This window comes from Coregonus clupeaformis, chromosome 2 (assembly GCF_020615455.1).
Source record: "Coregonus clupeaformis isolate EN_2021a chromosome 2, ASM2061545v1, whole genome shotgun sequence".
In the NCBI taxonomy this organism is placed as follows: Eukaryota; Metazoa; Chordata; class Actinopteri; order Salmoniformes; family Salmonidae; genus Coregonus; species Coregonus clupeaformis.
The window spans coordinates 29925386-29997474 of record NC_059193.1 but is presented as its reverse complement, the minus strand read 5'-3'; the positions used below and the strand labels follow the sequence as shown (position 1 = coordinate 29997474).

The window sequence follows — 72089 nt, the reverse complement described above, 5'->3', positions numbered from 1 at the left end:
TGATTTGTACATTTTCATCGATATTGGTGTCATATTGGCTTAGATATTATGGTAGGGAGATTTGAATTGAACATTGAGCTTCAATCAATACCTATATATTGTGGGGGCTATTGACCCTACATTAATTTCCACATGAGAGGTGACAATATTAAGAAAAGTACAATTTTCACTCAAGTCAGGTTTTTTTCAGAGTGACAAAAATGAGATGTAATGATCTTTTCTGTTTTCCCAGCAAATATCAAGCTTTTACCCCGGCCGGCCAAGGTGTTGTCAGTGTTTGCATTCCGACAGACATGAGAGACTCATAAAGAAAATTGACAAACAACAGAAATGCCAGCGTGGGTAAATACTGGTGAACAAACAGAGCCTCGTAGGAAAAAATGTCAAAGGGCTGTCTTGTCTTCCACAATATTTAGATTGGGATCAAGAGATTTCCTCCTTAAATATTATATTCTTGTATATATGACACAGACTGATGGTGGCACAAACAAAACATGCTCTAAAACTAAAACATGAGGTAAAAAAAAGCACTATGATTTTGAGTAGAATTGTGACTTGACGATTGAGCACTGTGCATTTATCGCCTTCTCATTGTGGGTTAGTCAGTGCATGAGACTTTGGTGATACCAGAAGATATCAATGATTGCGTGTGTGAAACCCCATAGGACCCATTTACTATGCTATTCTACCTTCAAAACTCCTGCTCTTTTAAAGACGAGACATGGGCAATTTGATGCCACATTCTATAGAAACTGCATCTTTTTTAATGAAAGGGTAAATTATTACTGATCAGAAAGTGGTAATTGTAAAGCTGGCACTGAAGCATGGCAATGAATTCAAGAGCATCCGTTGCGTAGCACAACCAAGAGGAAGTATTGTAGGCAGCTAGTTGTGGTTCACAAGTAGACACACCTTCGTGACTTCTCTGGTGATTAATGTATTTCTCTATTTTCTCCTAAAGTCAGTCATTCATATGGTTGTGACCCTACGTTATAAACAAAATTGGCATGCAAATTCAGACATGGGTACAAAAGAAAATGTATTGTGCAGTCCTCAAATTAGAGAAAGAAATCCACGGTGGTAAAAGATAACCTATTTTGCATTGAGATGATGGCCCTTTTGCTATGCCCATTTGCTAAGCTTTATGAAGAGCATAGTTACTGAGCTCTCACACTTAATCGTCATAAAGGAGGAAATACAGTATGTGTGTGTGTAAGAGTCTCTTAAAGAAAGAGAGAGGAAAGTGAGAGAGAGAGATAGTGGGATGGATACAAAGCCCCGACTGCTATGGAAGAATGTGCCACTTAAGTCACTAAAGACTAGCAGTGGAGGCTCCTGTTTTATCAGCAAATCCTTGTCATTATACTGCTATTGCCAGGCATAGCCTGTGACATCCCCAGCCTTGCTCTGACACCACTAAAAGGCTTTAGCTTCTGTGTCACTGGCACACTCTGTATCAATGGAGGAAACCCCAGGCCCGAGCATAGAAATATAATTATAGAATATAATCCTAGATCCTAGAATATAATTCTAATTACAGTATATGGACCCAAGCTGCTCTCTGTCATGAGAGGTTAAGCAGTTGAATTGTTTTGAAGATGTGGACATTGGACAAGTGTATTTCTTGCTGTGGAGGCTGCTGAGGGGAGGACAGCTCATAATAACGGCTGGAAAGGAGATAATGGAATGGCATCAAACACATGGAAACCATGTGTCGGATGTATTTGATACAATTCCACTAATTCTGCTTCAGCCATTACCACAAGCCTGTCCTCCCCAATTAAGGTGCCACCAACCTCCTGTGATATTTTGTCATAGCCTATCTGTTCTATTTGTTGTAGTTATGTTGTTAATCAGAATATAGCTTTAGCCTATTGTGCATGGATCTCACGTCTTAAAACACCTACAGTATTTCAGACAGTCAGTTTTTCATTATGAATCAGCAAAGGATAGACACCAAAGGCCTTAAACAGGATTATAGCAACCCACACTTTGTTCACAGTGCATATCTCTCTCCACACACACGCATACACATTTTCTGCGTGACAGGCTAAGCTGTTGTTGTGTCTGTCAACAATAGTAAAGTAGTAATTGTGAGATTACTACTGTATGTCCCTGCCACTCCTCTGTCTGGTTTCATCCCCATCCCTTGCTGTAACTGAGACGTGTGGGACGTAGTAAATAATGACATAGTGGCTTTAAATATATATATATATATTTTTACAGAACATTCAATACATTTAATGTTACTTTTAATGTTTAATTAAAATATTAATATTTACTTTCTTTTGCCATTTAAAAAATAGAAGGTAACATTTTTTTTACAGACATTATAATAAAAACAGATGCGAATGGAAATTTGAGAAAAATATTGAGCTCTGTAAATGTACAGTAGATGCTAAGCGGGATCCTTGGGATATCCCTACCCTAAACCCTAACCTTAACCCCTACCCTTACCCTTAACCCCTCGTGCAATGATGTGCAATGATGTCCGAGGGTATGTGTTTGAAGTAACGTCTTTGTTGTTTTAATATTGCAAATGGACAGTGGTGGAAGAAGTATCCAACTGTTATACTTGTGTAAAAGTAAAGATACTCAAGTAAAATTGAAAGTCATCCAGTAAAATACTACTTGAATAAACGTCTACAAATATTTGGTTTAAAATATACTTAAGTATCAAAAGTAAAAGTATTAATAATTACAAATTCCTTATACAAAGCAAACCAGATGGCATCATTTTCTTGTTTTTATTTATTTACAGATAGCAATGGGCATGCTTCAACACTCAGACATCACTTACAAACAAAGCATGTGTTTAGTGAGTCTGCCAGATCAGGGGCAGTAGGAATGACCAGGGATGTTCTCTTGATAAGTGTGTGAATTAGGCAATTTTCCTGTCCTGCTAAGCATTCAAAATGTAACAAATACTTTTGGGTGTCAGGGAAAATGTATGGAGTGAAAAGTACATAATTTTATTTTGGAATGTATTGAAGTAAAAGTAAAAGTTGTTAAAAATATAAATAGTAAAGTACAGATACCCCCCCAAAAAAACTTTAAAGTATTTATACTTAAGTACTTTACACCACCGCAAATGGACATGACATTTGTAAATCTGTTTTTTTATGGAGATGCAATTGCAGATATAATCTTATGGCTCTGAAATGTAAATCTGGGTTCGGTCTGGCACAGAATGTTTAAATTATTTCATTAGAAAAGTACAGACATTTATTGACTAAATAAAGATAATACCCTTCCTTCTTTCTAATCACATCATGAAATATATGAATTCATGTTCATCACACATTTGTTAAAGCGATAGTTCGCTAAAATGACAAATTCACTATATCCTATGGATAACTAGCAACATTGCTAAAGCTTAGCTCTGGATGAGTAAACTGATGTATTTGTTCTGGTCTCTGACACCCAAAGTCAGTAAACTACCTGCTAGTTATCAATAAAATATGGTAAATTTGTACTCTTTGTGAAAACCCCTGAGGTTTTCGTATTGGTATAGAACAAGACAAAAACAGCAATGCCTCTCCTAAGGGCCTTAAACATGCTCTAAGGCACCTGTATTTATTTGTTTTTACCATAAATAGCTTACATTATGGCAATTCTTCTGAAAAGTGGTGAAAATGAATCTAAGTAGTTTAAAAAGAGGACCAGAACCTATTATATGAATAATCAAGGACTTGGGACTATAAGGTTATATCTGCAAAATGCATAGTTCTGAGATTGAGTATCAGAACTGAGATCTCAGAACTGTTTTGTGATTTCTTCCTCTTTCATGACTCAATAAGTATATCACCCTGCATAAAATTATTTTTGATTGACAACCCAGCATTGTGTGATTGGATTGCAGATAGAACCTTATAGCACCAAGTTAAATGGTGTTTGCACAGATAGAACTTCCAGATTTTTCATTTATTTCATCGTAAATTTACTTTTTCAAAAATCTGACATGTAAAGGACAACCTAAAGAGCAACTCTATGTGAATAACGTTTTTATTTTTTTATTTTTTTTATTTACAAAATGTCAGATAGAACCTTATAGTCCCAAGGTCACGAGATGTCACGAAATAATTACAATTAGCGCAATTGTGCAAAATCGCTAATATCGCTAGCAAGCAATGCTAGACGGACACTCAAAGTTCAAAGGGCCATTTTGATTTTGGCATAGAGGTTGTGCAATGGAGGAACCAAGAAGAAAGCTGTTCGAGAAAGTGTTTTAGCTTGCTGAGTGAGGTAAGTAAATACATTATTTGATACATTTTCTACCTGGTTTGGTGGTTACACCAAACAGTTTTATCTATATGACTACACTAACCTAAAGCCAGTTAGCCAATGTTATTGCTAGCCACCTTAGCCACAAATGTACTTTTTTTAAACCTTTGATTTAATAAAAAAATTAAAAATATAGTTCAACTCTCTTTTGACCTTAGAGAGAACTAAAAGATAGAAACCTGTATGGCGTTGAAGTCCCTTAGAGCTGTTTGAAAGTTTCTAAGATCTTGCCTAGTGTTCTCAAAACACTCTGAAAACCTGAGAAAGAAAGACACTTTTGAAGAGCATAATCCCCAAACCCCATCCTAAATATTCTGGGAGCCAAAATCTCTATCTTCTCATTTGTGTAATATTCACCTGAAAGGCTAGAAGATGAGAGAGGGATTCTATGATGATGGCCTATAGGCTTACTCAGTAAACTCCTCTTCTCAACTGTTCACTCAACAGCATCATTTCATGTGTTTGGGGGATGGAGTGGGATAAGATAGCTTTCTCAGTCTTCCGTGTTTACCCCCTAATCCTCTATATCCCAAAACCGGGCATGCCCCCTTTTTAATGGAGAGCAGGAAATTTGGTTAATTCCTGGGACGGTTTGTTAGGATCATTCGTGTGAATTTGAGTGTATTTAACTGGTGTGTGTGTGTGTGCGCGCGCGCAAGTATTACAGTTGCCATTTTAACAGTTACAGCACTGTAATGTGCTGTGGGTCAACTATGCTTTGCGCTTGAGACACTCGAATTGGTTGCATTCATCACAAATGAATTGCAAGGTTTTGGTAAGACAAAACAAATTATGAGATGAGTAGATCATGAGTCATGGATTCGCTGCTAAACTTCTCTCATGAAATACTCGGTTGCGGTTGGGTCCTCTTCTACAGCCCAGTGTAGTCCAAAAATGAGGTTCCCAAAACACTATTCCTTGGCCTTTGCCAGTCCACAACATGGATTTGTGCCAGTCCCAAAATACGGTTGCAACTAAATACAGATTACATTTTACTTTACTTTGGCTCTTAGTCATGGTAAAAAGAAAACAAAACCCAAATGATAATCTACAGGGGCCTGTGGCCATTACTCACTCACTGTCTGCCTCCCACAGTTTTCAATTATACACAGCCCAGACAAGACTAAACAGAACAATTACACAATTTACACCATCAATACGTTGTTCAATTGAGCTTGTCCTCAGGCTAAAGGTTGGCCTATACACCGGTTGTATGTCTCTGTTGTTGTTCTGTTGTTATCGTTGCATGACATTTGTTTTCAGGAACTAGTCCTACATTATAGCCAGGCCCACTTAGCTTTGGTTCATTTAAAAAAAAGAAAACAGCAGAAAGATTGAATCACTTTTGTGATTCAAAGCCTGACAGGGACGGTCAACTTGAGTTGCACTACCGGTCAAAAGATTTAGAACACCTTCTCATTCGAGGGATTTTCTTTATTTGTACTATTTTCTACATTGTAGAATAATAGTGAAGACATCAAAACAATGAAATAACACATATGGAATCATGTAGTAAACAAAAAAGTGTTCAACAAATCATAACATATTTGAGATTTGAGATGCTTCAAATAGCCACCTGTGTCATGAACCCTGCGTCCTGAGTCGGTTCCTGCCTGTGTTGCCAGTTTTCTGCCCTGAATCTCCTGTTCCTGAAGGTTCTTGAACGCTCCCTGCCTGGTTGCCGGGCGACGTTGCTAGGCGGGAGATCTCCCGATTACCCGCACCTGCATCTCATCAGCGATCTGCACACCTGGTCCTGATCATCACCCTTCATAAGCTCTGACCTGACATCCATTCCCTGCCGGATCGTTAGCCATGAACATCAATCTCCCGGAACCTTCACCCAACCCCTGCCTGGTTGTCGGCGGCTGCCGAGCCATTATTGGATCTGCCACTGCACCTCCACCAACTCATCTCCGCCGCCCGCTCTGTCCCCTGGATTATTCTGCATCGTTTTTTTGAATCTGTTAATAAATACTCACCTTCGTTTCAACTCACCTTGTCCTGGTCTGCTTCTGGGTTCTGGCTTAGAAAACCGTGACAACCTGTCACGGTTTCGGCCGAGGCTGCCTCTCTTCCTTGCTCGGGCAGGCTTCGGCGGTCATCGTCTCTGGAGTACTAGCTGCCACCGTTGTATGTTTCGATGTTCGTTTGGTTTTGTCTTGATGTTGTACACCTGTTATCGTTTAGCGTTCATTATTGTCCTATAAGTTCTCGTTGTGTTTGTCTTGTGTTGTGTGTGATTGACCTTGCTGTCGTGTATGTCTGTGCTTCGTTCTCTCCTCTGTGTTGGAGAGGTTCTCGCACGTGTTTGTGCGTTATTGTTATTTTGTTTGTTTTTACGCCTGTGTGCGTAATCGCTCGTATCCAAGCTCTTTTGACTCGTTTTGAGTTTTGGTTCACTAAAGTCTTTTGAACTAAGTTCCTGCGTCCTGCGCTTGATTCCTGCACCACACCTTCACAGCACACCTTCTGACAGAATCACACACCGAAGATGGAATCAGCAGGAGCCGCAGCAGCACCTGAGTCTCTGGAGGACCGGGTCCGCGAGCAGAACGACCAGATCCTTCGTATCGGGACCGCCCTTCAGGACGTGATCAACACGCTTCAACGCTGGGAGACCAGAGGGACACCCACACCTCCACCTTCCGTGCCATCACCATCGGCCAGTCAGCCCATACAAGCTCCGGAACCCAGGGGAATTCGGCTCTCGCTCCCGAGGGCATATGATGGGACCGCTGCCGGGTGTCAGGGCTTCCTTCTACAGGTGGAGCTATACCTGGCCACCGTACACCCGGCGCCCTCGGGACACAAGAGCGTGTCCGCCCTCATCTCCTGTCTCACCGGCAAGGCGTTGGAGTGGGCCAACGCCGAGTGGAGGAGAATAGACGCCTCCACTATCACCTACTCAGAGTTCTCCCGCCGCTTCAGGGCTGTGTTTGACCATCCACCTGAGGGGAAAGCGGCGGGGGAGCGTCTATTCTACCTCCGGCAGGGGAGGAGGAGCGCCCAGGAGTTCACTTTAGAATTCCGTACTCTAGCGGCGGATGCAGGGTGGAATGAGCGGGCACTCATCGATCACTACCGCTGTAGTCTACGAGAGGACGTCCGTCGGGAGCTGGCCTGCAGGGATACCAGCCTCACTTTCGATCAGTTAGTGGACATGTCCATCAGGCTGGACACCCTGCTGGCTACCCGCTGACGTTCCGAGGGGGGTCCGTCCATTCCATCCTCCAGCACCTCCGAGCCGAGCCCTATGGAGCTCGGGGGTGCTGGCGCTAGAGAGAGGAGGGGTCGGAGCACGAGGGGGGCCGTCCCCTGCACCAACTGTGGCCGTGGAGGACACACCGCGGCTAGGTGCTGGGGAGGGTCTCCTAGGGGAGAAGACGACAGGCTCCGCAATGGGGAGTCCTTCCAGGTGAGTAGGCACCCCACTTACCCAGAGCTCTCTGTTGCGCACTTCTGTATACCTGTGCGATTTCCACAGGTTGCACCTCATTCCCAGCATAAGGCGCTAGTAGATTCAGGCGCGGCTGGGAATTTTGTTGATAGTAAATTTTGTTTAGAATTAGGGATTCCCCTTCTTCCTGTTGACGTCCCATTCCCCGTTCATGCCCTAGATAGCCGTTCGTTGGGATCGGGCTTGATCAGGGAAGTCACAGCACCACTTAGGATGTGTACGCAGGGGGGTCATGAGGAGATTATCCAGCTATATCTGATCGACTCTCCTGCGGATCCGGTGGTCCTGGGAATGCCCTGGTTGAGTATCCATAATCCATCTATTTCGTGGCAGGAGAGGGCTCTGATGGAGTGGTCTGCCCAGTGTGTGGGGCGATGTTTAGGTGTTTCCGTGGGGGCTACCTCGGTGGAGAGTCCAAACCAGGTGCCCGCATTGCACATTCCCCCCGAGTATGAGGATTTGGCTATTTTGTTCAGTAAGTCGAGGGCGACGCAGTTACCTCCTCATAGGCAGGGAGATTGTGCGATAGACCTCCAGGCAGGAGCTGCGCTCCCACGGAGCCATGTGTATCCTCTGTCTCAAGAGGAGAAGAGAGCTATGGAGACTTACATAGACGAATCTCTGAGACAAGGATACATACGGCCATCCACTTCCCCTGCATCCTCAAGTTTCTTTTTTTGTGAAGAAGAAGGATGGAGGGTTACTTCCTCTGATTGCGACCATGACGGAGTCATTGCACGGGGCGCGTTTTTTCACAAAATTAGATCTCAGGAGCGCTTACAACTTGGTACGCATTAGAGAGGGCGATGAATGGAAGACAGCGTTTTTTACCACCTCGGGTCATGCCGAAAGGGTTGATGAACGCTCCTTCAGTTTTCCAATCATTCGTGGATGAGATCTTCAGGGACATGCAGGGGCAGGGGGTGGTCGTGTACATAGATGACATTCTTGTGTACTCGTCTACCCGAGTCGAGCATGTGGCCCTGGTGCGCCGAGTGTTGAGGAGGCTGTTGGAGCACGACCTGTATGTCAAGGCAGAGAACTTTCTGTTTTTCCAGGAGTCAATCTCCTTTTTGGGTTATCAGTTGTCTGCGTCAGGGGTGAAGATGGAAGTTGACCGGGTGTCAGCCGTGCGTAATTGGCAGACTCCAACCACTGTTAAAGAGGTGCAGCAGTTTTTGGGGTTTGCAAATTACTACCGGAGGTTTATCCGGGGTTTTGGACAGGTGGCAGCTCCCATAACGTCTCTTTTGAAGGGGGGTCCGGTGCGTTTGCAGTGGTCAGCCGAGGCGGACAGGGCTTTTGGGAGACTGAAGGACCTGTTTACTTCGGCTCCGGTGCTGGCGCATCCGGATCCCGCTTTACCATTTCAGGTAGAGGTGGACGCGTCAGAGGCCGGTATAGGGGCCGTGCTTTCGCAACGGTCCGGCACGCCACCTAAACTCCGCCCCTGTGCCTTTTATTCCAAAAAGCTCAGTCCGGCGGAGAGAAATTATGACGTAGGGGACAGGGAGCTGTTAGCCGTGGTACAGGCCCTAAAGGTGTGGAGGCATTGGCTTGAGGGGGCTCAACACCCTTTTCTCATTTTGACTGACCGGTTCGTATTTAAGATCACGTACATCCCTGGGTCACAGAACGGTAAGGCAGACGCACTGTCTCGGCGGTATGACACGGAGGAGAGGTCCGTGGAGCCCACTCCCATACTGCCGGAGTCTTGTCTGGTGGCACCGGTAGTGTGGGAGGTCGATGCTGAAATCGAGCGGGCTTTGCGCACCGACCCTAGTCCTCCTCAATGCCCGGAGGGTCGGACGTACGTCCCCCTCGAGGTTCGGGATCGATTGATATATTGGGCTCACACGTCACCCTCCTCTGGACATCCTGGTATTGGCCGGACGGTGCACTGCCTTAGTGCTAAGTACTGGTGGCCCACGTTAGCCAGGGATGTGAGGGTTTATGTCTCCTCCTGCTCGGTGTGCGCCCAGTGTAAGGCACCTAGACATCTGCCTAGGGGTAAGTTACAACCCCTGCCCGTTCCACAACGACCATGGTCTCACCTCTCGGTGGACTTCGTCACTGACCTTCCCCCTCGCAGGGGAATACTACTATACTGGTCGTTGTGGACCGGTTCTCTAAGGCCTGTCGTTTGCTCCCTATGCCGGGCCTTCCTACTGCCCTACAGACTGCCGAAGCTCTATTCACCCACGTTTTCCGGCACTACGGGGTACCCGAGGATATTGTGTCTGATCGAGGTCCCCAGTTCACCTCCAGAGTCTGGAGAGCATTTATGGAGCGTTTGGGGTCTCGGTGAGCCTTACCTCGGGTTACCATCCAGAGAGTAATGGGCAGGTGGAACGTGTGAACCAGGATGTGGGTAGGTTTCTTAGATCATACTGCCAGGGCCGGCCGGAGGATGGGCACGGTATGTTCCCTGGGCAGAAATGGCCCAGAATTCCCCTACGCCACTCCTCAACTAACCTAACCCCTTTCCAATGTGTGTTAGGTTACCAGCCGGTTCTGGCACCATGGCAGCAGAGCCAGATCGAGGCTCCCTGCGGTGGATGAGTGGGTGCGGCGCTCGGAGGGAGACGTGGAACGCTGCACATGTCCACCTGCAGCGGGCCATCCGTCGTCAGAAGGCGAGCGCCGATCTCCACCGCAGTGAGGGGCGGTGTACGCACCTGGTGATCGAGTCTGGCTCTCTACCAGAAACCTACCCCTCCGCCTGCCCTGCCGGAAGCTGGGTCGGCGGTTTGTGGGGCCGTTTAAAGTCCTGAGAAGATTGAACGAGATGTGTTACAGATTACAACTGCCTAGTGACTATCGTATTAACCCCTCGTTCCATGTGTCTCTTCTCAGGCCGGTGGTAGCTGGTCCACTCCAGGAAGATGAGATCAGAGAGACTCCTCCGCCCCCATTGGACATCGAGGGGGCACCGGCGTACACCGTGCGGTCCATCTTGGATTCGAGACGTCGGATGGGGGGTATCCAATATCTCGTGGAGTGGGAGGGGTACGGCCCGGAGGAATGGTGCTGGGTGCCGAGGAGAGACATTTTCTCTCCTGACAGAATTCCACCGTAGTCACCCGACGCGCCCTGCTCCGCGTCCTCCTGGTCGTCCCCGAGGCCGGGGTCGGCGCACGGCTGGAGCCGCGCGTCAAGGGGGGGGTTACTGTCACGGTTTCGGCCGAGGCTGCCTCTCTTCCTTGCTCGGGCAGGCTTCGGCGGTCATCGTCTCTGGAGTACTAGCTGCCACCGTTGTATGTTTCGATGTTCGTTTGGTTTTGTCTTGATGTTGTACACCTGTTATCGTTTAGCGTTCATTATTGTCCTATAAGTTCTCGTTGTGTTTGTCTTGTGTTGTGTGTGATTGACCTTGCTGTCGTGTATGTCTGTGCTTCTTTCTCTCCTCTGTGTTGGAGAGGTTCTCGCACGTGTTTGTGCGTTATTGTTATTTTGTTTGTTTTTACGCCTGTGTGCGTAATCGCTCGTATCCAAGCTCTTTTGACTCGTTTTGAGTTTTGGTTCACTAAAGTCTTTTGGACTAAGTTCCTGCGTCCTGCGCTTGATTCCTGCACCACACCTTCACAGCACACCTTCTGACACCACCCTTTGCCTTGATGCCAGCTTTGCACACTCTTAGCATTCTCTCAACCAGCTTCATGAGGTAGTCACCTGGAATGCATTTCAATTAACAGGTGTGCCTTCTTAAAAGTTAATTTGTGGAATTTCTTTCCTTCTTAATGCGTTTGAGCCAATCAGTTGTGTTGTGACAAGGTGGGGGGGTATACAGAATATAGCCCTATTTGGTAAAAGTCCATATTATAGCAAGAACAGCTCAAATAAGCAAAGAGAAACGACAGCCCATCATTACTTTAAGACATCAAGGTCAGTCAATATGGAACATTTCAAGAACTTTTAAAGTTTCTTCAAGTGCAGTTGCAAAAACGATCAAGCGCTATGATGAAACTGTCTCTCATGAGAACCGCCACATGAATGGAAGACCCAGAGTTACCTCTGCTGCAGAGGATAAGTTCATTAGAGTTACCAGCCTCAGAAATTGCAGCCCAAAAGAATGTTTCACAGAGTTAAAGTAACAGACACATCTCAACATCAACTGTTCAGAGGAGACTGTGTGAATCAGGCCTTCATGGTCGAATTGCTGCAAAGAAACCAATACTAAAGGACACCAATAAGAAGAAGAGACTTGCTCTGGCCAGGAAACATGAGCAATGGACATTAGACCGGTGGAAATGTGTCCTTTGGTCTGGAGTCCAAATTTGAGATTTTTGGGTTCAACCACCGTGTCTTTGTGAGACGCGGTGTGGGTGAACGGATGATCTCCGCATGTGTATTTCCCACCGTAAAGCATGGAGGAGGAGGTATTATGGTGTGGGGGTGCTTTGCTGGTGACACTGTCTGTGATTTATTTAGAATTCTTAACACTTAACACTTAACCCGCATGGCTACCACAGCATTCTGCAGCGATACGACATCCCATCTGGTTTGGGCTTAGTGGGACTATCATTTGTTTTTCAACAGGACAATGACCCAAAACACATTTCCAGGCTGTGTAAGGGCTATTTTACCAAGAAGGAGAGTGATGGAGTTCTGCATCAGATGACCTGGCCTCCACAATCCCCCGACCTCAACCAAATTGAGATGAATTGAGTTGGACCGCAGAGTGAAGGAAAAGTGGCCAACAAGTGCTCAACATATGTGGGAACTCCTTCAAGACTGTTGGAAAAGCATTCCAGGTTAAGCTGGTTGAGAGAATGCCAAGAGTGTGCAAAGCTGTCATCAAGGCAAAGGGTGGCTATTTGAAGAATCTCAAATATAAAATATATTTTGATTTGTTGAACACTTTTTTGGTTACTACATAATTGCATATGTGTTATTTCATAGTTTTGATGTCTTCACTATTATTCTACAATGTAGAAAATAGTAAAAATAAAGAAAAACCCTTGAATGAGTAGGTGTTCTAAAACTTTTGACCGGTAGTGTATGTTAAACACAAACACATTCAACCTTAAAACAAGGATTTTTATTCTTCAATGGGAAATTCAGGCAGGGGACATTAGAATGTGGAGAGTATTCCTACCACACACAGTGAAAACCAACAACCCACCTGGCCTCCACCTGAGCTACATTGTTTAAGCGAAAGTGGATCCACTCGTTGAGTGAGCTGGAACCTCTCCTTTTCATGTTTGCGTCTACTTTTAGAATCCCTTGGAGCAAACATAAGCATTGGCAGATTTGCTTAATATCATCCTGGTCACAAGATACACAGATATGAAATGTCATCCCAGTCTCGAGGTATAGATTCAAAATCAAAAAGTCAAACATGCAGTATGTCAGAAGAACCGTATAGGCTAGAAGTTACATAAGATGTGTGAACACAAACACACATCCCTCCATGCACCCGACCCTTCCTCCCCTCATCCGCCTTTCCCTTCACCAACACAACTCCATCTTTCCTGGCTGGATTAGTTGGGTGAAAGCCTCACATTTTAAATAAACGTCTGTGTAGATTTCACAAGTACAAGAGGAAAGGGCTAAGACAGAGTGTAGGGAGGAACAATGGTGGACTGAAGACAGTGGAGCAGAATGCCTCAAGATAAAAACGTTTTTTTAAATCTGACTAAATATTAGCACTTAACTCCACATACTCGTATACTGGTGGGAAATAACCTTCAATCTGGATAACAACACAAAATAAATTATAAGGCTAGAAAAATATATCAACCAATATTACCAACACAGTCAACACCAAAACATATCGGAGAGGAAGCGTGGAGAACCAATTGCCAAAAGAAAACGAGACACAAACGATTTATGCTTTTCACCACCTGGAATGCAACGGTAAGTGTAGAAACCAACTTGCTAAAGTCGATAATTGATACATTGGGCATACTTGAACTAGTCAGTAAAGATATAAAGGAGTTGAAGGCCTCGAGATGAGTGACGAAAAAAGCAGCGACAATGGAGAAAAAAACAAAACAAGCTAAAAGGTAGAGTCAATACTATTGAAACGGACTTGGCTGTGTGCTTAGGGTCGTTGTCCTGTTGAAGGTGAACCTACGCCCCAGTCTGAGGTCCTGAGTGCTCTGGAGCAAGTTTTCATCAAGGATCTCTCTTTACTTTACTCCATTCATCTGTGAGTTCAGTCTTGGTTTCATCAGACCAGAGAATCTTGTTTCTCATGGTCTAAGAGTCTTTAGGTGCCTTTAAGCAAACTCCAAGCAGGCTGTCATGTGCATTTTTATGAGGAGTGGCTTCCGTCTGGCCACTCTACCATAAAGGCCTGATTGGTGGAGTGCTGCAGATATGGTTGTCCTTCTGAAAGGTTCTCCCATCTCCACAGAGGAACTCTAGAGCTCTGTCAGAGTGACCATCGGGTTCTTGGTCACCTCCCTCACCAAGAGCCTTCTCCCCCGATTGCTCAGTTTGGCCGAGCGGCCAGCTCTAGGAAGAGTCTTGGTGGTTCCAAACTTCTTCCATTTAAGAATGATGGAGGCCACTGTGTTCTTGGGGACCTTCAATGCTGCAGAAATCTTTTGGCACCCTTCCCCAGATCTGTGCCTCGACACAATCCTGTCTCGGAGCTCTACGGACAATTCCTTCGACCTCATGGCTTTTGCTCTGACATGCACGGTCAACTGTGGGACCTTATATAGACAGGTGTGTGCCTTTCCAAATCATGTCCAGTCAATATAATTTACCACAGGTGGACTCCAATCAAGTTGTAGAAACATCTCAAAGATGATCAATGGAAACAGGATGCGCCTGAGCTCAATTTTCGAGTCTCATATTAAAGGGTCTGAATACTTATGTAAATAAGGTATTTCTGTTTTTTTTATTTTTAATACATTTGCAAAAGTTTCTAAAAACCTGTTTCCACTTTGTCATTATGGGGTATTGTGTTTAGATTGCTGCTGAAAAAAATAGTTTTTATCAATTTTAGAATAAGGCTGTAACATAACAAAATGTTGAAAAAGTCAAGGGGTATCAATAATTTCCGAAGGCGCTGTATCTGCTCTATTCAAAATTACAACCAACTAATTGCAGCATTACCGCAAAAATGGAAGACGTAAGTGGAAGGGGGAGAAAGTGAGGAACTTGTGTGTCGGCCCTGCATTAAAGACCAAAATTGGTTAAAGAAAATTGTGAGAAATAAAAATGTATATCAGTGTCATTTAAGGACCAAAAATTGGACAGCTGTGCCATCCGGATTGCAAAATAGTTGGGAAGAGATTTTCGATGTACCGATTCCATAACACATGGTTTATGAACTGATATACAAAACGACGTCGGATTCAAAACGTATAGTTTTTCAATGTAAATTATTATACAAAATTCTTGCAACCAATATAATGTTATATATATGGGGGATACAACCATCCCAGCTCTGCAGATTTTGCTGCGAAGAGACAGAATCATTAGATCATTTGTTTTGGTACTGTCCATTCTAGCTTGTTTTTGGTTGCAGGTTCAGGAATGGCTGAGGATTTGAAACATTTACCTTGAGTTAACTCTGCAAATAGCACTGCTGGGTGATCTGAAATGTCATAGTCAATCAATCAATAATATAATAGTACTCTTAGCAAAAATGTTTATCTTTAATTTACAATCTGTAGAAACTATGAGAATAGAAAGGTTCAGGACTTTGGTGAAACATCACAGCACAGTTGAAAAGTATACTGTATGGCAAATAGAAATCAAAACTGGATGGTCTTCAGAGATAGATGGGAGGGGTTGAGGGTAGCTGAAGGATGGGACTAAAAACAAACAACGTGTAGCTGAGTTGGTAGGGCATGGCGTTTGCAACGCCAGGGTTGTGGGTTAGTTTCCCACGGGGGGCCAGTATGAAGAGAAAAACGGAAAAAAAAAACATGTATGCACTCACTAACTGTAAGTCGCTCTGGATAAGAGCGTCTGCTAAATGACTAAAATGAAAAATGTAAATAATGTAAAATATATTGTGTCTGTAAAATGTATATACATTTTGTATGTACAGTATAGGCTGGAAGTAGAAGCAAAGTGTTGTTGTCCTTTAGTTTACTCCAGTTAGGGGAGGGGTGGTAGGGTTAGTGGAAAATAATAAAGGAAAAAATATAGATTTTTTAAAAGTATATATATTTAAAATAATATATATATTTTAATAAATATATATATTATTTTAAATATATATACTTTTTAAAAATCAATATTTATTATATTAGGGATTGGAAATTATGCAGACAATTACGTTGATATAAGCCACAAACTATTTTCAATATTGAAACTGATCCACCCCCTAAAAGAAAAAAAAAAGAAAAAAAGAAATGACCTTTGTTAATTTCATCATATTTGAGGTTATTAGAACTGTTATGCGGACAGCATAGCCAATGAGCCCCCTGAAAAGGAAGGAAGCTCCTCAGATGGACGCTAAAGCTAATAAGGAGGCCAATCACTAATCTATTAAACAAACTCCCTATGTGGCCCTCTCCTCTCTCGCATCATAAATAATGTATGTTTTGCCAGCCCCCCAATGTCTTTTGACTTTTGATTTGCCAGTAGAGTTAAATCTGGTCTCCAAACACATCTCTTTCTCACCCCCAACCCCCTCTCCCTCCTCTTTCTCGCTCCTATTGGTTTACTTTAATTAGTGATATTTAAGGTGGGGGTTTGGGAGGACGGCAAATTCAGAAAACAAACACTGCCTTGAATGGTAGGATGCCGGCGGATGCAGCCCGTGCCATTGAACAGACGAGGACACACACACACACACATACACACACACACACACACACACACACACACACATACACACACACACACACACACACACACACACACACACACACACACACACACACACACACACACACACACACACACACACACACACACACACACACACACACACACACACACACACACACACACACAGTGTAAGTCAACACTACTAATTGCATTAGATCCCCCTGGCACATGGGGTAATTCTGCCTCTGTCCCATGGTACAATAGGACATATCTTTTTTTTTTACCCAAAGCAGTGTCTCTTGAATGATTTTAATAATCTATTTGTAATGGAGATACGGTGCACCACTATCTAGGAACTGTATTGGGTGAATATGTGTGTGTGGTTGCTACATGGATGCGTGTGTGTGGGTGGTTGTGTTGTGTGTCTGCATATGCACAGGAGTTCTTGAGTGTGTGTGTGTGCGTGCGTCATGCACATCCTGTTAAACAGTTGTCCTGTTTGATATTTCAGTCCCCGGGCCCACATGTCTGGGGAGTTAAGTGCAAACACATTTGGTTGAGAGGATGTTCCTCAAGCAAACATCAATATAATCTGGCCTTGATATGAATATCAGCCTCTGTCATTGATAATTGGGAGGGTATGAATATTTTACTCCATATTTTATTGAAATATCTCACACATAGGTCCATCGTAACATGAGCAAAGCCCTTTTATAGCTTTTACATTACATTACTTCCATCCCATTTGGACATTTTTGTCATATCTCTGTAAAAGTTGTCTGGATTGAAACAGGTTATACCTGTAGGGACTGTAGCACCCACTAGAGGGCAATATTATATCCAGAAGCCTATAGCTTACTTTTGCATTGTATTAGCTTACCACTATTTCCCATGTTGACAAATGTCGAGCATTTATAAAGACTGTTCTGTGAGTGACAGACACAAGTTGAGACACCACAAATAACATTATCCAAAGATAAAACATTTTTTTTATGGCCCAAAGCAATCTGGCGGATCTCTAACGGCATACCCTATGGATATCCTAAGCCAGGACGTGAAAAGGCTTTAATTTTGTGTGGTCCCAGGGTTAGTGTCATAGAAAACAAACAGGACTCCCCTCCTTTAAGTGATATGGACTTTAATAAGTCGGACAAAGTAAAAAGAGCAGGTTGTGTTTATTTTTGCAGGAAGCACCCAATGCCAGGAATATATTTAATAATAACAATGCCAAAGGAACCTCAATCCAATTATCAATATGTTTTTGTTTTGGGAAGTATATTTACAGTGTAGATCAATCATTTTATTGAAAGATCACTCTTCCTGTGTGCACGCACACACACACACACACACACACACACACACACACACACACACACACACACACACACACACACACACACACACACACACACACACACACACACACACACACACACACACACACACACACACACACACACACACACACACACACACACACACAAACTAACCCTACCCCACTGAAACAAACAAACAACCAAGAGAGAAAGACAAAAATCAATGCAGCAAGAACACACATGCTGATTGCTGATGCTTTTAAGTCAAATCCCTTAATTCGGCCACCAACACAGCACTGTCACTCCTCTTTCTAACCTGCCCTGTTCCTCTCCTCACTTTCTCCTTTGAAATCAACCCAGCTCACAGACAGATAGACATACAGGCCCATCCTGTCAAAGGGCCTATCTTAATCCCCCTACCCCTGGGGCATCCATCCCAGCCATTCCCACCCCAGAGCTCTCCTCTCCTGCCCTAACAGGCTACACACCCTCTGGCCAAGGAGAGAACACCTACAGTCACCGCCATCTGAAAAGGTTACCTGCTCCTCCAAACAACCCCCATGAAGCCCTTTCAAAATCCAGGATGCCGCAATTCACTCATTTTGTTGTGGGGAAGGTGGGGTGGGACTACGGTTGTGGAGAGTCTGTGGGTGGCAAGGTGGCCAACTCTGGGCTTGGCCTGCGGTAAAGGCCTAGATCCATCTATTCCATTAAGAGATCCTGCAGCTTTTGTACTCATTAACAAAGGAGGTCTACTGTCTGCAGAACCAAGGGCTGAGGGATCAAAGCGCCAACCACTAATTGAGGTATTTGAAAAAGAGGGATAGAACTGAAAATGTTGCTTAATGACAGGTTTTTATGTTGCGCAATCTTTGAAGGGACACCAAACAATGTGTCTACTGAATTGTTTTATTTAAACTTTATGACAGATATAGATGGCAGCTTTTACTCATAATGTCAGGCTAGCTGGTGTATGATATAAATTAAATTCATAAATATTCATAAAAATGTTAAATACCAGGACTGGCAAGACTGATTAACAGAATGGTGGTAGCAGTAATAGTACAAATAGAAGTAATACTGTAGAAGTGTTTTTTTTTTACTGTGATTTTCTTTGACTATTGGTGGGGGAAAAAATAACTGCTAAATACTACAATTAATTAAATGCAGGTTGGATTGAGTTGAGTCTCAGCTCCTGGCTCGACTCAGTGCCAATGTGTCAATGCTAATTTAACACCACTGGAGGGAGCACTGATGCACCAAATCACACCGGCCTTTGCACTGGTGTAGTATAAATGGCTGTGACTGACTAATACGGTTGAATATGTAGCCTACTGCAGTACTGCATTTTTGTAGCAGTTAAAAAGTGTTTATACTAGGGTAGGTTTAATTGAATTCCATGTTTGGTTCAGTAAGAGACAATACCACTATAGGCATTATGCTCACTCTATTTTTTTATATATTTTTTTTTATCAGGGAGTCTTACTGAGACCAAGGTCTCTTTTAAACATACACATCAAATACAAAATGCAACAGAAACAAAACATGGTAATCAAAAACAAAGTAACATTCATCAGTAATAAGGTCCTCATTCAGCAATCTGAATTGCCCTAGAGGTACCATGAGTATGAGGTTCAATACAGGCATGTAAGGCCTGCATAAATGCCATGGAGCATAGAAATATTCAGATATTAAATTGTATACCAAAAAAGAGAACTTGGGACTGTTTCGTAATAGTTCTATATACTTTATGGCACTGTGATGTAGCATATGTATCACAACTCAGTAGCAGTAGTAGAATAATGTTAAAAGGTTTACTTCCACTCAGAGAGTCCCCTCCTAATTCAGGCTGTAAAACTAGAGACCTACACCAGACAGTTTGCTCTCTCTCTCTTATCAGTAGACTCCATAAGCATTCATCTTAGGCCCCAGTCAAGCCTTTAAGTATTATCCAAACCTTTGCATGCTTCACCATTTGTTTTAATAACACGGAAAAACCAATATAAAATATGTAAATTACTACAACATTAAATGCGAGGCCATTACATTTTGCCACAGTAGAGAATATACCATTTGTTATGATTAGGACAAGAAACTTAAAACTTAAAACTTAAGACTTCTCTCTGACTGTCTTTTCGTGTATGTCCATCATAATGTGGTGTGAAAGGGAGCTAGTCGAGGTGGACACACTAAAGAACAAACTGTAATTTCCCTCTGTCGTTTGAGCTCGAAGAGTTGTGAACAGACACTTTACGGTAGACTGTAATAGCTGATGTTTAGTAACTATTGTTGATATGAACCTATAGATAAAATTGTATCCTGTGGAGAAAGAATACATCTGTGACTCACTCATACTCTAGGCCTAACTGAATGTTTTCAAGCCCCTGAAAACTCCCAAACCAGAACCAAATAGTCAAGACAGGCCACGATGGAAGTGCTGTAATATTTCACAAGGAGCAGGTTCAGATTAATGCTTTGACATGCTGCCTCAGTAAGTTACGACCAGAAGTGAGTTATATCTCTGTGGTCTGGTAAAGATGTGCTTAAAAAATATTCACCCTGGAAAACATATCATACAATTTTATGACAACAAGGCGTGGGTGCAATGAAAGCATAATACATCTGGGATCTCCTCCACCTATACAGGCCCATTCCTTGACCATATGACTCCATTGTCAGTCTAAGATGTTCTCAATAAAGCTGTCTGATCTCACAGTGGTGTGAGGATACCTCACTGTGCTCCCTCAGCTGGAGATGGGGATGTGGGGTCTAGGATTTCTCTTCTCTCCCTGGACCCGTATTTGCAAAGCATCTCAGAGCAGGATTGCCGATCTAGGATCAGGTCCTCCTGTCTATTATATTATCTCATTATTATCTAAAAGGCAAAGGTGATCCTAGATCAGCAGTCCTACTCTGAGACTGCTTGTGAATACGGGCCACGGTTCTTCTTACCTGGGAATATGTTTACTGGTGGGACAGATTATTGCCTTACAAACAGTGATACTGATCTAAATCAATCAAATGTATACATTTAATATATCCCTTTTTACTTCAGGAGCTGTAACAAAGTGCTTTACAGTGCTCAGCCTCGGCCCAAAAAAAGCAAGCAGATACAGAAGTATAGCGACCAGGAGAAACTACCCATACGGCAGAAATCTAGAGGAACCAGGTGATGCGTACGTGGGGTACTTTAAAATGTTTGTGAACCTTGGTGATACAAAGTAACCCCAGAAAAGGGTTTTTCCTGTGACATCATAGGGAAGCATGTAGTAACCTGGAGTTGAGGCTAAACGTTCAAAGGGTTCTGTCAATGGTAATGTATAATTAGGGATATCTGGGGGCTTATGGGTAAAAATCAACACTGTTTGTCTGCTGTACATAGAGTGAGGTTACTGTTTAGTTTTTCGTCAACAGACAACAATGAAGTATGCCTGTGTAATCAAGGGATTCTTTACTTTAACTCAAAATTACAGAATGATCAAGAGCAGTGAGAAAGATGTTCAGTGAATCTCAACCCCCCCCCACCTCGCCCCTACCAACTCGCTTGGAGGGCCCTTCGTTGTCAAGTGTTGCTGACGAAACTCAGAGGGTGACTTCCAGAGAGTGGGTAGGGGATAACTAAACCCATCAAATTCTGGACACATTCGTGACTTGAATGATGCAATTCATGTTCCACAAAAAAAAGATAAATAAAAAGCATGAAATTCAAATTCACAAATCCCCCATGTCGTTTTACAAGATATAAACGTCAGTAACAGTTAAACATTTAATTTGGGAGGTATTTAATCTGTTACATGTGTCAAGTCTCAAAATCAGACAAAAACAAAAACACGTGGCATATAATTACACACACATCTCCATTATTTTGTATTAATCGCCAAACATATCGCTGTGCGTGTCGGGATAGCACTTCGCTCTGAAGCCTGCACCCTTCCTGGCTTGGCCGAAGTGGCTATGGAGGGTCTAATTAGCTCCTACACCCTCAATAATTTTCACTCTCTCAGCTTTGGGACTCTTGTGCATATGGCAGAGGCACTCATGAATGCGCAAATGGAGGGCCGAGGGGAAGGGGAAGGAAACGGGAGTGATTTGTGATTCAACTGCGGCAGTCAAATAATTATTCAAAGTGGAAGATGTAAAAAAGCTTTTCTTTTTAAAAGATTCAATGCTAGAATTTGTTTATTTTAGTTGTAACTTCAATAAACAGCCCAATATCAGCCTCAAAACATCATCCTGTCATGTTTTAGATTATTTTTTGGCATGAAATATGTTTATGTCAACTGACCATGCTCGCAATGGGAAAAGATGAGCTTACACCAATTGATGCTTATATTTTCAATGGGAAAAGATAAGTGTCACAGGGTTGATGCTTTTGTCAATACATTTGCAGTCAATGGGAAAAGATGAGTGTCAAAAGGTTGATGCTTATGTAAATACATTACATTCAATGGGAAAAGAAGAGTGAGACAAGATTGATGCTTATGTCAATACATCGCAGTCAATGGGTAAAGATGTGTCTACCAATTGACGTTAATGTAAATACATTACATTTAATGGGAAAAGATGAGTGTCACAGGGTTGATGCTTACAGTGAGGGAAAAAAGTATTTGATCCCCTGCTGATTTTGTACATTTGCCCACTGACAAAGACATGATCAGTCTATAATTTTAATGGTAGGTTTATTTGAGCAGTGAGAGACAGAATAAAAACAAAAAAATCCAGAAAACGCATGTAAAAAAATATATAAATTGATTAGCATTTTAATGAGGGAAATAAGTATTTGACCCCTCTGCAAAACATGACTTAGTACTTGGTGGCAAAACCCTTGTTGGCAATCACAGAGGTCAGACGTTTCTTGTAGTTGGCCACCAGGTTTGCACACATCTCAGGAGGGATTTTGTCCCACTCCTCTTTGCAGATCTTCTCCAAGTCATTAAGGCTTCGAGGCTGACGTTTGGCAACTCGAACCTTCAGCTCCCTCCACAGATTTTCTATGGGATTAAGGTCTGGAGACTGGCTAGGCCACTCCAGGACCTTAATGTACTTATTCTTGAGCCACTCCTTTCTTGCCTTGGCCGTGTGTTTTGGGTCATTGTCATGCTGGAATACCCATCCATGACCCATTTTCAATGCCCTGGCTGAGGGAAGGAGGTTCTCACCCAAGATTTGACGGTACATGGCCCCGTCCATCGTCCCTTTGATGCGGTGAAGTTGTCCTGTCCCCTTAGCAGAACAACACCCTGAAAGCATAATGTTTCCACCTCCATGTTTGACGGTGGGGATGGTGTTCTTAGGGTCATAGGCAGCATTCCTCCTCCTCCTCCAAACACGGCGAGTTGAGTTGATGCCAAAGAGCACGATTTTGGTCTCATCTGACCACAACAGTTTCACCCAGTTCTCCTCTGAATCATTCAGATGTTCATTGGCAAACTTCAGACGGGCCTGTATATGTGCTTTCTTGAGCAGAGGGACCTTGCAGGCACTGCAGGATTTCAGTCCTTCACGGCGTAGTGTGTTACCAATTGTTTTCTTGGTGACTATGGTCCCAGCTGCCTTGAGATCATTGACAAGATCCTCCCGTGTAGTTCTGGGCTGATTCCTCACCGTTCTCATGATCATTGCAACTCCACGAGGTGAGATCTTGCATGGATCCCCAAGCCGAGGGAGATTGACAGTTCTTTTGTGTTTCTTTCATTTGTGATTAATCGCACCAACTATTGTCACCTTCTCACCAAGCTGCTTGGCGATGGTCTTGTAGCCCATTTCAGCCTTGTATAGGTCTACAATCTTGTCCCTGACATCCTTGGAGAGCTCTTTGGTCTTGGCCATGGTGGAGAGTTTGGAATCTGATTGATTGATTGCTTCTGTGGACAGGTGTCTTTTATACAGGTAACAAGCTGAGATTAGGAGCACTCCCTTTAAGAGTGTGCTCCTAATCTCAGCTCGTTACCTGTATAAAAGACACCTGGGAGACAGAAATCTTTCTGATTGAGAGGAGGTCAAATACTTAATCAAATCAATTCATAACATTTTTGACATGTGTTTTTCTGGATTTTTTTTGTTGTTATTCTGTCTCTCACTGTTCAAGTAAACCTACCATTAAAATTATAGACTGATAATTTATTTGTCAGTGGGCAAATGTACAAAATCAGCAGGGGATCAAATACTTTTTTCCCTCACTGTATGCATCAAGGGCATTGACACAGAAGTCAATACATAGCATTTAAGGAAAGAAGTTGGTGACACAACTGCAATGGGTAAATTGGTGAAACACTCAGACAGACAGGCAAGCAGGCAGACAGGCAGGCAGACAGACAGCTGTCCAGTTCCCTGGTGCTGAAATCGATGCCGCTTGCGTCATAAGCAAGCACGACTAATAGGCCACATTTAATGTTAAACATAGGCTAGTCCTATACATTTCGTAGAATAGTTTTTATGAATGAAAATAAATAACACCATCATCTACAAACTAACCATTTTCATCATGTAATGTTCATTCATTTCAAGATTTGAATCCCGGGCGTCTTCTTTCCACAGTGCTTTAGCACACTACACCACAATATATCTGTCTCAGATAGTTTATTTTTATACGGTATCTAACCCTCTACATCACACATTTTGTTTTTTCAGTCTGAGTATCTCCTCTAGCAACGGGCTCAGGTTGGTGTGCAACTGCGCGGCCGACTGCGCGGCCGGGGGCGCCGGTTATGTTGGAGAGCAACAATACGCTGAATAGCAGCCATGCTGTATTATTGTTGTTCCGCTGACCTCTGACAATGTGTATAGTGTTCCAGGTGTTTCCAAATTGTACTGGGTACGATTCAGCTGTGTATAAAACTAAGCTTGAATTGTTTTATTTTATGTATATTTCAAATTTACATTAGAAGAACTCAAAAAAGGACAGTACTCCACTGAATAAACTTAAATTAATATATTTTTATTGGCGCACAAACGTTTCAGGTATGAGCCCTTTTCAGCGTGCATAGGAGGCAATGACAATCAATGTCATGACAACAATACAGCCTACAGTGGGCATAATTATAGATTCTCAAAGTCAATATTGGCCCAATCAATAGATCCCAGTAGAGGGAGCTGTGGGGGAAACATGAAAATAAAAGACAAAGAAATATAAATATACACAAACACACAATAAATATACATTATGATGTCACATCCTAAATGATAGGAAGGTATGTTCGGCCTACATATTTATAGCCTCCTACAAAAAACAAGAAAAGGAACATTCTTTATTGAGACCTGCTGGGGAAAGGGTGCCCAAGCGGTCTATCCAATATGTCTCTCTTTAGAGAACTCTCTTCTCCATCCCCATTCGGGTGAGAGGATAAAGGTTTGAGGTAGAATAACCTGTAAGACGAAATATGTTGTATATCTCCTTAAAGAGCAACTGAACACGCCAATGTTTTCTGTTGCTCATTAGAAAAATGAGATTTCAGTCTTGGAGGTGTTTTTCCTGACCGATTACGCATTTTGGTTTATGATGTTTGTCCCCTATGAGACACTGTAGATGCAGAAGCCTATTTCACTTCCTCAAAATCCCCAGAAAAAATCTAAGACAACTCAAAAAATCTGGCAATAATTTTGATGTTTTTGCAAAGTCTGTTTTAGTTGCACAATTTTACATCAAACTAAGGTTTTTGGTGCAGTATTTCTCAAGTAAAAAATTATGAAGTGTTGTCTCATGTAAACAAAGTCAGAGCTAAGCACATGTGCACTAGGCCCGAGCTAAATTTCCCTGGTTTTCCCTGGCTAAACTAGCTGGCTAGCTGAACTATGCTAGTTTTCGTCCTCATTGTCAAACTTCGTAATTACTGCACCCTCAACTTCAAAACTCCTTTGCTAGTTATACAATCATGTAACCTAGAAATTTGCTGGAAAGAAAATTATTGTTTTGTTGAATAGTCATGACTGCTTTGAGATATCTGTCGTAAGACATCGGTGGTGAAGGATATATAAAAAAATGTTTTACGATTTTATTTGATCATTTACAAAAAATACTAAACATACACATACAAATGACAACATCATACAAACATCAGCTACATCATAGATGCCCAGACCCACTAGCACACAATCCCATCTCAGTGGCGAAGGATTTCATTGGTACTTAATGCGGATCCAAGTTCAGTTTTGAGATCCACCGTCATCATTGGCGTAGGGTTAGCTGGATGTTTCTGACTGGTCTTGGAACTGTGACGACGGGCAGCCTCTCCCCGCTTGGCTCTATGGGATATGTAGTGATTTTGCCAATACAGCCAGCTATGTACATAGTCTTGTACCCTTAACTTTTTTTCAACTGACAATTATATTTGTTGATTAAATCTGACTTTAGTAATATAATGAGTAATCCAGGAATGTCATGAGTTAATTGACAGGAGAAAACTTGAGTACAGATTACAATGAATAGCTACGGTATACTGAACAAAAATATAAACGCAACATGCAATAATTTCAATGATTTTACTGAGTTACACTTCATATAAGGAAATCAATAAATTGAAATAAATTCATTAGGGCCTAATCTATGGATTTCACGACTGGGCAGGGGCGCAGCCACTTGGGAGCCAGGCCCAGCCAACCAAAATGAGTTTTTCTCCACAAAAGGGCTTTATTACAGACAGAAATACTCCTCAGTTTCATCAGCTGTCCGGGTGACTGGTCTCAGACGATCCCGCAGGTGAAGAAGCTGGATGTGGATGTCCTGGGCTGGCGTGGTTACACGTGGTCTGCTGTTTGAGGCCGGTTGGACGTACTGCCAAATTCTCTAAAATGACGTTGGTAGAGAAATTAACATTCAATTCTCTGGCAAAAACTCTGGGGGACATTCCTGCAGTCAGCATGCAAATTGCACGCTCCCTCAAAACTTGAGACATCTGTGGCACTGTCTTGTTTGACAAAACTGCACATTTTAGAGTGGCCTTTTACTGTCCCCAGCACAAGGTGCAACAGTGTAATGATCATGCTGTTTAATCAGCTTCTTGATATGCCACACCTGTCAGGTGGATGGATTATCTTGACAAAGGAGAAATGCTCACTAACAGGGATGTAAACAAATTTGTGCACAACATTTGAGAGAAATAAGCTTTTTGTGCATATGGAACATTTCTGGGAACTTTTATTTCAGCTCATGAAACATGGAACCAACACTTTACATGTTGCATTTATATTTTTGTTCAGTATAAATTATTTCTGGACACAAAAGGTCAGCGGAGCTCCTCCACCTCCTCACCACTCTATTGCGGAGAAGAAACTAAAGTCCGTGGGCGTGGTGGGAAATAATTTATAGTAGCATAGTCCTATAACTGCTGGCTACATACAGTGGGGAGAACAAGTATTTGATACACTGCCGATTTTGCAGGTTTTCCTACTTACAAAGCATGTAGAGGTCTGTAATGTTTATCATTGGTACACTTCAACTGTGAGAGACGGAATCTAAAACAAAAATCCAGAAAATCACATTGTATGATTTTTAAGTAATTAATTTGCATTTCATTGCATGACACAAGTATTTGATCACCTACCAACCAGTAAGAATTCCGGCTCTCACAGACCTGTTAGTTTTTCTTTAAGAAGCCCTCCTGTTCTCCACTCATTACCTGTATTAACTGCACCTGTTTGAACTCGTTACCTGTATAAAAGACACCTGTCCACACACTCAATCAAACAGACTCCAACCTCTCCACAATGGCCAAGAGCAGAGAGCTGTGTAAGGACATCAGGGATAAAATTGTAGACCTGCACAAGGCTGGGATGGGCTACAGGACAATAGGCAAGCAGCTTGGTGAGAAGGCAACAACTGTTGGCGCAATTATAAAAAAATGGAAGAAGTTCAAGATGATGGTCAATCAACCTCGGTCTGGGGCTCCATGCAAAATCTCACCTCGTGGGGCATCAATCATCATGAGGAAGGTGAGGGATCAGCCCAGAACTACACGGCAGGACCTGGTCAATGACCTGAAGAGAGCTGGGACCACAGTCTCAAAGAAAACCATTAGTAACACACTACGCCGTCATGGATTAAAATCCTGCAGCGCACGCAAGGTCCCCCTGCTCAAGCCAGCGCATGTCCAGGCCCGTCTGAAGTTTGCCAATGACCATCTGGATGATCCAGAGGAGGAATGGGAGAAGGTCATGTGGTCTGATGAGAAAAAAATAGAGCTTTTTGGTCTGAACTCCACTCGCCGTGTTTGGAGGAAGAAGAAGGATGAGTACAACCCCAAGAACACCATCCCAACCGGGAAGTATGGAGGTGGAAACATCATTCTTTGGGGATGCTTTTCTGCAAAGGGGACAGGACAACTGCACCGTATTGAGGGGAGGATGGATGGGGCCATGTATCGCGAGATCTTGGCCAACAACCTCCTTCCCTCAGTAAGAGCATTGAAGATGGGTCGTGGCTGGGTCTTGCAGCATGACAACGACCCGAAACACACAGCCAGGGCAACTAAGGAGTGGCTCCGTAAGAAGCATCTCAAGGTCCTGGAGTGGCATAGCCAGTCTCCAGACCTGAACCCAATAGAAAATCTTTGGAGGGAGCTGAAAGTCCATATTGCCCAGCGACAGCCCCGAAACCTGAAGGATCTGGAGAAGGTCTGTATGGAGGAGTGGGCCAAAATCCCTGCTGTAGTGTGTGCAAACCTGGTCAAGACCTACAGGAAACGTATGATCTCTGTAATTGCAAACAAAGGTTTCTGTACCAAGTATTAAGTTCTGCTTTTCTGATGTATCAAATACTTATGTCATGCAATAAAATGCTAATTGTTTACTTAAAAATCATACAATGTGATTTTCTGGATTTTTCAGGATGACGTTTTCCTATGATATCATGTTGCAATAACACTTCAGTAAAGTTGACCAGAACTGAAACAAACAACATGAGCTGTAGTTTCAGTGTGAGACTTCTATTTGACATGGCCTAATAAAGACATGCAGCCATCACCCTTGGCATGTCCAACCATTCCAACCATTTTGTTTTCTTCCCCACTCTCCCCGTGCACTTGTCAGCACAGTTAGCACACAGCACCGCCAAACAGCTCAACAGTCACTCACTCACTCACACTGCAATCAGAGGGTGCTCAGTATTACATTCCATTGGCCATGTAAAGATATACAACAGGTTTCTGCTAAGGTCAGGGCTACATAGCCACAGTCTGGGAATAGCCAGGCTCAGGCCCCTGTTGTTGATTGAAGGATAGTGAGTGTAATGAGATGTTATTGCCAAACCTCAAGGTGTGGAGATGGAGATAAATAGCTCTGGAGCTCTGGCCCTCCTCTGCATTTCTGCGGAGGGGGAGTCAGTGTGAGTGTGTGTGTGTGTACGCGTGTGTGTACATTTGGCGAAACCGCCTCGACGACAGGTAAAAGACACAGCTAACACAACCTGTCACCCAACCCATCCAATCCCAGAGCGCACCGGGGCTGGAGATTTGCACTTGGCGAAATTGGCACCAACTCCTATTTCGTCCCCCGGTCTAATAGTGGGAGGTAGTGGCTCATCAAAGCCCCCCAGCAATGCTGAGAAGGGGAGTATATGTGGTGGTAATGAAGCCTTAATGAGGCTGAAACACTCTTTACACTGTTAGGACATTAATATGCTTATGGAGTACGTGCTCTGTCGGCAGGTTAGTCCATGCCAAGGTGCTGATGCATGGGAGCTGACATTTCAATGCACTTCACAGCTTATAATAGCTTAGACAAACAATAGCATAATGTCAAGATATATTTTTTTTTCAATAGTGCAGAACCTGCAAGTATTGCACAGAAAGAGATCCTGTTTTGGTGTGACTTATGGGAGAGTTATTTTGAACATATCCAATGCAAATAGCCATCTATCCAGTGGCGGCTCCTAAAAAAATTCTCAGGGGGGGCAATTTTTCTGATGATTTAGGTGACCTACACACATTTTAAAAAAGATATGTCCAGCAACAACATGAAGACAGGGGCAGCATATAAGTCAATACTGATATACACATTACTTGCTTCAAAAAGGCCTCATGGTTGAATTGGAAATATGTGCACCTGAGCATAATTCACAACAAGCAAGCAGGAGCTTTTGATAGAGGCTACTGAAAACATTGATGCAAGTTATTGGTAATAAGAAATTTTTATAGACTTCCATATTCTGCCCTCTTGTATAGATTTGTGAAAATGAACAGTGATAGACATTTTGCCTGAAAACAGAATTTGAAAATAATTTATAGAAAAGGTAAACACAGCTATCTGTATGGCTTTGTAAAAATGAACAACCATATTCTGGCCAATTGTATAGATTTGTAAATATGAACAACCATATTCTGGCCAATTGTATAGATTTGTAAAAATGAACATGAACAGATCTTTTTTTTTTTTTTACTTAAAAAAAAATGAAAAATAACTATTTTAAACAACATCAACTGTGAACTGATTTGGGCGTGTGTGTGTTAAAGAGACAGACAGGGAGCGACAAAGAGAGAGAGAGGCTACATTATTGGTACTGAAACTGTTCTAGCTTGCTGCATGATCAAATTCAGCTGATGCGCATAGCAATGCACGTAATGGGCATTCTTGAAATGCTCACGCACATTTTGCTGCACACCAGCCTTCTCTCACCTCATCACACTGGCTCCATCGTAAGCTTGCGCAATGAGTTTGACTTTCTCGTCGTCGGCAAAAAGACCGTTCAGTCTCTCCAAAAGCACACTGGCGATTGAGACTGAGGTTGATTCCGAGATGGGAAGGAACTCAAAAAAGCGCTCCTGCACTTTGTGGTTGCTATCTATGTACCTCAGCACAAGCACCAGCTGTGTCTGTGTAGAAACGTCCGTGGTCTCGTCAGCTTAGATAGCTACGAAGTTCGCCGACTTCACCTCCTCCACAATATGTTCCCTCATGACCGCTAGCATACACTCCAGTAGCTCGTTTTGAATGGTCTTTGATGTGCCCTTGAAAACTTTAGCATTTTTAAAATGGTCATCAAACACCTCATCTAATTGTGCCACAAAGTTGACAAGTCCAAGAAAAATACCAGGGTTGGTGGAGCCCTCAGTTTAATATTTGCCTCGCAAAGCTAGCCATCTTGACAGTTGTACGTGAATTGATTGACGCTGCTACCCGCTCTTTTCTTAGTTATGTTCATGGTTACTTATGTTACGTATGACGAAAGCGCGTAAGTGCAAGCCCTCCCGGAACCCATAGAGATTGTATTGAAAGCTCTGATATTTGAAAAAAAAAATATTTTACATGATAGTCTATGAGAGACTCCTGGGCGATTTTCAACCTGACTGAAATCGCCCCAAAAGGGGCGGGGCCATTTGAAGCACGACTTTAGCCTGATTGGACATTTAGTGGCAGATCAGACGTCTAGATTAGAACACTGAAAACTACTGTTGCCGTGATATAATTGATTAGAAAAAAAATCCCTTCCTTTTCCCGTTTGGCAGTGCGTCGCCCATATCGCCCTAATGAACACACCGCCCCTGCATCTATCACACTATATATTGTGATATGGATGTAATGCCATATAACCATAATGCTATATATGTATTATACTGTAGGTACAGTGGGGAAAAAAAGTATTTAGTCAGCCATCAATTGTGCAAGTTCTCCCACTTAAAAAGATGAGAGAGGCTGTAATTTTCATCATAGGTACACGTCAACTATGACAGACAAATTGATACTTTTTTTCTCCAGAAAATCACATTGTAGGATTTTAAATGAATTTATTTGCAAATTATGGTGGAAAATAAGTATTTGGTCACCTACAAACAAGCAAGATTTCTGGCTCTCACAGACCTGTAACTTCTTCTTTAAGAGGCTCCTCTGTCCTCCACTCGTTACCTGTATTAATGGCACCTGTTTGAACTTGTTATCAGTATAAAAGACACCTGTCCACAACCTCAAACAGTCACACTCCAAACTCCACTATGGCCAAGACCAAAGAGCTGTCAAAGGACACCAGAAACATAATTGTAGACCTGCACCAGGCTGGGAAGACTGAATCTGCAATAGGTAAGCAGCTTGGTTTGAAGAAATCAACTGTGGGAGCAATTATTAGGAAATGGAAGACATACAAGACCACTGATAATCTCCCTCGATCTGGGGCTCCATGAAAGATCTCACCCCGTGGGGTCAAAATGATCACAAGAACGGTGAGCAAAAATCCCAGAACCACACGGGGGGACCTAGTGAATGACCTGCAGAGAGCTGGGACCAAAGTAACAAAGCCTACCATCAGTTACACACTACGCCGCCAGGGACTCAAATCCTGCAGTGCCAGACGTGTCCCCCTGCTTAAGCCAGTACATGTCCAGGCCCGTCTGAAGTTTGCTAGAGTGCATTTGGATGATCCAGAAGAGGTTTGGGAGAATGTCATATGGTCAGATGAAACCAAAATAGAACTTTTTGGTAAAAACTCAACTCGTCGTGTTTGGAGGACAAAGAATGCTGAGTTGCATCCAAAGAACACCATACCTACTGTGAAGCATGGGGATGGAAACATCATGCTTTGGGACTGTTTTTCTGCAAAGGGACCAGGACGACTGATCCGTGTAAAGGAAAGAATGAATGGGGCCATGTATCATGAGATTTTTTGTGAAAACCTCCTTCCATCAGCAAGGGCATTGAAGATGAAACATGGCTGGGTCTTTCAGCATGACAATGATCCCAAACACACCGCCCGGGCAACGAAGGAGTGGCTTCGTAAGAAGCATTTCAAGGTCCTGGAGTGGCCTAGCCAGTCTCCAGATCTCAACCCCATAGAAAATCTTTGGAGGGAGTTGAAAGTCCGTGTTGCCCAGCGACAGCCCCAAAACATCACTGCTCTAGAGGAGATATGCATGGAGGAATGGGCCAAAATACCAGCAACAGTGTGTGAAAAACTTGTGAAGACTTACAGAAAACGTTTGACCTGTGTCATTGCCAACAAAGGGTATATAACAAAGTATTGAGAAACTTTTGTTATTGACCAAATACTGATTTTCCACAATAATTTTCAGATAAATTCATAAAAAATCCTACAATGTGATTTTCTGGATTTTTTTCTTCTAATTTTGTCTGTCATAGTTGATGTGTACCTATGATGAAAATTACAGGCCTCTCTCATCTTTTTAAGTGGGAGAACTTGCACAATTGGTGGCTGACTAAATACTTTCTTACCCCACTGTATACACAGCTATATATAACCATATACTGCCCTGACCAATCATCGCATGAATGCTACACACTCATAATATTCCATCTTGGCAACTGCTACTACTTCTCAGTGGGAGGGAATTCCTCCTGTAGAGAATAATAGCATTTTTCCGCTAGCTATGCTGCCGGTGGGACTGATGTACCACTGATGTCCTCGACCCGGGACGGGGGCCTATGTGACCCTGGCAGCGTGGCCCTGCAGGGCCCGGAGATAATATGACATGATGAATCTGGTCGAGTTACAAAAGCCAGCGGCCCCTGTCGGCCTTAGTCGTCGCCTGTCATCCACTGATCTGGTTCCATAATGTGTCTGGGAGACGCCACCAAGGGTCCCCCACGTCTTTTGCTTTGATGCTATGGGGGAGATGTTGAGAGCTGGGAGGGAGCGAGGGAGGGTTAGCGAAAGAGGGAGGGAAAAACAGAGATGGAGATGGAGATAGAGAGTTGATGGGCATGATGGGTATTATAATGCTATTATAAATGCTATTATCCAAACACACCAAGACAGTCATGAAGAGGGCACGACAAAGCCTATTCCCCTTAAGGAGACTGAAAAGATTCGGCATGGGTCCTCAGATCCTCAAAGAATTCTACAGCTGCACCATCGAGAGCATCCTGACTGGTTGCATCACCGCCTGGTATGGCAACTGCTTGGCCTCCGACCGCAAAGCACTACAGAGGGTAGTGCGTACAGCCCAGTACATCACTGGGGCCAAGCTTCCTGCCATCCAGGACCTCTATATACCAGGCGGTGTCAGAGGAAGGCCCTCAAAATTGTCAAAGACTCCAGCCACCCTAGTCATAGACTGTTCTCTCTGCTACCGCACGGCAAGCGGTACCAGAGTGCCAAGTCTAGGTCCAAAAGACTTCTCAACAGCTTCTACCCCCAAGCCATAAGACTCCTGAACAGCTAATCATGGCTTCCCGGACTATTTGCACTGCCCCCCCCCCACCCCATCTTTTTACGCTGCTGATACTCTGTTAATTATTTATGCATAGTCACTTTAATTCTAGCCACATGTACATATTACTTCAACTACCTCAACTAGCCGGTGCCCCCGCACATTGACTCTGCACCAGTACACCCCTGTATATATAGCCTCCCTACTGTTATTTTATTTTACTTCTGCTCTTTTTTTCTCAACACTTTTTTGTTGTTGTTTTATTTTACTTTTTTATAAAAAATAAATGCACTGTTGGTTAAGGGCTGTAAGTAAGCATTTCACTGTAATGTCTGCACCTGTTGTATTCAGCGCATGTGGCCAATACATTTAGATTAGATTAGATTTGATTTGAATACATGTAATTAATAAGTCATTATAAATACATATACATGTTTAATGCTTCTGCTATACAGTATTACCATTTACAAGACTGATACAGAATGCACCACAAACAATATTTGGCAGTAGCTGCAGGCTTCAAGAAAAGGGAAAGGTGAAACAATTATAGAAATGCATTATTCATTATTTAAACAAACACAAAGGTAGAGTGTGTAGAAGTCTTATCCAAATACAGACAACTTTGTAGTCCACAACAATATGTAATGCTTTGTGTAGGCATTTAATTTAATTGGAATAAACCTGGCTTTAGCTGTGGTAACAGTTAGCACTGTCAGATTAAAACTCTGCAATTCCCGATCCAAGGTTAATCTTTTGCAAATAACTGTGAAATTGCTTGGCACAAAGTCCTCCTCACACTCAATAAGCTTTAAAATGAGATGTCAAGTGTGTGAGCTATTCGGTTGTACCGAACACGGCTGGCTGAATTTATACCGGGATTCCTGAGAGGTCTGCCAGTTGGAAACTAAAAACATGCTTGAGATGGATAAATGAAGACCTGTCTCCCCCGAAAGCATGCTCACCTTGCGTATACACACACACACACACACACGCACACACCCACCCACCCACCCACACACAGACACACACACACTGTCATATTTACAATGTGTGATTTAGGTGAGCGGATGTATCTCCAGAACATTGTTATGTCAATCTGAAAAGTAGACGGCCAGATCATTAAATTATAGGGAATGGGGAATTGTTTTCCATACTTTCAGATACAGGACTGAAACAGATGCACCTAAATAACTCACAACATAAAATAGCCAGGCCTATACCAATTTCAGACTGTGGGAATACAATAGTCTACACCGTGTCAATATATAACATCTATGTATACTAGATTGCTGTGTATGAAATCTTTGGAGCCTATATCTCTATCTCCACATTGGGTTGTCTGTTAACTGGATAGGGTTAAGAAAGAAGGCAGGTGTTGAGAACTCATGCCAATGTTCCATCAGCAACCTAGCCAGATCCCGATGACTGCTTTGGACCTCTAGTGCTTTCCCAAATCACCAGTGAATATCGTACATTTACATTTAAGTCATTTAGCAGACGCTCTTATCCAGAGCGACTTACAGTTAATGAGTGCATACATTTTTTATACTGGCCCCCCATGGGAATCGAACCCACAACCCTGGCGTTGCAAACGCCATGCTCTACCAACTGAGCTACATCCCTGCCGGCCATTCCCTCCCCTACCCTGGACGACGCTGGGCCAATTGTGCGCCGCCCCATGGGTCGTAGAGGGGAGTCTTCCAGTTAAGGGTCTCTCAAGCACCTTGTTTGAATACATTTCATTCAAGAGTGACAGCATGTGTGATAACTTTGCAGCAGTTATTATTGGGAAAGTCCAAAGGAAAAGCAATAATTTGCGTGATTGAATAATGCTGCATTTGAAATGTAAGTTGCATTTGGATCTGGTTGACTTATGTATTTCAATGCAGGATTTCATGTTGTGTAAATTCCTTTTAAAATTGCATCTACTTTAAAATAAAGACCTATATGTGTAATGCATATGTTAATCAAAGGGCATAAAGGAAACATTTTAGGAACTCAAAATATCCGACATTTCAGTGACGAATGTTGGTTCTTTCTCATTGAAACAAAATGGCTACTCCTCTCCCACTCTCCAATGAATGCTGAAAGAAACCTCAAAACAAAACAGTCAAGAGGATAATCATTGATCTACATCTAAGCCGCGTTCAATCACACTTAAATGGGGCGGCTCTTCCTACCAGAGTATCCGGCAAAAACCTTTAAGTCGTCAGCTAATGCCCGGTTTAGTCCTCGAAACTCTGTCGCGCTACAACTTAATACCAGACGAGCTCACGCTGGGAGGCCAAGTCAGAATCAAGGCCCGAGTCCAGATGCCGAAAGCCGCTTTTGGTTCCCCATTTTGTTGCTCCCATTCTCTGTCCCGTGCTCAAACCCTGGGACAAAGTCCCCTGTCCTCCCCCGCCCATCGGCCTTATGGAGCCAAGCCTAATACAACCACTACCACACACAGGCCAACACTGAAAGATGACATTTCCTCACTCCCCCTGTCCCCCTGCCCTTGTCCGCCCACTCCACATCTCATAATCCAATCAGCAAGGCCTTAGCTTTTCTAATATAGTGGTGGTCTCACTCTAACTTTATCCCCGCAGCTGTGCCGGACTGCTCATTGGCAAGATTAGGGGCTCCTGCAACTCCTATGATCATGCATTTCAATATGAATGGGACCAATAAGGGGGTAGATTACGCCTTGGTTACTTTGGAAATCCCACGCCGTCCTTTGATGCCCCCGGGTTTGAACAGCGAGGTTGGAGCCCGCCTGGTCACATGGTGTGGCGGCACCGCCACCTGGCAACGCGTTGTTTGCTCATATGTGCTCATTAAACACGACACACTGGCACCAGGGCCAATAGTGGGCCGCCGTCGGGACCAGATGGCACAGCCGTCGTCGCCGCGCCTCGCCAGGTGGGGCTGTCGCTGCAAGAGAGCGGCTTGCTGAGCTGGGGTCCCACTGCGAATGGCCAGGCATGGGCAGGAGGGTGGGCAGAATATGGTGCCAAGCCAGGGAGTAAAGCAAACAATGCCACATTCCAGTCCTCTCTGGTCTCTCTCACACACACACAAACAGACATGCGTGTGAATATGCTTGCGCCAGTTTACACAAATATATAGACTCACACACATCCATAGACCACCTTATTCACATACAGCCACATGGACACACACAGACACATGCATTCTCATCAACACACACATAATGTACATATTCAGAAGTGTAACCACACACACAGACATCCATTCTCAGGTCCACTCGTTTTTCATTAGTCCCTGGGACCTGTGTCGTCTGCTCCACTGGCCCTCCTGACAACTCCAGGGGCCCATTGTGTGTGAAGTACTAGAGGTGATTAATATTTGTTTTTCCTCCTCTGTGGGAGAGGAAGACCCAGCTGATCCACTGTGACCCCTTTAATCCTTACTGGGTTGACGCAGTCTCTTTCGCTCCCTCTCTTGTTTTACCCTAGAGGGTAGGCTATGCTACCCCATGGTGGGTCTGGTTGTACTGCAGTTGGTGGGGAATGAGGACCAGAGCCATTTGCCGTCACTAAGTTAGAGCTCATGGCCCCGATGACAGCTTTCTTTATGAGGGCCAATGCTTTTATTCGGCCTATAGCTCTTCCGTGAAATGACACTTGTAAATAATGTTGTTAAGTATATACTGTAGCTTTAGCATATCACATAGCCTGACGTTCTGTGCCTTGATGTTCCCGTATGAAACAGACCAAAATAGATTGATTTGCCCATGCTCGCATTTGTGATCTTTGTTAAATGTCACTTCTCAATGAAAACGGCATGAGGCAGAGTTAAAAATGATCATTCCCTTTTTGTTAAATTAAATATTTAAAAGCAAATGCCACAATGTGAGAGACGGGGTGTTTGAAGGATTGACTGGCTTGCAGGATCTATCAAGGGCTTGGTCCTGTTGACAGATGAAATGCTCCCTTTGTGACCACACGGCTGTGATGGAAATGGCAGGTGCAGTATGTGTAGCCGGCACAAAAAAAACATTTCCAGCGTAGTATTTCAGTGATTGTAAAAACACAGCTGTTTTGGTCTTTGTGAACTCACTGCGGCACTTGGTTTCAAATTCTCTCCAGCTCCTTGTTGTCTTGTTGGCGTAGTCTCTAAACTCGCAAACATGGTCTCATGGACTTATCTCTTTATAACAACCTTTGGTTGGAAAACATGTCCAGGTCACTATTAACGCTCAACACTGTTGGGTGAAAGTTCTTAGCAACTGGTTCAGACCTCTTTCAAGGGTAACTGATAGCAATGGGAAACTGCTAGCCCATTTAATGCAGACACCTATAAACACAAGATACCAGCTGGAGAATATCTCCATCAAAGCTTGACCTGATGAGGGTCTTAGTGTGAGGATGTTGTAATTGAGGAGTCCCCTCGAAACGGGCATTACGTGATTATAATTAAGTTTGATAAATAAATAAAATTATAAAAGACAATTCTGTGTGCAGAAAGTGTACAAATCTCAAGTAGGGTTTACATGTTTGTGCAAAATGATTCATTGATCATACTTGATTCAAGCCAGTTTAATGGGTGATAGGTAAAACACGTTTTTCACATTTAATAAATAAGTTGATCATGTGATCATTGATGAGCCAATCAGAGGATAAGATGCTTGAGCGGAGGAATGTATTGTATTTCCAAAAAGTGTAGATTCATCCTCAAGCAAAGCACAGTTTATGGTAGTGAGGTTTTCAACCCATTATGTGTGTGTGTGTGTGTGTGCATTTGAGTGTGTGCATTTGTGTGTGTGTGTACAGAAGGAGCAGGCAGGGGTGCGGTGCCTGACACGGACCAGTCAGGTTTGTGTGGGAGGACGGGAGCTTTTAGCTCTCCATAAAGTTGTCTAATGAATGGCGCCACCCATCATAACGCCTCCACAAATTACCTTCCTCTCCAGCCAAACCCTGATTTCCTTTTACTGCCACTTTTCCTCTTCCCTGTCAACACTGGAAGGCGGCTCCATCTTTTTGGACTATCACTATACAAACCATCGATTTTCATTATGATACATTCGTTTTTCAGAATCAACTGTCATTACTGCATGATGGAGAAATGTGCACTGCACTCGCACAACCCTGTGGTTTAAATGCTTTTGTATCAGATGCGCCAACACAGAAACTATTAGCCCCTAAAGACAAAATGAGCGTTTAGTTATCTTCTTGAAGCTTCTAAATGAAATACAGGCAGTAAGTGTGTTTTTTTTCTCTCAGCATTTTGGTGTTATGTTTTTGTAAGCAAATCTCACAGTAAATTCAACATGCAGACACACCTGTACCCCCATTCAACCAGCTCAACATAACATACCTTTCTATGTACATCTATGACACATAGAAACATGTCAATGTGACTGGTGGCTGTGTAAATAAACAATAGGGCGAGGACCTAGCCCTGATGCGCACCACCACAGCGGAACAGTCACTTTCTTTCACTGAAACATCCATACCTGTTCAATGGTCTGGGTTTCAACCTGATGAATGACATCATAGCCTGCGGCGGCTCAGCACTGGACCATTTGTGAGGAGATAAGAGAGACTTCCTGGATTAGGGAGGTAGTTGAGGTACATCTCCAGAGAGCCTGTTTGTTTGGGTAAGGCAGCTCGTTCATTACTGCGAAAACTGTGGGAGGCTGGGAAGCCAAGCTGTCTCCCAGATAGTGCGGGAGCCACGCCAACATGTACTTAACCTGTCTGCAAATGCACCCACTTCCCATTGACGCCTCCGATGCATTATTGTGAGTTGTGCATTTGACATAATGCATTGAATTTAACAGCGTTTGGGAACTGTGTATGATCTAGGGCAGGAGTCCGCAATTACATTCAGCCGTGGGTCGATTTATTCTTGAGCGGATGGTCGGGGGGCCAGAACATAGTTATACATAATTTGGACACTGCAAATCCCAAACAGATAGTATTTGACAAAAAATATATATAATTTCAAACCTTGATTACAAAAAATAATCATTTTAAACCTTGATTACATTGAGATGCCATCACAAATGCCTCTCTATTTATGAGTGGGAATACTTGGGAGCAGATTTCCTAAGTAAAAATGTCCTGGTGATTTTATAGTATTTTTGTTATTTTTATTATTGTGGGATGCTCTGAGGTCAGACTCCTGCAGCCAGACATGCTTATCACAACACAAGATACTACATATGAGACAGATCATGCAGAGGCCTAACTTGAATAAAAGCACATAAATGGTTATGATCCATGAACATTTTGAAATCGTATTTCAGTAGAAAAAGGAAACATCATGGAACAAATATGACCCAGCAACCACATGTAAAGTATTATAACAAAGGCACATCATAGAGACAATAGAGTTACTGAAACATCATTATACGTATGCAGATGTAAAAGTAACTGCCAAAATAAAGGAAACACCAACATAAAGTGTCTTAATACAGCGTTGGGCCACAATGACCCAGAACAGCTTCAATGCACCTTGGCATAGATTCTACAATTGTCTGGAACTCGATAGGAGGGATGCAACACCATTCTTCCACAATAAATTCCATAATTTGGTGTTTTGTTGATGGTGGTGGAAAACGCTGTCTCAGGTGTCGTTCCAGAATCTCCCATTAGTGTTCAATTGGGTTGAGATCTGGTGACTGAGACAGCCATGGCATATGGTTCACAAAAGAATGGCCAAGATAATGGCATGCCCATCATTTTTATACATGACCCTAAGAATGATGGGATGTTCATTACTAAATTAACTCAGGAACCACGTGTGGAAGCACCTGCTTTCAATACACTTTGAACCCCTAATTTACTTAAATGCATTGAAATATCAATACTTATACAGATCCATAAACTGGTAGACTGATCAATAACTTGTGTTAGAAGGCACTCTTCCAGACACAGTGAATGCTGGTCTGCTGTTGTGTTGTGCTGTGCTGCGTCTGTGTAGGGCTTGCCCCAGTGGCTGTGAAGCGGGGAATTGGATGTAGTGTTGTTTGAGTCCCTGTTAATCCTCAACTGATGAATGGAATTCTTTCATCAGGGCACCGTGAGGGAGAGAGAAAGGGAGAGAGAGGGAGACAAAGAGAAAGAGAGAAACAGATACGTAGACAGACATACAGACAGAGCCCCCCACCCTGTCTACTCAAGAGACCAGCCAGTCTCCCGCCCCCCTCCGGCCAATGAGAGCCCAGCCCTGATGTCACCTGGCTCACCAGACTAATCCTAAATCTGCCTTCTAGATTAGCACTTTCCCATTCACAGCCACTTCAGCCCAAACCCGATAAATCCCGAGGTAAATGTTGGAGCTTCCGGTAAATGGGAGAGCACAGTGTTGTGGAGTAGATTAAGGAGAATGGGATAATATTTGCGAGTGTATCGCCACTGGTAATTAGGGTGAGGACAAACAGTAATAGCTGTATTTAGCTTTTTTCTCACCCAAGCCCAATGGCCGAGGCCCTGATCTGTTAGGCCTCTGAGGTCTGCCATATCTCGCCCAAATTAATCATTGAAAACGTGTCATTTTGGGTCCATCAGTAGTCATGTATTTTGATTTTGGTATAATCAATTGATCACACTTCCTAATTGATTAGGTATATACTCTATAATCAAATTTTTTCTTTTTGTATAAAAAATTATACAATCAACTGTAATTCCACAGATACATTTTTTTTTTTTTTTTTTTACATCTGAGACCTGATTTCAAAATAATGCATTGAATTTGTGTGGCTCTGAAAAGGATATCACAATTATAGAAATGCAACCCCCATCTGAAGAGTTAGTTTTCTAAGTTGTAGAAAACACCATAGCTAACACTTTAATAATACTGTAATAACACACTCTTGCTTTTAGAGATGGGTCATCATAACTGAGTACTGTAAGGCTCTCTCAACCCCTCATTTCATGTAATACAGTGTTGGATAATGGCTAGAGAGGCTGCCTCTCTACTGTAGATGGCACTGTTAACCTTGACTTGTTCTGACTGGCCACTGTTACAGGGGAAGTGGAAGAGGGAGCGAGAATCTGGTCCTCATTACCGCATCCAGCCCTAGAGGGAGAAATACATTAAAGTAATAAAGAATAATAATAATAATAACAAAGATTAGCTGCGTCATCACAGTTATGCTAACAGCACTAATAGAATTTGGAGGGGTCTAACGGCCGAAATAAATACCCGTCGGCTTCAATCACACAGACCACTATAGATAGCCGTTTTTTTCACGTGGGGAGTTTTCTTTTTCTCTTTTCCTTCCCCCATTTTTCACAGAAGAGACGGGAATAGGGGTGGGGGGTTTGGGGGTTAGGGACGGAGCGAAAAGCAAGTATGTTATTGTAACAGAGTTCATAGGGGAGTCAAGCGGAGGGCAGTGGGCCGATCGCACGCTACACTGTGATTCACAGAGGAGGCCTGAACACGAACCCTGGTCCCCACTCTTCAGAAAAAAACGTTAGTCAGCTTAGAGCTGAAGGATAATGGGAAGGAAAACTAAAAGGAAGTCGATCACCTCACGCTACCTCATGGAGTGTGGGCGATTCCATCCTCACACACTCATGCACGCACGCATGCACACACACAAACACCGACACACACACACATACACACAAACACCAGCATGACCACATTAAACAGACTTTGGAATGTAAATGTGTGTACCTCCAAGACATATGACATGCACTAATGGTCTGGTTACTCTATGTAAATTCTCCTAACCTTTGTTGTTAGTTCTCCAAACCTGCAATGTAAATTCTCATAACCTTTGTGGTTACGGTGCACAAAGCAGGACGTATGATACGTTACGTAAACCAATTTGTATGATACATTACTTAATTAAACTCGTATGATATTGTACGACCGGGTAAGACATATCATACTATCTGTTCTCCAAATCATATTATATTGTACGACCGCTATTCCATTCGGAATGTAACATATCATACTAAATCGACGGAGACACATGTACGTTCCAAATCATACCAATTGCCCTGAGACGACGTTGCACACACTTGCACACACACAGTGTCAAAGCAGACACAACATTTACCTCAGAGACTAAACCTGTTGAGTATAGCACAGGTGATGAAGAGACTATTTCTTATGATTGTGTTGCGTTGTCCAAACATAGCCGAAACAGACACTGACCAATACTCATTATATGACTGTGATCATTTTTGGGGGGATTGCAAATGACTGTGGGCATGGTTGGGCACATATTAAAACAATGACCTCTTAATTTCTTCATATTTATCATATGTTATGAGTATGCATTGTAGTATGTACTGTAGCCCCACCTGTATCCCAGAGAAAACCTGACTGAGTGATGAACCAGGCCTTCTTATGTCTTGTGACCTAGGTGAACCTTAACGAAACCTCTTTTCATGTTGCATGCAAACGGGGTGATGACTTCATACTCTGCTGGGATATTGCTTTACCTCCTAGAAAGGCCGGTTCTCCTGGGCCCTCAGTGTCAGCTCATGAATGAGTAGGGGCTTGGAGTCGTCACTGCATTCTTCTCCATATACTGAGGGTCAATGAGACGACTGGCCACCCCACCCTAATAAAAGACAGGTGTTGAGAGAGAGAGATAGGAGGGAGGAATGGAGCGAGAGAGAGAGAGCGAGAGAGTAACAAAAAAGGAGTATGGTCATTAGAATGACTTTATAATAAAGTGATGACTATCTGGCTCCATTTTCATGACTGGATTATGCAATTATGTATGATTAAGTATGTTTGAATAAAATATTTGAAAATGAAAACAGCACACAAGCCGGCAACAATGGGTGAAATCCATAATACTAAAACACAATGTACATAATGTTCTTATATATACTGAACAAAAATATAAACACAAAATGCAACAATTTCTAAGATTTTACTGAGTTACAGTTCATATAAGGAAATCAGTCAATTGAAATGAATTCATTATGCACTAATCTATGGATTACACATGACTGGGCAGGGGAGCCAGGCTCAGCCAATCAGAATGGTTTTTCCACACAAAATGGCTTTATTACAGACATAAATACTCCTCAGCATGCTGTTTAATCAGCTTCTTGATATGCCACCCCTGTCAGGTGGATGGATTATCTTGGCAAAGGAGAAATGCTCAGTAATTTTTGAGAAATCAACTTTTTGTGCATATGGAAAATGTCAGTGATATTTTATTTCAGCTCATGAAACATGGGACCAACACTTCATGTTGCGTTTATATTTTTGTTCAGTATAATTCACTATCCAATTACGTTTCAACACATAGCACGTCATGAAACATGATGAAGTTAACTTATTTTGCTCATTAGCTATTTACCTGAATTTAGCTGTAGGCCTAATATTGTCTGTCTAGCATTTGCTTTGGTCTGAATTACTAATCAAGTCCATACACCCTGTGTTTGATGAAAATGTTACCTATTCCCTAAGCACTTTCTCTCCCCCCAAATTAATTATGTTACAGCAACAAAGAAGACAAAAGGAAAAGAGAGTGAATGGGCGAAGATGAGTCAGACATTTTGTCATTTTTCTTCTTCTCTCAATCTGATATCATCCCCAGCTTTTTGGAGGGTTTCCCGTCCATATGACCAACCCCTGGCCTGAGCAAGTCTTTGTTTTCTTCCCAGGGAAGTAAAGACTGTAACTCAATGCGTTTGAAGGAGTGGGAATGAGTGGGCGTCCGTCGGGAGTGAAAGACAACGTGTTGCCCCCTCTGCGGTCATATGATGTGTTTTTCCAGCAAACCTAATCCCGTTTAGGAGAATAACATTGGGGAACATAACCTAACCTTAGCAGCAGACAGACAGTGTAGGCATACTGTAGTACGGGACACCGAAGGAGCCTGGACCAGCAAAGTATGTACATAGCAATTATATCTCTTACCGCGCAGCAGTCTTCATAGCTAAAACACACTCATAGGGTCACAGCCCATAGGGACGAGGTTTGCCCATTAAAACATAATCAGACAGCGCCGTTTATTTAAGAAGATATAGGATTCTCGCCGCTACTGTTGACTCTTCCTGTCACTGGAGAGCAAAGATAATCATTCAGAACCAAAGAGAAAATGAAAACAATAATCTCTGAAGAGTCAAATTATCACCACGGGTCAAGAGTTGTGTGTATGGACATACCTTTATTTGTTTGCCGAGGAAATTGGGATGTGAAACAAACGGGCCCGTCATGTTCAGTTCACTCTTGGCCCTTTTGAATGGAACTGAATGAACCCGAGGTCATACCACATGAGGCTGCTGAGGGGAGAACGGCTCATTATAATGGCCGGAATTTGGCGTATGGAATGGCATCAAACACCATGTGTTTAATGTATTTGATTCCATTCCACTAATTCCGCTCCAGCTATTACCATGAGCTCGTTCTCCCCCAATTAAGGTGCCACCAACCTCCTGTGGGTCATACTCAATTTATACTGCAAAAGTTGTTGCTTTTTCCTGAGTACAATCATGAACAATCATGAGATCCTCTTTCAAATTAGTAAGATGATTAAAACAATGAGTAATACAAATGTTCTAATCAAGAAATGTTGCCGTGGTTGCAGATCCTAGACAAGCAATAAACCTTTTTCCAAACTCTCATTTAGCTTTAACCCAACCCCATTTTATATTGACGAGTGACTCATATCAGAACTGTTTCTACTGAAACGGTCAGGAGACAGGCACATTTGTTTCTCACTCCTACTCTGATAAATCAACCAACAGGAAAGCCAAGCCCTGTAGAAGACCAGTGGTCCAAACCTTAGGACAGTCAATCACTGTGTACCGCCCTCCTTATTTAGAATACTTCAGATAACTGATTTGCTTTGTCTAATTGCCCTGTCAGTAAATCTGTGGCCGTCGATTTAGTCAACTGAGTCATTCACAAATCCAGGAATAAGTACAATTTTGATTAAAAATAATGGATACATTGATAACATCTGTATTTGCATGACAATATTTGATTAATAAAAATCAGACTGACTCTATGTCTCTAATATACTATGTTTAGTCCTCCCGGCTGTCTCGCCATTGGTCAAAAGGTTGATTAGACACCCCTATCCATCTACCCCAGAATCCCTGCCCCTCCCCCCACACGACATCAATCAGGTGTGTGTCTCACCGTGGACATTTTTTTAAACCTCTACCCAGTGACCCCCACTGACCTCTGGAGCCCTCTCTGTCACACTGTGTGATTGGACACAGGAGGAGGGCAGCAGGAAGCTGTGTGTGTGAGCATACACGTGTGTGTGTGTGTGCACAGACACGCGCTGCAGACACACATACAGGCAGGCACACATACACATACAAACACGCACGCACACACACACACAGTCTCATCATTCAAAGCATGCTTGGAGGAGGAAATAAAACTGCAAAAGTCTAATCCTTTTGAGACTTTCATTGTTTTCACTAGCCATGAGAAGTCAAGACATCCAAATGTCTAAAGAGTATTTATGCATAATAATAAAGGCCTACAGTATAATATACGGTACCTCGTCACTCTCACGTGGATCTTTTGACTGACTGTCAGCTGTCTCCATCAAGCTGGATCTGATTAGATTAGCATCTTTGACATGATGAAGCCAAAGACAAAACCGTGTTCAGAATAGCTCTCAGATACTGTAGCTTACCGCTATGTAATATATTGTTTTTGAAGTGAAGTATTCTAATTGAGCAGTGTACTTCTTTGTTGATTATTATTTATTTACTTGTATACGGTTTGTGCATACTGAATTCAATTAATTTTATTAAATAAACCAGAACCTAGTTTCAAATTCAAATATTACCGTTGTTTTTCACTGTTCTATCACTTGGCCAAGGGAATGGGGGCATTAAATGGCAGTTAATTTCTTTAATGCTTTATTATTCCAAGCACAAAACTGGCTCATTGCTAAATCTGAGAGCATATTCATAGGTTTAACGTACAGACATGCATTCTTAATACTCCAGGACTGGACAGAATGCAATCAGCTCATTAATACTGCGTACCATGCCTGTCTCCACCAGACACCACCATGAGACTTTTAATGAAGCACATTCAATTAACCCACAAAGAAGGGTTCAATGTGTGAGTGGAAGTGAGAGATGCAATAGTATTGCTGAGTTTACTAGTTCACTAATAATTTCAAGGGTATAATTTTCAATTTTATATTTGTCAGAAATCTTAAGGTGGGGGTGGTGGTCCTCCCCTAGAAATATAGCAGTAAAATATTACAGTAATTCAACACAATTATTTGTGGATATTTCTCTTTTCAAAGTGTTAGCCTTTTATTTTTTATTTTTGATGATATCCAATGTACTGTCATAAAAGCTGTCTGTGATTTCTTATTTTGCCCATTTGGGATCCATGAGGCACAGGGGAAAGCTGTGCTATTCTTTTCAACCAGAAAGGCACATAAGATGGATTTATAGTGAGTTTGTAGGGATGAAATACTGCACATTGCCATCAACTGTCTCCACCTCTAAGTGTTCACGGCCATTGTCACAATTGACAGTAGGGTTAGAGAGAGAGAGAGAGAGAGAGAGAGAGAGAGAGAGAGAGAGAGAGAGAGAGAGAGAGAGAGAGAGAGAGAGAGAGAGAGAGAGAGAGAGAGAGAGAGAGAAACCTAGCAAACATAGGTGAAATGACACCCCATTTGTGGTATAGCACATTGGAAACGCTCATAAAAGTGCAGTGTATCTTAGTTGACCCAGCATTGTTGCCATCTAATTTATACAGACATGCATAATTTGACCTTATTTAAAGTAATCAAAGTATACACCATTTGCTCTAAAGCATAATAGAAGTCCAATTAAACTTGAGGGTGAAAGGATGAAACTTAGCAGAGTTACACAGAAGCTATGAGCTGTTAGAAGAGGGAGAGATTTACAACAGTCCAAAACATAGCAAAGTGCTTGACACAATTAATGGACTGTATCATAAACATCTGGATACATTTACTGTCCAAGCTAGCTTTATAAAATCCACTTAAGCCATTTTTAGTGCTGTACTAAAAGCTCCTTTTAAGATGATAATGTATACCAAAATCAGTCAAAATTATACACTGACAAACACCAGTCCCAGCATGCTGTCATAACTGTGACACGTTTCTAAGCTACATATGTCATCTAATCAGAAACAGGACAGGAGCTTGACGCGGGATAAAAAGACATGGGGAATTTCGTTCGGCATATGTGTTTTTTCAAGCCTTAACATTACCCTCGTTCTTATCTCCATGAGATTCCTATCACTTGGGTTGAATAAATAACGTTAACCAGCTTTGAAAGCCAGGTTAGGGGTAGAAGACACATGTCTAAATACAGACCCGGTAACATTCAAGAGCAGGCAATGGGTAATGGTTGAGGGGTTGTTTCTAAATTATTAATGATTTTCCCCCCCTGTCATTTTGGACAGGGCTTTAGACGAGGGGGTGCCTTCTCTCCTGTTTGCGTGGCAGCAGCGCTAGCTCCTCAAACAGATTGCAATTTATTCCTCTGCAGTTTGTCCGTCAAGGCTCGCTCTGACAACATAATCCCAAACTAATCCGCCGTGTTCAGTTTTTCTTGTTGGCTCTCATGCAGCGCGCTCCACCAAATCCCGCTACCTGTCAGACGGGCGTCGCGCGGGGAGCCCAGACGAGCTGCCAGGCAGGCCCACTGCAGTGACTCCCGAGGGGGAAAGAGGGAGGGAGGGAGGGAGAGAGGAAGGCATGGTGCCTGGGTAGACTTAACCCCTGCCTCCCTCGCGGTAATCCACTGTAAACAGGCAGAGCCTTAGCAGGGCTAACTGCCCTAATCAAGCGCAGAGCGCGCCCAATCGCTATCATACACAGCACCCTGAGAACTAAAGATTTGAGCAGCCGTCCCAGCGTGTGTGTGTCCGTGAGTGAGCATGAGAGTGTGTGTTGGGGAGGTAGTTGGAAGGGATGGGGAGAGGGCCGCACTGACAGGTCCTAATCCCCAAGGAGAGCAAGAGGTGGCAGGGGAAAGCAGAGCTGGGTGTTCATACACCTGCCAACTGCTGCTGGAACTACTAGGGAATTGCAGGTGATTAACCTACCCAATAAAAACATATTTGTTGACAATGTAATGGGGAAAAGGGATTTCCTAAATATATTTAATTACACAATCATCTGAAATGTTGTCATCAGAGATACTTGTATTATTACTACTATTATTATTATTATTATTATTATTATTATTATTATTATTATTATTATTGCCCAGATTATATTTTATATGTTTAAAATATTTCACATATTTCCATTTTCACATTGATTTCATGCCAAATAAATAAATAAATAATGCAAGTACTCACTAATCATCCAGATGCATCGATTAAGGTTGAGGTATGCCTCGACAATTAGCAGAAAATTCCAACAAAGCACAGCACATCCCAAATGAGAAACCTGCAGTCAATACTCTAACCAGCCGCTGAGATCTAGCTATCTCCATTTAAATTTCCCTCACATCCTCCAAGAACATAAAAGGCCTGCCAATAGCCAAAGGCAGAGGAACTAGAACTAAGCCAACCCCCCAACTCTAAAAAACTTTTGAGAAACTTCTGAGTGGCCGTGTCATGACACAAGCAATAAAACGAATCTCCAGGGTAGGTGTTTTTTTCCTTATTTTTTACTCTTCCAAGTTGTAATGAACTGGTTAGGTAGGGTGTTGGAGGGTAAGAGGAGGGATTGAAGGAGAAAAAGTAAAACGCAGAGTCCCTTTTATTGATAAAGTAAAGATAAAGGCATTGATTTTGAAGTGAAGGGGTTGGTTTATCACTAGATAGCAAGGTAGCAAAGGGGGGCAGGGACCTTGATTAGTTCTCGTCAGTGGATGTCAGAGAGTCAGGTTGAGTGGACAACATCACCTTCAAATATACAGTCATTATGCAGTCATTAATAACTGCTAAGCGTCTAAACCATACAATTAGGAATTAGAATACTATAGTAATACTATAATTAGAATATTATATTATAGCAATATAATAGGATCTGTATGGCCTAAACCTTAGTTACTAGAGATAGTGCTCTCAACATGGCATGTTATGGTATTCTGTATGAGCTTCTTATTTCTCTGGGTACTGTAGTCTCCTTCTCAATTCGGTTGTTTGTTATTTTAACTTGCATTGGCATACTTAATCCATTTCAGAATCCCCCTTCTCCAAGACTGTGGAAAAGCTCTGAGCAAATATTTTTGCCACGTCAAAGCTCCCAAGAGTGTAGAGATGGACGGGAGGGGTGGTGGAACCGCAGGGAAACGCAAACATGACATGTCGCTGATAAGGGTCCTCCAGTGGGTTAACACCAGAGCTTGTACAGAGGATTGCACTGAGAAGCCCTCTTAGGAAGCCCTGGCATCTCCCCAATAGCAAAAGCCTGAGCACTCACACACACCACTATTGCACACGACAGGATGGCGTGGTATCAGAGGCACAAGGAAATATGGACACTCACAATGGGCACGCAACTTGTACTGCACTGACTCAGATGACAGATGATTGGTTAAACGAAATGGATAATAAGATGATAGTTGGAGTTGTATTGTTAGATTTCAGTGCAGCCTTTGATGTTATTGATCCTACATTGTTATTTAAGAAACTCACTTGCTATGGCTTTACATCACCTGCCATCTCATGGTTGGAGAGTTATTAATCCAATAGAACCCAGAAATTGTTTTTCAATGGATGCTTTACTAACATCAGATATTTACAGTGCGGTGGCCCTCAGGGCAGTTGCCTTGGGCCGTTAATCTTCTCTATTTTTACAAACGATTTGCCACTGGTCTTACACAAAGCTAGAATGACTATGTATGAGGATGATTCCACACTATACATGTCAGCACACAAAGCCAGTTAGCTCACAGAAATTCTAAATAAGGAGTTACAGTCAGTATCAGAATGGGTGATTAATAATAAACTGGTATTTAAAACTAAAAGCATTGTATTTGGTTCAAAACATTCTCTAAGACCTAAACCTCAACTGGAGTTGTACATAAAGGGTGTGACTATTTAACATTTTAGTCATTTAGCAGACGCTCTTATCCAGAGCGACTTACATTTAGTGAGTGCATACATTTTCTTTCATTTTTTTCCATTTTTCATACTGGTCCCCCGTGGGAATCGAACCTACAACCCTGGCGTTGCAAGCGCCGTGCTCTACCAACTGAGCTACACAGGACTACTATTGAGCTAGTTGAGGAAGCTAAACTACTAGGTATAACATTGGATGGTCAAGTCATATTGACAAAGTTGCTGTGAAGATGGGGAGGGGTATGTCTGTTATTAAAAGAGGTTCTGCGTATTTGACACAAAAATATAAGTGTACTAGTTGGTCTTGTCCCATCTTGATTACTGTCTGGCAATATGGTCAAGTGCAGCAAAGAAAGACCTAGCAAAGCTGAAGCTGGCTCAAATCAGAGCAGCACGCCTTGCCCTTAACTGCACATACAGAGCTAACATCAACAACATGCGTGCCAGTCTTTCCTGGTTAAGGGTTGACGAGAGGTTACATACCCCACAAGACATGCCACCAGGGGTCTCTTCACAGTTCCCAAGTCCAAAACAAATTCACGGCAACGCACAGTATTATAAAGAGCCATGATAGCATGGAACTCCCTTTCATCTCCAATTACAAGCAAACAACACAATGACCTTAAAAAAAAGATTAAACAACATCGGTGGGGACTGTGAGGGGACACAAACACAAACACATGCAAACACAGACACACTCTAACACATACTGTACATCATTTTTGTTGTTGTATTGTTTGTATTATAATTTGTATTATTGTTTTTTGTTGTATTGCTTGTATATCATTGTATTTATAATGTGTGTGACTGTCCTTGTCTATCAGTGTATCTGTGTTTTGTTATTTGCCATGTTTTGTGTTTTTTGTGGACCCTAGGAATAGTAGCTGCTGCCTCTGCAAAAGCCAATAATTTTGACCCCTATCTTTTTGAGAAAAATAAATATTAATTGTTAAACAAAATCTATTTCTCTGAGCAATTGTATTAGTATAAAATAATATATACTTTTTTTTGTAGCTCAGTATTTGTATTATTTATTTTATACAGTCTTTTTTGCTAATCTTTATCAAGGGTGCCAACAATTTTTTAGACCTGACTGTATGTAGTCAATGACATTTGAGAAATTAAGAATAAATATGTACAAACGAGACCATAACATTTATTTTGTTATTTCCAAATTCTATGGTAAATTCTATTTTGATTTTACACAATAAGACCAGATAACTTCTACTACAGTATGATCTGGCTTACACTACAACTAATCTTTCAATGGATCTGTGACACTTTGGGTTCCTGAAGGGATACTGGCAAATATTGAAGACACAAAATACAAGCCAACATTAACCCTTGACACTAGCTTTCATTGCCTATATCTGCAGATTTGCTGCAATATTATTCCATACCTCATATTCCAAGCCCAGCGCCCCACAAAACACAGAACAAATGCCACAGGATCCGAAAGACTTGAGCAAAGCAATAAAAAGTGATTGATGGCCATTGATATTTTAGCCTGAAGAAAACCACCTGTCAGGGGCCTTTTGGCGGCTTTACGTAAATAGGGTAATAAATAGATCAATCACACATTGCGAGGGAGATTTATGTCACATTAAAGCGACGGGACATTGAGCACCGGGCCCGAGTCGTCTCATTACTCAGAGGCCACTCCCTCGGGGGAACGAGGCGATGTCAGCAGCAAAGAGGACACAGTCCGGGGAGACATCACATGTGGCAGGGACCAAAACAGACGCAACGATCCAAATATCCCAGACACTGCCTGGCTGCTAGGCTGCCTGGCTGGGCTCAGCGAGACCGGATACTGAGACATCCATCAACGTGAACTGCAAATTGGACTCATCTGAATGTGACAGGCATATGAATATCGATCAGATGTGTGAACCCAAGGGCAAAAAAGTACACAAACTCACACCACCCATGTTCCAGGGGTAGATACTGTATATAGGAAAGGTTGGTTGCAGAGGATGTACAGTAGTTTTCTCCTAGTGTCAAAGCCCTATAGTGTAGCAATGTTTTTATACATTTAAATGTAAAAAAAAATATTAAAAAAATCTAATGCTAATGAATAAGAGCTAGATCTGCACTTCATTTCTCAGCTAAAAGATTTCAGCCAGTGCTGCATTTAGGGTTTACTGGGGTTTATTCTTTTTTTGCACCTCATAATCATTTAAAGCCAATTGGCTTTCAATTATTTAAACTCTGTCAAGGCTTTGCTTGTAGAAGGGGCCTGGTGCATGGTGCTTCGTTCGCCTGCAACCCATGTAACAAAAATCCAGTGGCTGTTTGCCAATCCTCTGACCTTCTTATGGGTTTATTCTATTTCCAGTAGTATACTCAAGTCCTCAGGATTTCCCCTACTATGCCTTGGAGAGTGGCAAGGCCCAGGGCCTCGAGGTATGGACAGGAGACTTGATTTATAGGGAGTTGGGGGGACATTGGTGTCAGCGTTGGGATTCTGCCATAAGCTGCCAATGGAGGTGGACAGCGGACTGTGCGTCCTGTGAGAAAGAGATAGTTTACAGTTCTGGGAAATGACCTGGCCCTGGTGAGGTGGTAAAGGTTGTGCTTGCAGGTGACATGTTTTCCAACCCGTCTCACTTAGACCTGTTTGTTGGTCTCACACGTGCTGTGTTTGTGAACTAGGCGTCCGAGCTAGCATTAGTAGTTTGTCATCCGGCTACCTATTGCCTCGTACATCAAATTCTCCAATGGCCTAAGAGGTGCTGCATAGTTGTTTAGCACGAAATCCTGAGATGAGATAAGCATGACGCTTTAGGTTAAGGGCGTTTAATTTTGGCTGTAGTCGGATGTGATACAACGTGGAATATTGCACTGTACATCACAGTTTTTCCATTCCATTTTGAAAGTCTACCAAATAATCTATAAATGGAATCCTAAATGTGGATGACAAAGAACAAACAGTCATGATAGATAGGGTGTAGTGGTGTGCTGGCTATTTCAACGAGTAAAAAATGAAAGTGACCAAATGGCACAATGAGAGGAGAGGGCGTTGGGCATAGCGTCCAGTTTTAGACCTCTGGTAGCTTCTTATAAACAGCTGTTATAAAATACAAATTCGTCAGATAATCCTCCCAAAGCCCCAGCAGTCAAACTGAAGCATTCTGGGTCTCGGCTGCATTCATAAATGAAATACCACCTGCAACCACAATGTCAAAGCCACGCTGGAGCAAAAGTTATATTTAGGTAAGAACATGAAGCGCCTGATCCCTTAACAAAATAAAAGCTCCATGCGCTAATCTCGCCTGCAGAAGTCAATATTGTTGAAGTCCTATGATGGTAATTTACGATGGGGTGCTGTGACAAGCGCTCCGGCTAAGAAGAGCTGCTGTCAGTCTTATTTCTCAAACCAGTGTCAGGTGGATTATTCCGTACGCTATTATGACGAGACACCTTGACAGGGGCACCATATCAGCATCTTTGTCTCGCCATCTCACTTGTCTTTTATGAATGATAGAGATGGGCCTACAGAGGTATTTCAGAGGCAGGCTATGTCCATGTTGAGACCACAGGGCTTGTGTTGAACGCCATCCTTTTCAATTGACAGGATTCATTGCTGAATTATGACATGGGTGAACTCCCCTTTATAGACTATGCTGCTTGTTCAATTCCAACAACAATGACTGTTGCGTTATGGAGAGTGAGCAGATCTCATTCACGTTGACTGTGGCCTTGGGAAGCCAAAGCAATTGACTCTGCCTGAAATGGCCCTCTCTGGAATATTGTAATGCACTAGTATTACCGAGGGCTCTAAAGACTACCGGGACACGGCATCTCCTCTATTTTCATCTGCTGCTTACGGTCAAGTACAGTCAACTCACTTAGCACTTCATCTTCCTGCAGTCCACACGGCACTGGGCTCCCACACATACAGCTGTGTGTGTGTGTGTGTGTGTGTGTGTGTGTGTGTGTGTGAATCTACTACTCTACATCACTGGTCGCCTCCCCCGCTGACCGAAGCGGAGGAGAGAAAAAACCCAGCATACACTCACATACTCCTTCGCGCTCTGCAGTTTCTCAAATATGACCTCCGTGATGACTTTGACTAGATTCCTCCATACTTTAAACAAGACTCCCATTACGCCTCTTGAGTACAGTAACAGGTTTGCTTGGGGGATGAGGTGGATGTTTGTGTGTGTGTGTCTTTGTGCGTGTGTGTGTGTACGTGTGTGCATGTGTGAGTGTGTGTGTGTGTGTGTGTATGGGAAAGTAAAGTGAATGCATGTGCCTACCCCACTGTATAAATCACTTGACCCAGACTTACTGTTGACCATGGATTTACACCAGCGCGAGAGGTTCCTGATGACAATGAATCTGCCCTTACTGTAATGGATGGTACACAGAGCGCACTGTCATCCGGCAGATATGCTCCCTGAATGGATCTCGAGTGGTAGTGTGGTTGGGCTCGGTTCATCAGCGATGCTACATGGGAGGCAGGGTAATGGATGGTGCTCTCCCCAGGGTGGAGCAGAAAGCATCCGGGCCTCCGGCCTCTCCCACGCGCCTTCTTGAAACAAATCCGATGCTTGAATTAGATCCACCGTCAGCATCGCCAAAGTGGATGAGAGTCAGACAGCAAACCGTAGATGCCCACGGTGCTAGTATGAGTTGAAGCAGCCTGGGAATTCGAGACGCAGTGTTGTTGAAGTGAAAATTAAATGAGCAATGTCAACACTATTGGCATATAACATTTCAACTCATTTACGTTTTTTGTCATAGCTAATGATAAACCAATCTAACTTATGAAGAATAATTTAGGCTGATTTAAGGTAAACATTCTACATATCCATATATGATTGAATATTATTGAAGTATGATAAAAATGCATGAGATGAGTGCATTATAAGGACATTGAACAAGGGAAAACAACAGTGCTAAGTTAGAAAGGCGATCCAATTGAAACCACATGCTCCTAGAACCTAATACACTCTAAGGGGTTCTAACGGCTTGAAAATACAAATAGATAATTCAGCCAGACTATCACAAAGCATAACATCTTCCAGACAAAATGAGGTTGCATCCCACATGACACACTATTCCCTACATAGTGCGTTACTTTTAACAAGAACCCTATGGACCCTGGTCAAAAGTAGTGCTCAAAACCCTATGGGCCCTGGTAGTGTAGTAGTGCACTACATATGGATTAGGGTGCCATTTGAGATGCACACTGGTACTATCAGTGGGGGAGATAGCTGAGGCCTTCACAAACCATAGTGATGAAGTGTCCTATTTCCACTTTGTCTCCCAAATCTGGGGCCCCCACTCTCCACTTCACTTACTAGACAGCCCAGAAACACAGTAGACAAGGCGTTTTATCTCTGTGTGTGTGTGTGTGTGTCTGTTTTTTGTTTGAGAGAAAGACTATCTTCTATTTGTTTATGGGTGATACCATTATTAGCGAAATGTCCCTATTAGTGGGATGTCAAGCATAACCATTTCAAATTGCATACTTTTTACACATAATTGTTGGAATTGTTGAATATGCTCCAATATTGGACAGATTTACAGTTGAATGTTTGAAGTACTGAAATCATTATTAGTACAAACCTTCCTGAGCTTTTGCATTTTAGTGTCACTTGTTGACTAGGCACATTTTGTTTGTGCTTCTTGTTAAGTTTAAACAGCTACATGACATACTTTGACAAGTCAAGTCTCCGTCTCAAAGCTTCGACATGAACTCAAAGAAAACATGTGGATGTGAGGAAGCTGCTAGCTGTAACAGGAGTCAACTGTAAGACTGGGGAGCAAGACAAAGTGGTCCAAATTCTTTATTGTTATGCTAACAACAGGAATTCACTGCACCAATGAATCTCTGAGGGAATGACATATGGTATTTTAAAAGGGGGCATAGATAATGCAGATGTTGAACCGTCTTTGTACATCCAACATAAAATACAGGGTCTTTTTTTCTCCTCTCCTCTTTTTCTTCTCTCTTTTTTAATGGAAGTGTTTATCTCACGATGCAGGCAGGAAGGAGGCATTAATCACCACTGTGCCTTGGGAGCCCACCCAATCATATCAGGTATAATAGATGGTCATTTACACAGGGGTTTCTGGTGTGTATCTGTATGGGTAGTGGATAGTGGACTCTGTGCTGTGGAGATGGGGAGGGCTGTTAGTTTTATCAATGGAGTGGTAGGTTGTGGGTGTGTTATACAGTATACAGTACAACTGACCTTTATGAGCATATTGCACCTTGGCCTCAACCATCACTAGTGTAAAGCTAAACATTGTATTCTATTTTTCCCTCTGATTCTATTAGACTTCATGTTTCTACTATAATATCCAATTAGTGAGTGTTTGAATATATACCAAGTTGTATATTTAAAAAAAATCTGAATCCACTAAAAACAGGCTCATATGTGCTCTATTATGAAAGATTTGTGTATCTAGCTTTTCTTGTGAAGGAGTTATGGATTTACTCATTCTCGATCGACAGACACAGAGCAGACAATTACTTTACTCCCATAGAACATTTTGGTCTTATACAGACCTTAGTCTAATGGCCCTTCATCAAGGCCTACAAGGCATGAATCAAGACAATGTGGATGCTGCACAATCAGTTCAATCGTTGTGCTCCACACAAGCTGAAGGTGATGACACAAACATAAGCTGAGTCTGCTTACTATGTACATTTACAGCAACGTAATTCTATGGTGCGTTGGCACTGTGGGGCCAACTCCGGGTGTTGCATAGCTAGTGGGCTGTGAGCGATGAGCTGTGTGTGTGTGTGTGTGTGTGTGTGTGTGTATGTGTGTGTGTGTGTGTGTGGGTGGGTGTGATAAGCTGAAGAAGCACCCAGGCAGGGTTGGCGGCGAGGGCCTCATCTGTGACTGAGTGGGTGCTATAAAAACCAAGCGTAGAAGTAACGGGTCATGGTAAAGGTGAACAAAATCAAGGCAGAGAATTTACGAGCGCCCGTGCTCCAGTGTCGCCAGCAGTGATGGTGTGTGTAAAGGGGGGTTGGGGAGCAGGGATTTTAAATACAGGGAGTGTGTGTGTGTGTGTTTAGAAACACCCCTTGCCTTCCTTACATGTCATGCATTTTGACAGTGTGATGATTGTTCTCTAGTGTGTATACAATATGTACAGTGTAACTCACACACACTGTCTAGACTAGACATTTCTCACTTTGGATAAGACCAGCTGTCTCGTAACTTAAACCGTGTGTGTGTGTGGGTGTGCGTGCGTGCATGTCTGTGTGTGTGTGTGTGTGTGTGTGTGTGGGTGTGGGTGTGGGTGAGTGTGTGGAATGGATCTCAGTCTGTGTTTAGGTCTGCTGTCTCTTGAGGTCCACCAGCTGACCATCTGTATTGAGAGGTGCTGAGAGGTCAGTCATGTTTACCCCCTAAAAGCCTTTCTCCAGATATAATGCCATTGGTGCCAAGCATGGTGCTTTCTCTGTACTGTAATGTGAAGATGACGATCACTTTTTATTTGAAACTTGCCTCACGAAGCTCTCATCCAAATGTACATGGTAATGTCTAGCTCACTATCCCACTGTGTGTGGGTCTTTTGGCTTAATCATGCGTCATAGGATTGATGAATTGTCAGTTGGAAGATAAACATATGGGTTGAGTGAGGAGAAGCGTGACATTTAAAACGAGTGAGAGAGAAATGTACCAATGTGGTTGATATGTCCATGGGTAGTCTGATGTCATTAAGACCCATGTGATGTAATGACAGCTAAGTAATGAAAACTAAATCACATAGGCCTATACACCAAAGCCTTGTTCACACTGCAGGCCTTAATGCTTGAATCAGTTTTTTTTATTCAAATCTGTTTTGGAATACTGACTGTCCAAACAGCAAGATACAAGTGACCATGGCTACGTTAGTTGTCATAGTAATGATTGGTGTGTGCGCAGCAGTGTAGGCTGATTGGTGGTGATGCTCATGCTTGAAGTGACTAAAAAATAAGATTTGAGTCACTTCAAACTGCCAATGTGAACAAGGCTTATTAATACTGGGACTTTGAGTTAACTGTTTGGAAATAGATTTGTTTTGTCTTGACATCCTATTGTCACCATTTCCCCCCCATTTCTCTCTACCTCCATTCTGTCATTGTTTCCAAGACTATAGAAAATAAAAACAAAACAGCTAAAGAGAGACATGATTTTACATTTGAGATAAAAAGCTAATTGAACCAAACATGATATAGTAAAATCCAATGAAGTCCAAGGACCTCATATGACCAATAATACAAACTGTTTCAGCTGAGAGTGGCACAAATTCCCATATTTTTTAGTCTTCAAGGGACTGCAACCGCTATAGCTACACCTGTTGTCTTGTACCTCAAACATGAACTGCCAGTCCAGCAAGGCCACACAGTGGAAAGTAACCCACACTTGGTTTGTTAGACCTCCCCTGACATATCATCCACCCTATCCAATTACGGCTCTGATTGCTTTGAGGAAGTGATCAGATTAAGTCTGCATATAAGCCCTGCTCTCTAAGCCCTCCGGCTTTACCCTGGGTTTGTCCAACACTCAGACGCTCCCAGCGCCTTGACAATGGACGGCCCCACGGGGTCACGGCCAGCCCGTCGTGTCACCGCGCCAAGAGACAAAGGTTCACACAGAGGTGTTGCTCCCCTTCTTGTGAGGTAACAAACCCTCGGTCCCCCTACCGCGCCTGGCCCCTTGCATGTTTACTATAGCGCTAATCCACTAGCGCTAGAATCCCACTGAGCAACAAGTCTGTGACTTAGTGACTCGACTTGTTTGGAAGAGGGCTTCCAACGTCGCCGCGGTAATTGGCTTCCTCTACCACCGGCCGTCCGTAGGCCTTTCATTGGCCTGGTCGGCTGAGGAGGAGGAGGAACAAAAGATTATTGGATGAGAAACAGCACGGGAGAGCGAGGCACAAGGGAGAGCCATGACTTCACAGCTGATGGAAAATCCTGTTGGATTTGACAACAGATAGGGAACTTTTATCTCTCTCTCCTATCTTGCTTGCAACAGGCCTCACCTCTCAGCAAGCTTCCAAAACAAAGTTTTGCTTTGTTTCCCTGTGACTTAGGAACTTAGGAAAATGTGGAGGATTTGGTAGGACTCTGCTCTGGTTCTCTGTGTTAGGCCCAACCCAAAGATGATTCACTGTACCTAGTGATAACGGGCTAAAACTAACACCCGACCACCTGCCAAATACAGCAACATTTAACCCTATGGGCTAACCCTATAGATCATACAAGCCTGTTTCATTACACACAATTTACTGTGTTTGACACTGTAAGTGCACACAAAGTTATTCATGGTAATGCTGCAGATGATATGAGTTAGTACGAAACTACTCTACACAGCATTCACAGGGACTTGAATGGATTTGGCCTGATAAAAATAAAATGATAACACATTTAAGAGAAAATCCTCTCAAAAACTATATTTTAGTGTTTTTTTCATTAGCCCACTGTTAATACAGTCCCAAAATGTTTTGCATATCAGCAATCAAGTTTTCAAGATATTGGACTTCCAAGTGTCACTGGCCACATCCTCATGACACTTTGCTTCTTGAAAGTTAAATGTCTTGAAAACTTGACTGCTGACATGGAAAACATTTTGGGACCGCTTCAAGGTGGACTAATGAAAAAAATACCAAAGTAACGTTTTTTTGTGGACTTTCCCTTTAAGTATTTGGTTACTATGGTGGGTTAAACTTGGCTGGAGTAGTAAATTATAGCTTCACCATGTACATTTCGAGAAGGGATTTGCATATAATCCATTGAGTGCAGTGATTTAACTCAGGGGTGACAGGGGTGCAAATGTGAGTAAAGCAATGGGATTTCATGGAAAATGGGGTATAGCCCATTTTTTCCAAACTCTGAAAAACTTGCTTGAGTTTGAGAATCTCTGCGGTGTAATGCGAACATATCCAGGGAAATCTAAGACCTAACCATATCCATTACAAAGTGTGTTTTGGAGGTACCACTTTCCGTTCAGCATTTCTGGTCTAGAAGGTATATAAAGCACAACTTTTAATCTGCCAAGCAGAGCAGTGCATACCATGGAATACATGAGGAATAGGGAATGCCTGTCCTGCAACAGAAACCTTTCTTTCACAGGGGCTACAGCCCTCTATACTACTGATAAGAGAGCCGCATTCCTACACGGCCCCCAAGCCTGATGCCCACAGGCCCTACCGGTGACCCCACCTGACACTGTCCAGTCATGGGGGCCCTAGCTCTATTGCATGCCCTCCTCTCCCGCCCCCCACCTTCCCCCAAATGCGTACCCATGCTGGGGGTAGGCAAAGATAAGGGGAAGACAGCTCTGACTGTATTCAACACAGCTACCAGCGATAACGTTGTTTCGGAGAGATGCCTGAGTAATAGTGCATACTTTGTGTGGATTCGTTTTTGTGTGAGTAAGGCAAATGCTGTAAAAATGACAAAAACACTTGATAATTACCTTACAAATTATAATATGCAATATAAAGTTAAGTATTGATAGTTCTGATATAATATGTGACATGTATGAACTAATATATATTGTAGGGAGATAGAAAACAACTCCATAGGCCACATGTGGTAACAAAATATTTCGCATAATTCTGATAGATGTGAAAAATCCCTCCGAACACAAATACTGACAGTCAATCAGACAGTGTTCCAGATCACTTCTGGGTTAGAAATAAAACATTGTTGGCTTTCTACCCACCTTAATGCAACATTATCATTATATTTTCACCTGTGAAATACGCATTAAACATTTGCACACAAATAAATAAATATGCACCAATACACGTGAAATGATACCAAGTGTTGGTAGCCGATGCATTTGGCCATTATGCAACATTTCAGGTTAACAAGGAATAAAATGGGCCTTGTTAGTCACTTCATAAACCCCTGCTTAGTATGGTCTTATATGGTCTTATACAGCCTAAATAGGTTTAAATGGACTGAGGCAGTGGGCTAAGAGTGACTTAAGACAGGCTTACACTACTTTGCGTGATGCTGATACTGGATGGGAATTGGCTTTCGGGAACCACAACAGCGGGTCCAGGGCTAAGGAGACTGTTTGAGGATGTTCTCGGATCATATATGTTATTGACATGGAATAATGGCAATGGACCAACTGCATAGCTTAGGTTTTGGAGTATGGGAATTGAGGGTAAATACTCTGGTCCCATATATGTTTGTGCCAACTCCTATAGTCTCCTATGGTCGTTTTCATGCCGATGTCCATAGGAGTTGGCAAGACAAGGCGGGGAGGTGTGTGTCTCGATCTCTAATGTTAAGGAAGTCTCAAGGTTTTGCTCGCCTGAGTTAGAATACCTCATGATAAGCTGCAGACCATACTATTTACCAAGAGAGTTTTCATCTATATTTTTCGCAGCTGTCTTTACCACCACAAACCGAGGCTGGCACTAAGACCACACTCAATGAGCTGTATAGGGCCATATGCAAACAAGAAAATGCGCTCCTAGTGACCGGTGATTTTAATGCAGGGAAACTGAAATCCGTCTTACCTCACTTTTACAAGTATGTCACCTGTGCAACTAGAGGCAAAAAAACTCTGCATCACCTTTACTCCACACACAGAAACGTATACAAAACTCTCACTCACACTCCATTTGGCAAATCTGACCATAACCCAATCCCCCTGATTCCTGCTTACAAGCAAAAACTCAAACAGGAAGTACCAGTGACTTGCTCAATATGGCAGTGGTCCGATGAAGCGGATACTAAGCGACAGGACTGTTTTTCTAGCAGAGACTGGAATATGTTCAAGGATTCATCCGATAATATTGAGGTGTTTATCAATACGGAAGTGGTCCGATGAAGCGGATGCTAATCTACAGGACTGTTTTGCTAGCACAGACTGGAATATGTTCCGGGATTCATCCGATAACATCCACCTCAGTCACCGGCTTCACTAATAAGTGCATCGACGACGTCGTCCCCACAGTGACCATACGTACATATGCCAACCAGAGGCCATGGATTACAGCCAATATCCGCACTGAGCTAAAGGCTAGAGCTTCCACTTTCAAGGAGCGGGCCACTAATCCGGACGCTTATAAGAAATCCCGCTACGACCTCCGACGAGCCATCAAAAAGTAATAACATCAATACAGGACAAATATCGAATCCTACTATGCCAACTCTGACACTTGTTGGATGTGGCAGGGCTTGCAAGCTATCATGGATTACAAAGGGAAACCCAGTTGTGAGCTGCACAGTGACGCAAGCCTACCAGATAAGCTAAATTCCTTCTATGCTCGCTTCAAGGCAAGCAGCACTGAACCATGCATGAGAGCACCAGCTGTTCCAAATGACTGTGTGATCTTGCTCTCTGTAGCCGATGTGAGTAAGACCTTTAACCCTTTAGACTCCAATAGAATTCTAGAATGCTGCTGTAGATTACTGAGAATTTTCTAGATAAAGCTAATTTTCTCACATTTCAAACAAACAGACATAGCTCAAAAACAAAGAACAAATGATAGTTACAAGTTAACTTACTTTTAAAGAGCACAACCTCATCTTTAATATGACACCACGTTCATGTCAATAGGAATAACACTCATTTTGTCTTCCATTGTGTAAAGACACTCACTATCAAACAATTATTAACACTCAACACAAAAACATGAGTTTTAAAATTTTAGTAAATTTGACTAATTAACTTTGTACATATACACTACCATTCAAAAGTTTGGGGTCACTTAGAAATGTCCTTGTTTTCGAAAGAAAATAAAAGTTTTTGTCCATTAAAATAACATCAAATTGATCAGAAATATAGTGTAGAATTGTTAATGTTGTAAATGGCTATTATAGCTGAAAATGGCAGATTTTTAATGGAATATCTACATAGGCGTACAGAGGCCCATTATCAGCAACCATCAGTCCTGTGTTCCAATTGCAGGTTGTGTTTGCTAATCCAAGTTTATCATTTTAAAAGGCTAATTGATCATTAGAAAACCATTTTGCAATTATGTTAGCACAGCTGAAAACGGTTGTGCTGATTAAAGAAGCAATAAAACTGGCCTTCTTGAGACTAGTTGAGTATCTGGAGCATCAGCAATTATGGGTTTGATTACAGAATCAAAATGGCCAGAAAAAAATAACTTTCTTCTGAAACTCATCAGTCTATTCTTGTTCTGAGAAATGAAGGCTATTCCATGCGAGAAATTGCCAAGAAACTGAATATCTCGTACAACGCTGTGTACTACTCCCTTCACAGAACAGTGCAAACTGGCTCTAATCAGAATAGAAAGAGGAGTGGGAGGCCCCGGTGCACAACTGAGCAAGAGGACAAATACATTAGAGTGTCTAGTTTGAGAAACAGATGCCTCACAGGTCCGCAACTGGCAGCTTCATTAAATAGTACCCGCAAAACACCAGTCTCAACGTCAACAGTGAAGAGGCGACTCTAGGCAGAGTTGCAAAGAAAAAGCCCTGTTCACCCAATCAACTATTGCTTTCTTGCCTGACAGACTAACTACAGAGTTCGCCAATGGTAGCTGATTAGTTACGAAGCTGGGACAGTTTCCAAACAAATTGCATCGGTAGAGACAGGACAAAATAAGCAACGTGTTAGCTGGCTATGTAAACAAATAACCAACTCATCATATGAGCATATGATACTACCCTAACACGACAGCTAAGCTGTCAAATAATAGGAAAACGAGGCAATGTATAGCCTATGAATATCTGAACCTAGCAAACATGACAAACTATAACCTAAACACAACAGATAAAAACAAATTACTGTAGCCTTCATTTCGGTGGCTAGTTAGCTGGTTGTCTGTATGACTAGCTAGTGAAAGTGACAGCTGAGGTTGACGCTTTGTGAGCGCAGCCCTAATTTACCAGCTACACACAGCCTTTCTTGCCTGACAGACTAACTAGTTAGCTAGCTATAGCAAGCAGCTTGGGCCGTTTCCATATAATTTACATCGGTAGAAACAAGACAAAACAACCAACTAGTTAGCTGACCATATACAGCTAAACATTGCAACTATTTCCGTTAGACAGAGAGCAATTAATCGAGCTCCACTGCTGATGTACTCGCCTGTACCAACCAAGTTATCATGACATGACATGCTAATCTGAGAGCTATTCCCCAAGTTTCACAGCATCAAACATCGAGAACACCAAACATATATCTGCTGTTTACTTATTTCACTCACCTCGACATCATCGCTTTTCAAAGTGCAAGGATGTGTCCAAATCCGTATCACCAACCAACATAGATACAGCCTCTTTCACAGTGAAAAGTCGTGTCTTCTTCGGTGCCGTCATTACGTCATTTTGAAGTAAAATAAACGTTGAAAAGTCAAATGACAGTATACCCTGTTTCTGGTTGATGACAATAGACACACGAATACAACAACAGGTTCTTAGCAAGTACATTTTGCGATATTGACACAGATATTATTGTTAGAAAAACAAGGCAGTTCGCGGCCGCTACGGTAATTTAAAGAAAGGCCGTCGACGGCCGCTATAGGTTCTAATTTAACAGGTTAACATTCACAAGGCCATGGGGCCAGATGGATTACCAGTACGCGTACTCAGAGCATGCGCTGACCAGCTGGCGAGTGTCTTCACTGACATTTTCCACCTCTCCCTGACCCAGTCTGTAATAACTAGATGTTTCAAGCAGACCACCATAGTCCCTGTGCCCAAGAACGCCAAGGTAACCTGTCTAAATGACTATCACCCTGTAGCACTCACATCTGTAGCCATGCAATGCTTTGAAAGGCTGGTCATGGTTCACATCAACACCATCATCCCAGACACCCTGGACCCACTCCAAAGATCCACAGATGACGCAATCTCTATTGCACTCCACACTACCCTCTCCCACCTGGACAAGAGGAACACCTAGGTGAGAAGGCTGTTCATTGACTATAGCTCAGTTTTCAACACCATAGTGCCCTCAAAGCTCATCACTAAGCTCAGGACTGAACACTTCCCTCTGCAATTAGATCCTGGACTTCCTGACGGGCTTCCAGGTGTTGAGGGTAGGCTTCAACACATCTGCCACGCTGACCCTCAACACGGGGACCCCTCAGGGTAGCGTGCTTATTCCCCTCATGTACTCCCTGTTTACCCACGACTGTGTGGCAGTGAACGACTCCAACACCATCATTAAGTTTGCTGACGACACAACGTGGTTGGCCTGATCACAGACGACGATGAGACAGCCTATAGGAAGGAGTTCAGTGATCTGGCAGTGTGGTGCCAGGACAACAACCTCTCCCTCAATGTCAGCAAGACAAAGGAGCTGATCGTGGACTACAGGAAATGGAGGGCCGCGGACGCCCCCATCTACATCGACGGGGCTGTAGTGGAGCGGGTAGAGGGCTCCAAGTTCCTTGGTGTCCACATCACTAAGGAATTATCATGGTCCACACACACCAACACAGTCGTGAAGAAAGCACAACAGTACTTTACTGGGACCGAGTTCCCTGCCATCCAGGACCACTATACCAGGTGGTGTCAGAGGAAGGCCCTAAAAAGTGTCAAAGACTCCAGCCATCCAAGTCATAGAATGTTCTCTCTGCTACCGCATGGCAAGTGGTACCGATGCAGTCTGAAACCTTCAGGACCCTGAACAGCTTCTACCCCCAAGCCATAAGACTGCTAAATAGTTCATTAAATAGTTAACCAATAGCTACCCGGACTATCTGCATTGACCCTTTTTGCACTAACTCTTTAGACTCACCACATACGCTGCTGCTACTGTTTATTCTCTATCCTGTTGCTTAATCACTTTATCCCTACCTATATGTACATACAGTATCTACCTAAATGACCTCATACCCCTACACATCGACTCGGTACTGGTACCCCATGTATATAGCCAAGCTATCATTGCTCATTGTGTATTTATTCCTTGTGTTATTATTTTGCTATTATTTCTATTTTTCTCTCTGCATTGTTGGGAAGGGCCTGTAAGTAAGCATTTCACTGTTAGTCTACACCTGTTGTTTACGAAGCATGTGACAAATACAATTTGTACAGATCTGAGACCTGGCTAGAGTCATGTATGGCCATGTATGGCCGTACTGTAAGTCTGAATGCTTCTCATTCCTGAGGAGAATGCCTAGACACGGGTTGTGTCCTTTTCCTGACCCAGAGTTGTAAATCACATCGCCCGTTCGTGAGTAAAGCACTAAGGCTCGTGCCATATAGCCTTGTGCCATAAAAGCTATATGGGACCCACAAAACCTGCCAGGGTCATTTGGTTGTTGTTGCCTCAGCCTTCCTTTCACAGACATGGCTAATGCTAGTGACTGAAATATCCACACAATTACTCAGTCTTCAAAAACAGTTACACCCAACATGACTCAAGACAATATCGTGGTCAACATGGTCTCATTAGAATTTGTCAAATAGTGACATTTAACCATTATAGTTACATCACCTGACTATGCATTACTATGTCACATATGCTGACGTATTAGGCTAATGTAGTTGTTATGTCACATAGCAAAAGTATTCGTGGTGGCTTGTACAATTAATCAACAAGTGTAACAGAGACAATTGCTAATGATTTAGACATTGCCGTCTACTGAGTCCACTCGGTGGGTCTGTATCCGAAATGGCACCCATTCCCTATGTAGTGCACTACTTTTGACAAGAGCTTATATGGAATAGGGTGCCATTTTGGACGGAGCCTGGGTAATTTCTAGACCTAAACAGAATGGTTCCAGCATCTCTCCTCAGAGCTAGGAAAAACATAGCCTCCTCGTTAAGCCGTTCAGTTTTAATAACGCTCCGAGGGATGACTGTACCATGAGAGTCTGGGAAAAGTCCTACTTATCATCTCTGCTGAATCTGTTATTTCTATTCATCTGAGCCCAGGAAGCAAATCAAATCGGAGCCGGGGCCATCTGTGCTGTTATTAATTCAGGGCCTTGATAAGCAATGGCCGACGTTTTTTGTAACTTTCAGTACATTCAGTACATGACAGCCACAGATAGTGTAGCCAGCTACAGACAGACGATACTGCCGGTGGTATCGCATTTTTCATTCTGTCTGACTGGATTGGTTAGGGTCCATATACTTTTACGGACAGTTATATTTTGCGGCCTTGTCAGGCCGGTCGTGATAAGCTATAGAGGCAGAATGGTGCAACAGTGTCAAACAAACTTTCTTTGACCTTAGACGACCTCTGGCTGAACAATGAGGGATAGATAAGATTCTAAACCTGGCAAGGCAACAATGGGTGTATGGTACAGACAGTAGGCCTATACATGATACTCAGGGTTTATGGTGGAGGCAGTGTATTTTCCCATGGAAATGAACTTGCATTGCATTCATATTACAGTAGCTAAGAAGACCTCCATTTTAGCATGAATGTGAAAATCAGCTTATGGTAACAGTATTTGTGACAATTGACAAAAAGACCATGTGTATTTTAATGTATGGTGTTCATATTTGTGTAATAAGGCCTAATAGCAATACAAATGATTGTGGTAAAGGTCATTCAGGTCATTCTTTAGGAATGATCAGGCAGATGCTTGTGTTGTTATAGGGTTCTAGTCCACTCCTTGGGAGACAAAAGCATTGGGTGACACACAGACAGTGGCCAGATCTGGTTCCAGCCAAGCAAATATCCTCGGCTACAAAATCCCTGTGTGTGTGTGTGTGTGTGTGTGTGTGCTGATGACCCCTCTTCTCTATGGTTCTAGCCAAGGGAAGGAAAACAGTACCCAGGAACAGGCCCCAAAATAAAGACAAAGTTAATGTACATTATGGTTGTGTAGTCTGCTGTGGGGTAAGGGTAACTAACCATACATTAAGGAGGTATTTGCTTACCAGGGTGTTATGTGTAAACGTTCCCAAAGAAAGTTATATGCCTATGGATGAAAGCAAAAGTGAGGAGAAGACTATAGGATTCCAGAGATGAAAGGAGGGGTATGTGTTTGGACTGCAACACTTTCCATGTCCAGTCTAAAGTGGACTTAGTTCAGTCCCTAGTGGTCTTGCAAACACATCACAACTGACCACTGGTTAAAGAGTGCTGTCTGACTTCGAATTCAACTATGAAGAATTATGTTGAACAACAAAAAAATAAAATTTTGAAGAACACCTATGTACAATTCAAATAATATGCACTGTAAATCATTGCTGATACATACTATGATTATTTTTACTCAAACTGACAAACAATATCTTACAAATGTGTTGCAGTGATGGTGTTTTGGAACCATTGATCTCTTCCATTGGCATTATTTGTGTTGGGTCTTCCCTCTTGTGGTCATTCTGAGTCATTGCAGAAACAAATGTCTCCTTAACATCTAATTGGAAGTGCACACATTCTTCATACTGTATCAAGCACTGCCAAAGAGACATCTTTCCAGAATGTTTTACAATTACTTTGTATGACTGCCTTCATAACACAGAGAATGATAAATAAGCCCTTATGGCCTTTTGAGAGAGACTTAACCTTAGGCCTCATCAAGGCCTACAATATAGACCTGGCACACGTGATCCCTTCGCTACCTCCCCAAATCCAATATGATTTTAGTCCAAACCCAGCCGTATACTGTATGCAGCCAAAGGCAGCCTCATCCTCCCACTCCCACCCATTCTGGCAGGCAGCCATTTTGTTGAAGGGAGTTCTGTCTATCTGTAGCCAGCTTCTCTCCACTGACTTAAAAGTGTGCCAGAGATAGGAGATAGGAGGTGAGGCCCCCCTCTTGAGTTGGCGCCGTGTTTGGAGCCTGTCGAAACACGGTCTCCCGGTCCGCTAAATTGACTTTGTTTTGTTTATTTAAATAGGACTCAGCCCCAGGGGTGTTTGTTGAGAAAAAGTAGGAAAAATGCCAAATATCTTTCTTTTCTGGGTTTTTTCCTTTCGTCTGTCTTTTCTTCTTTGGCCCTCAGCTATGTGAGCCAAAAAAGCCTTGGTAAACATCCCAGCCCAGTAGCCTTGTATCAATAAGCATCATCTCCCTTCTGTAATGTGTGGTCCCAATGTATTTGGAGTAGGCCACTCCTCTTCTTCCTTTTGAAGTAGGCCTACAGCCCTATGGCTCTATGTACAAATGTGTTTGCACTGATTTTTTGGGGGAAACCCCAAGATTATTAAACATGCCATTATCAATGTGCTCAAAGATGAAAAAAATATGAAAGAGACACATTGCTCATTGTGCTAAGTACAATCATGTATGGCCATAGGCATTAAGCGACTGTTTACCATTAGCAAATACTAGGAGGCCTAGGCTACAGTAGCTCACAAACATGTGAGCAGCTATTTTACTTTGGTATGATTTAGAAGGGGCTGGGCATAATCAGAGGGAACACAGGTATTTGGGGTCTACATTCCATGGTGCACAATCATGTACCATATCCACGTTAATGTTAGGCCTGGTATGCCTAGCATATGGGCATGTTGGCAAACAACAACATGGGTTAGTAGAAAGATGTATATTCCTTCATAATGAGTTATGAATGGGCTTTTGGACGCTCCCTGGCCAGAATCCTAATTTTTCTAAAAAGTATTTATCTTGTCATCATAATGTCATAGTTCTTCTCATTAAACATAATGATGCCCTACACAGTGATTTACGGTAAGCTAGTGACTAACCCTTGACCCCACACAGGGAGTAGAAGCCAAGTAGAATCTTTCACAGTACATTACAACCAATACAAGAACTGAAGAAGCTAGGAGACACACTATCAACCATCAGCCTAGGACCACATTTCAAAACCATAATCTAGGCGTTTCCAAAAATATTTATTTATTTATTTGCCACTTGAGTTACAGGACATCTTGGGGCCATCGATCAAGCCGAGCTGTGCTCTTTGCTAACGTGAGACAGAGGATTCTGCAGGCTTGGTATGCAGACTTGAACCCTTTATTCATAGTTGCTACAAGCCATGTAAATCACCATGCAAAGCGCCTTGGACTCTAAGGCTGAAGGGGAAGTATACTTCACAACTGGAAGCCGAAAGTTCAGTGATAAATTACATTCTTCAAGCTCTTCGATGCTCCTTTGTTGTTTTGTGGTAATGGGGACTGCGGGCCTTTAGCGTGTGTTGGTAACTTCTAAATTCAGTTACATGTCTCGAAAAGGGCCTGTTAGCCATTTGTTGTCACATCGTGACACAGGTGTTAGAGTGCTGTGACTCAGTGAGTAGGCCCGAGCGAATTCGCACATGGAGGGAAAAAGAGTCTTGGTCTCTCATGCCAAGATCCAATCCAGTCAGGGGTCATGTCCCTCGTTCCTTCCTTAAAACATGAAATAGAGAGGGGGAAAAATAAAGCAATAACGAAACCTTAAAACCTCTGCTATATCCATTTATTTTCACGCTGGTATTTATACAAGCAGTGTCAACTAATATCATTAACGTACAGTATCATTACCAGGCCCTGTCGAGGGCAGCACAGGAGGGAATGTGTCATAGGTTGAGCGCTCCAATAATGTTTGCACAAAAGAGGCCCCATTTCAAGCCCCCACCTCCCAAAAATGACATTCTGGGTGTTAATTGGACGGTATAAATTACATGTAATTACTAGCAGGTTTCTCACTGGCTAGACAATCCAGCACTTACTCATTCCCTTCCTGTTTAACTATCTGCCGCGCATCGCAAAGCCCCGCTGCTTATTTTTCAACGATTAGCTGTACATCAGCATTACCACCTCAAATCCAGCCGTTTCACATCCAGCATTAAAAGGGATGAATATTGATCTGCTAAAGAGGATTTATTTATTTCATGCTCTATCCAAAGATCAACTGCTACCAGCTTTCAGCGGATCTGCGTAGGCTCTCGCCGAGTAAAGCTACTGCATACATGACTTTGGACTTGACATTTTAGGCCTGGAAGAAAACCAAACAGTAAATTCACTGCAATAATCCCAGATAAATGAGATGATCACTGCAAAAGCTTAGATAGTTAAGTGGCCTACACTTAAGTCCAGAGACGATAAAAACATGGCTCGTCGGAGAGCGTCCATATGGGAGAGTGCCACGGGCAGGCCTTAAAACAAGGAAGGGAAGACAATGCACTCATCTGTGGACTGCTATATCTGCCATAGAGTGGCCCACTGAAAGTAATTCAGCTGAACGCACAAGACAAAATGACAGACATTATGGACATCCTATACATAATTGTTCAGTTACAATCAGAAAATCTGACATTGACAAATATACATAATTTATCATATAAATAATACATTTTCTTTCTATTCCACCCTACATGAGTCATATATTTACCCACACACACACAGTGCCCAGTCCCAT

At 42.7% G+C, this 72089-nt stretch overlaps 1 long non-coding RNA gene across 1 annotated transcript; it reads right to left on the bottom strand.

The window, feature by feature from the left end:
* Positions 1 to 41548: 41548 nt before the first annotated feature.
* LOC121537073 lies at positions 41549 to 49266 on the bottom strand. The gene is made up of 3 exons (XR_005994941.2): positions 49149 to 49266; positions 43307 to 43428; positions 41549 to 41924 (listed from the first exon to the last, which is right to left on the bottom strand). It is a non-coding gene; the product is annotated as an uncharacterized LOC121537073 (long non-coding RNA).
* Between the last annotated feature and the right edge of the window lie 22823 nt (positions 49267 to 72089).